At 47.2% G+C, this 56,104-nt stretch overlaps 4 protein-coding genes and 1 pseudogene across 4 annotated transcripts; 3 read left to right on the top strand and 2 right to left on the bottom strand.

Moving 5' to 3' along the window:
* Window positions 1–9,829: 9,829 nt before the first annotated feature.
* Window positions 9,830–10,360, top strand: LOC136492326 (uncharacterized). Its single transcript, XM_066488385.1, has one exon. The coding sequence runs from the start codon at window positions 9,830–9,832 to the stop codon at window positions 10,358–10,360; it is 531 nt and encodes a 176-aa protein (XP_066344482.1).
* A 263-nt stretch (window positions 10,361–10,623) lies between these two features.
* LOC136492325 (uncharacterized) lies at window positions 10,624–18,504 on the bottom strand (annotated as a pseudogene).
* A 2,023-nt stretch (window positions 18,505–20,527) lies between these two features.
* LOC136492324 (uncharacterized) lies at window positions 20,528–24,340 on the bottom strand. Its single transcript, XM_066488384.1, has 5 exons — window positions 24,140–24,340; window positions 23,878–24,024; window positions 23,501–23,760; window positions 22,549–23,318; window positions 20,528–20,691 (listed from the first exon to the last, which is right to left on the bottom strand). Exons 1-5 carry the CDS (start codon window positions 24,338–24,340, stop codon window positions 20,528–20,530), a joined length of 1,542 nt encoding a protein of 513 aa, XP_066344481.1.
* A 4,000-nt stretch (window positions 24,341–28,340) lies between these two features.
* On the top strand, window positions 28,341–39,352 carry LOC136492323 (uncharacterized). The gene is made up of 11 exons (XM_066488382.1): window positions 28,341–29,318; window positions 29,933–30,075; window positions 30,153–30,179; window positions 30,259–30,340; window positions 30,634–30,706; window positions 30,941–30,963; window positions 31,049–31,486; window positions 31,562–31,672; window positions 31,794–32,114; window positions 32,199–32,258; window positions 39,181–39,352. The coding sequence occupies exons 1-11, from the start codon at window positions 28,341–28,343 to the stop codon at window positions 39,250–39,252; spliced, it is 2,328 nt and encodes a 775-aa protein (XP_066344479.1). The 3' UTR covers window positions 39,253–39,352.
* A 2,929-nt stretch (window positions 39,353–42,281) lies between these two features.
* On the top strand, window positions 42,282–47,278 carry LOC136493636 (uncharacterized). The gene is made up of 8 exons (XM_066489737.1): window positions 42,282–42,852; window positions 43,199–44,594; window positions 45,647–45,876; window positions 45,945–46,148; window positions 46,251–46,343; window positions 46,411–46,518; window positions 46,605–46,888; window positions 47,003–47,278. Exons 1-7 carry the CDS (start codon window positions 42,409–42,411, stop codon window positions 46,851–46,853), a joined length of 2,724 nt encoding a protein of 907 aa, XP_066345834.1. The 5' UTR covers window positions 42,282–42,408; the 3' UTR covers window positions 46,854–46,888; window positions 47,003–47,278.
* The last annotated feature ends 8,826 nt before the right edge of the window (window positions 47,279–56,104 follow it).

The raw sequence follows: 56,104 nt of genomic DNA, 5'->3' as shown, positions 1-56,104 counted from the left end.
AATCTGTCTTGATGAGAGCTTGAACTTAGCTGATATATCTGCACTCACAAGTCACAACCGAGTAGGTTTGCATCTTCATCCTAGGTTCATCCAAAGGCAGTATATACCGTTAAAAGAAACCAAACCAACGAGCACGAATCGGTTCCGCGTGGCTCTGCAACACACATGCTCACATAGGAAAAGCTTCACCCAGCTGCGCATATTGGCATAATCACTTCCCCGTCCACACGTCCGAAGCAATGGAGTGAACGGTGCCTGAAAGTGCAACTTGGCGCCGGTCGTTGCGTGCAGCACATCAACGTCTTGGAGCGGCAGCGCAGCGAGTGAACCAACCAACCAACCCAACGGTGTGCCTGCCGCCGCTCCGCCCACCGTCCGTCCCGGTTGCTTACGGCCGCACTCCACGACGCCCGCCCGCCCAAGGCCCAACGAACGAGCCATGCAGAGACGTCTCAATTTCCAGAGACGCGCGGGTGGGCGGGCGCGGCACGACGCGTCGCGGTCACGCCCCAACGAGCGGCACCGCCTGCGTACCCTGCCCCGCACGAACGAACGAGACGAGTAGTGGGCGGTCCCGCGGGGCGCGGGACCCGGCGGTGGTTCCGGTCCCGCCGCGAGCCGCGTGGCCCGCGGTTGCGGTGCCGCGCGAGGCGTGTGACGGCGACGGGTTCAGAGGAGGCGAGGGCGACCGTGGAGTGGAGCGCGGATGGGTGGATGGGGGAAAAAACAAAGGGCTTTTCTTCGGCGGCGGGGCCGGGGTGACTGGTGAGGTGAGGGGGACGGGCGGCCGCACCGCACCTGCCCCGCGTCTTCCTTCCTTGCCTGCCACGGCGGCGGCAGCGCGCACACGACAGCCGGATCCACGCGGGGATTTGGATATTGCTTACGTGCACAGCGGGAGGGGCCGCCCGGTCACCAGGGCCGGATTTGGGCGGCGGAAAACGGAAAACTAACCGCTTGTTTCGTTACTTGGCCGGCCCGCCTGTGCAGCTGTGCTTTGCCGGCTGCAAGCTGCCTGGTGTACGCACCTACTAGCCTCAGAGTATCTGCAGTTCACTAACAGTATGTTGTTTAATATAATATATTATATCAATTAGTAGTTTTTCTTTTTACAAAAAATGATGGGACCTAGTCATGGACACTGTATAAATTTAGAATAACCCTCCCGATCGCTGGATACAGGACATATGTCATGATCTGCCATAGATATCCATAAGAAATTGTCCCATGAATTTTGTTTGTTTTTATTCAGTCAGGAAGTATGTTTAATGTGTTCTTTTGCCAGAAAAAAAAGTAGCATGCTAATGTTATGCTTACTGTTTACTAGGGAGGCAGTTTCGCCTGATCGGTTACACCACGCATGACAAACAAAAAAATGGTGGTTCATTCTGCTCCCTCCTTTCTAAACAAAACATAATCCCGCGGTTCAAATTTTGTCTAAAAAATATAATCATGACTTTGAGATCAACTTTTTAAGTAGGATTCACCTATTAAAAAAAACCACCACATGCATAAAGAAACTACTACCACGCCCTATCCATCCATCCATCATCGGTGATTCCCATCCACGGTGTGAGGTGGCCGCCGAGCTCTCTGCGGGCTGAACTTTCGAGGAACCCTCCGAAAGCAATGGCCGTGTTCGTTTTACTTATAATCCGTACTTTTCAGTTTATTTTTTCAGGCGAAACGGTGTTTTTCTCTCACAACAAATCAGCCGGAACAGTGTTTCAACTCGTTTTTTCAGCGGAGCGAACGGGGCCAACAATTGCTTGTGAGTTTCCTCATGTGAGGAGGATACAAGAGGGGTATATACATAATTTAGGATCTGTTTGGTTAGCTTCCCGTTCTTGCCCAACCAAAATCATGGCAAGCCAAAACTGATTTGCTAAAACTTTGGTTATAAACTTTGGTGTGTCAATTCTTTGACAATGAACCAATTGATAACTAAATGTTTTGGCTTGCCATGAATTTAGTTGGGCAAGAATTGGAAACCAACCAACCGATCTGAAAAACAAAAACAAAGTTTCACCTGGATTTGTTTCTTCTATATGATCTGATGAAAAACTCCTCGCAAAAAAAATCTGAAAAACAAAAAAGATCATCTGGATTTTTTTTTTTTTGAGGAATCAGGGAAAAAAAAGTCATCTGGACGTAGCTGCTACAGTGCTACTAACGTCTAAACCTGCGAAACCAGGCCCCGAACGAAACCGCATATGACGTCCAAACCTGAGAAGCGTACAAGCGCAGGACGCAGCAGCGAACGGGCGAGCGAGGCGTGTCACGTCCGTCGTCGTCCACCCGGCCCGTCCGCCCGCGCCGCGGCAGGGTGTTTTCACACCGCCCGCACCCGTGTCTCCCCTCTCGCGCTGTCGCTCTCCCCGCAAAAACGCCGGGACCGGATCACCGGATCGTGTCGCACGCAGCGGGGCGCTGTGACTGCCGCCATCGTCACGGCGTCCAGCCGTCCACACGTCAGCCGGCCCCGGCAGCCGGATGGTGACGGGCGCGACCGCGGCCGCGGCCTCAGGGGCGACGGCGGCGGGCGAATGGGCCCCGCCGCGAGGTTTCTCCGTTCCACACGCACAGCTCAGACGCCAGTGGACGCGCGCGGGCCCTGCCTTTGTTTATCGATCGCGGATCGCCGGCCGGCGCGCCATATATTCTTGCTTTTGTTTTCCTTTTTCTCCTCTCCTCCTTTTTCTCTCCCGCCTCGACAATCGACTCGCTCCCAACCGCTCGCCGACTGCACGGTGTTGTCCGTTTCAGACCTTACGCCGCCCGCCGACGGTATTGTTTCCCTTCCTTTTTCCCCTGTCCGAATTCCACCGACGGTTTTCTCTTGGTTTTCGTCTTTGTGTGAAGTCAGTTTGCTAGGTTCCAACACGTACAGACGGTTACCCACGCCACGCCCCCAACAATTGGCCGGTTGTTTCGATAGCGTCTAGCAACTTTGGATTTGGCTCACAAATCAGCGTCCTTGCACAAACCATATGGATGATGAATTCTAACGCATAACAACGGGATAGAACATCACCTACACCTAGTTAAAAAAGGAGCCGATCGATGCAGTCACACGATGATGTTTGGAATGGAAGATAAGCCACGAGTCGATGAGACACGGAACCGAGTGTTCGGCGCTTCGTCGCGACCTAACCCGCGCAGCACCTTGACGACGGCAGAGTATGGCGCGGAGCCGAACTTATTCTCCGATTCGATCGCGCACAGCATAACGGCGCCGCAGCCGTCGTGGGTGCGAGGAAACCGGGGGGGGGGGGGGGGGGGGGGGGGGGGGGGGGGGCAACGCGTGGGCGCGAACGGACGGACGGGCAGGTGGCGTGCCGCGTGCGCGCGCCCGCGCTTTCACTCGACAGCTCCCGCGTGACGGCCACGTGGCCGGCGGCAAAGCGGTGCAGTGCAGAGCTGGGCTGCTCCTGGGTCCTGGCGCTGCCACACACGCCCCGCGGCCACGCGAAGCTGTAGTGCGATCAGATCACATACGAGTATACGACTACGAGCTGTACCAGGTGCGGGCTGAAACTGCATGGAGACGCCACCTCTTAGGGTAGGGAAAACCGTACGAAACCGCAACCAAGTTCATGCCGACACAAGCACTTTGCTCCAATGCTAAGGCGCCGTCCTGGTCCTGCACAGCAAGCTCCCGAAAGGCGCGAGATCTAAGCCAACTCACACGCTTGCCTCAGCGCGCGCCATCCCTCCTCGTCTCCTGCAGCGGCATAATAGTAAGGCCAGTCTCACTAGGAGTTTCACGTGAATTTTGTTTGTATTAAATATGTTGCCACATAGGTATTTTTTTTAATGATACGGTAATATATTTAAGAAGAGATAGAACAAATAAATTTTATCCAGATGAAACTCTCTTGGCACGATTATCAACTCTCTATGAGTCATGAAATTAAATACCTATGAAACTATAGAATAAAACTTTACATTGAAAATTGATGTTTCACTCAAGTTTTATTTCATTCTATATAACATGGGAGTTTTGAAATCAACGTCATAAAACTATTGGCTGAGACTGATGTAAGTGAGACCGAGACAACGAGAGCGACACTGAATAAATTCGAGCTCTCAGTGACCGTCGTGTTTACATTCGCAAAAAAGGTGCGAGTATACTTCACATCGTGAGAACTATTCAAAAAAAAAAAGACATCGTGAGAGAACCTGTCAAGAATTCGCGTCTAGGAGACCTCTTGTTTTCCCGAATTTATACAATAGTAAACAACACGATTCATCACTCGTCCCAGTCCCAGCACATAGAGTTCACTCGACACCGGCCTACCTCCACGGCAGGTTGACAAACCATAGCGCCAAACTATTCCATCACGCATAACTAAACGATGCCGTGACGCAGGAAACGTAAAGAAAACCGTTGACAAGCGCGGGAAGTGCGAGTCTGGAGCGTCACGATGCCCAGAGTGGCCAAAAAAGCAGCCAAGCTTGGCAGGGACTCCTCAAAGTTCGAAACGAAGGAGGCTATGCGATGCCGAATGCCAATGCACCCGTACGCGCTAGGGGGTGCGGAACTGTATGGAGAGGCGACCTCTGAGACAGGCAGAGTACAAGAAACCTGTGAAATCGCTACGACGCTCATTCGCTGAAATATGCCCATAATTTACACGCGGACCGTGGCCTACCGGCACAATTACTTGGCTCCAGTGCCAATTGCCTAGGCACCGTCCTGCACAAACTCCAGAAAGAAATGAGATCTATGAGCTCACGGCAAGTGTCACACCTGGACCTGCACCAGAAGGAGTGACACAGGAGTAGAAAGGCGTCAACATTCACAGCTCAGCGCATTAGCTCATTTACGTTTTCCATTCATGTATGACATGTGAGGGCCACCGGCCAGAACCTGTATGAGGCACATAAGTGCAGACTCTGTAGGGATTGGGGGATGCGTATCAATACAACAGAAAAACACGACGCCAAGGCGGAGGGGTTTGCCTCGCCGGCGCCAGGGTTCCGTCGCATTGCTGTTCGCTCACGTCGCCGGTGACCCGCCGCGGCCAAGGGTGTATCAGTTGGTATTCAGAGCCAGTCCTCCTCGGCGTGTAGGGTTCGAGCTCACCGCTCCGATCCGCCGCTAGTTATCGGTTCGCCGCGGAGTCATCCACCGCGCCGATCACCACCACCACCAGCAGCTTATCGCGGATCCTCACGACCGCGTCAGCACCACCACCACCCCCGACGACGACGACGCGCGCACCACCAGCCCGCGACGTCTCTGCATCGACGCCCACCAGGCGCTCGATTGAGGTTCTACATCGACAACAGAGGGTTCGGCGGCGAGAACCACAGTGAGCACTATAAATTTTGCTCCTTTCTCACACATCTTGCACAATTAGACAGTAGACGAGGGTTGCAAGGCACTTGTTCTTGCATAAAATCTCCGGGAGTCGATCTGTTTAATTGGTGGGTGGCGTAGGCGGGGGAGTGTCCACGAACAACGGTTGCAAGGTGAGTCCTTGTGTAAAATTCCTACGTTCTGCCTCACTCCCAGGCGGCAGAGACATCACTGGCAACATCAGGGGAGGAGTCCTTCCAAACCTGTTGCAAGTGCTGTAGTTCGTGCTTGGCTCGGCTAGTCTGACAACCCATCAGCAACACGGCTCCACCCAAGAAACAGCTAGTTCGACCGTCAGCACAAACACAGATAATCCTGGACAACATGACTAGGACTTCGGAGGAGGAAAGCTCAAAGTGGGATCAGCTGTCCAAGAATCTGGACGTGATGTTCAGTCAAATCAGTGAAATGCATGATGTTCAGAAGAAAATGAAAGCTCAGATGGATCTTACAGCTGCCGCAATGGATGATTACTCTACAGAACAGCACTTGATTGCTCAACAAGTCCATGCCAATGGGGAAGCAATAGCAAGGGTCACCCTCAGGCAGATGGAAGATGCAACAAACCACACAGCCGACCCAAAGTATGATGAAGCACCAAGATTTGATGAGGATGATTTGGACTCATTGCTGTTGGATGAGCATACCTCTTTCCAGAATGTGTTTGCAACACAGAAGAACAAATCCAAGGCTGAACCATCAAGAAGACTGGAAATCAAGCCTGAGCCCAAGGAAGCAGTACCAAAGCAAGACAAGCAAGCCTTGCCCAAGCACACTATACCCAAGATGAATTTCCCAGATTTTGATGGCTCTGACCCAAAAGTGTGACTAGATAACTGTTGTAGCTATTTTTAGCTGTACCAAATCCCAGAGGGCATGTGGATCACTGCAGCCCGAATTCATTTAAAGGATAATGCAGCAAGATGGTACCAGGCTTTCAAGCAAAGGCACACATTTAGAAGCTGGACACATTTTTGTCATGAGATTGAACAAGAATTTGGAGCTGATGATTTCAGATCATCCATGACTGAACTTTTGCAGCTCAAACAAACAGGGTCGGTGGAGGAGTATACAACTCAGTTCCAAAACCTGCAGTATGGAGTTACTATGCACAATGCCAACTATGATGATATGTTCTTTACTCAACATTACATTATGGGGCTTAGGGAAGACATCAGGGGTATGGTGGAAGCTCAAATACCAACCACTGTACTGACAGCATCAACTCTAGCCAAAGTATAGCAAAAGGTTTTGGAGAGAAGCAAGACCAAAGCTTTTAAACCTCCTTATCAACCTCGAGCTTACAATCAACAGAAAACTGATGCAAGGCCACAGCAACATTCCTCCAATCTGTGGCAGGATAGACAGTTGAGAGACTACCGAAGAAACAATGGCTTATGCTTCTATTGTGGAGACAAGTTTGTCCCTGGTCACATTGAGGTTTGTTCCAAGAGACAGAAACCAAAGATAAATGCTCTAGCAGTCAATGACTTGGACAGAGAACTTACAGATGAAGTTCTGAATGACCTGGCAACAGAGGATGCCCTTCATGAGGACTTCTGCCAGTTATCATTGAATGCATTATCTATCACAGATAAATATGATTGCATCAAGCTGAGGACAAAGGTCAAGAACAAGACCATGCTGATGTTGGTTGACAGTGGCAGTACACACAGCTTTATTAGCTCCAACTTTGTCCAGCTAGCTCAGCTACCCACAATCCCAATTCCCCCTAGAAAAGTGAAATTGGCCAATGGTGAATGGATCACCACAAATAGAATGGTGTCTCAGTTGCCATGTTACTGCCAAGGGCAGACTTTTACCACAGACATGATAGTGCTAGATATGAACCCTTATGATGCCATATTGGGTTTTGATTGGCTCAGGCGTCACAGCCCCATGGTGTGTGACTGGGAACACAAATCATTACAATTTGAAGAGCAAGGCAGCACCATACAGCTCAAGGGCCTGACTGCACCCCCACTACACATTTCTGCAATTTCTGCCAACAAAGTATACAAGGCCACAAAGAGCAATGAGCTATGGGCATTTGTCCTGCTCGACTACACACCCATACCAAACCCAACCCAAACACCACAAAATACCACCACCAAGGAAGACATTCAACATCTCCTGACTATCTACAAGGATGTCTTCACTGATCCTCAACTACTGCCACCTAAAAGAAGCTATGACCATGCAATTCCCCTTCTTCCAAATTCCATTCCCATCAATGCCAGACCATATCACTACTCACCAACCCACAAAACTGAAATTGAAAACCAAGTCCAACAACTCCTCCAAGCAGGACTCATTACACACAGCCACAGCCCTTTTGCTTCACCAGTCCTACTTGTCAAAAAAAAGATGGCACTTGGCGTTTTTGTGTAGACTACAGAAAACTCAATGACCTGACCATTAAGAACAGGTTTCCTATGCCAGTCATAGACGAGATACTAGATGAGCTCTCAGATGCTAGAGTGTTCACCAAACTGGATATGAAGGCAGGCTACCATCATATCAGAATGTTGCAAGAAGATGAGTACAAGACTGCCTTCAAGACCCATCAAGGACACTATCAATTCAGGGTCATGCCTTTTGGTTTGACCAACGCTCCTGCCACATTCCAGTGTCTTATGAATGAGATCTTGCAGCCATTCCTCAGGAAATTTGTTCTAGTTTTCCTGGATGACATACTTATATATAGTCCTTCCATGGACAGTCATCTTCAACATCTAGAGTTGGTACTGCAAACAATGAGAAAGCATCAGCTTTATCTCAAAGAATCTAAATGCACTTTTGCCAGAGATAGTCTGGAATACCTGGGCCACATTATATCTTCAACTAGAGTGGCAACTGATCCAAGCAAAATTTCTGATATGCTGAAATGGCCTATTCCAACATCAATGACTGAATTGAGAGCGTTTCTGGGCTTCATAAGGTACTACAGGAAGTTTGTTCAAGGCTATGGCACCATTTCAAAACCATTGACTCAGATCCTTAAGCTCAAGCAGTTTCAGTGGAATCCAATGGCCCAATTGGCTTTTGAGGCATTGAAGCAAGCAATGACACAAACTCCAGTTTTGGGTTTACCCAACTTTCAGGAACCATTCACTGTGGAAACAGATGCTTGTATGGATGGCATTGGTGCAGTCCTTATGCAGAGAGGTCGCCCTATTGCCTATTTGAGCAAAGCCCTTGGGGAGAAACACAAGACACTCTCTATCTATGAAAAAGAATTTTTAGCACTCATCATGGCTGTGGATAAGTGGCGGCACTATCTAGAAAGAGGGGAATTTTTCATCCAGACAGATCATAAGCCACTAGCATATCTCAAGGATCAGAACCTCCACTCCGACATGCAACGTAAGGCCATGACTAGAATGATGGGCCTCAATTTCAAAATTATTTACAAAAAGAGCACACTGAATCAGGCAGCTGATGCCCTGTCTAGAGTGGGCCACATGATGGCTATACAGGCTGTGTCAACAGTTCAACCAGCCTGGGTCCAAGAGGTCCTGAATTCCTATACAACAGACACCCATGCTCAGACCCTCCTGCAACAGTTGGCCATCTGCAGTCCAGACAATCAAGGATTCAGTTTGGACAAAGGATTAATATGGCATCATGGCAAAGTCTGGATAGGTAACAACTCAGCACTTCAGACCAAGCTCATTGCCACTTGCCACTCCAGTGCATTGGGAGGGCATTCAGGAGTAGCTGCCACATATTACCGTCTAAAAAATACTTTGCTTGGAAAGGAATGAAAGGAGATGTTGAGAACTACATTAAGCAATGCACAACCTGCCAAAAAGCTAAACATTCTCTTCAGCATCCAATGGGATTGCTCCAACCCCTACCAATGCCAGAAGGTATTTGGCAAGATTTGACAATGAATTTTATCGAGGGTCTTCCTAAATCAGAGGGGTAAGTGTGATTTTAGTAGTAGTGGATAGGCTAACCAAGTATGCACACTTCATGGCCATCAGACATCCCTACACTGTTGCAACTGTAGCACAAACATTTCTGGACAATGTGGTCAAACACCATGGATTTCCAACCTCTATAGTCTCAGATCGAGATACAATCTTTGTCAGTAATTTTTGAAAACAGTTGTTCACATTATACAAAGTGGAGTTAAAATTGAGCACAGCATATCACCCCCAAACAGATGGCCAATCCGAAAGGGTCAATCAGTGCTTGGAGATGTACTTAAGATGTGCTGTTCATGACTCACCATCCAAGTGGAAATCCTGGCTATCGCTTGCAGAACTATGGTATAATACATCATTCCACTCTTCTCTGGGTTGCAGTCCTTTCAAGGCTCTATATGGGTATGAACCTAATCTGGGGGCCGTTCCTTCGATACAATCGGATACCAGCCAATCAGTCACATAATTCATTGAACATCGAGAACTCCATTGGCAATTACTGAAACAGCACTTAGCCAGGGCCCAGAACAAGATGAAGCTGACAGCTGATAAGAAAAGAATGGACTGTCAGTTTGCAGTAGGGGATCAGGTGTTACTCAAGCTCCAGCCATACACTCAATCCAGTGTGGCCAACCGCCCTTATCCTAAGTTGGCTTACAAATATTTTGGCCCCTATACAGTGATTCAGAAAGTGGGCACAGTTGTTTATCGATTACAGTTACCTGACAATGCACAGATACATGATGTCTTTCATGTCTCCCAACTAAAACCTTACACACCTGACTACACACCTATATATGATTCTCTACCCGTTCTCTCAGACTTGGAGGCTGCCAAAGCTACACCCCTGGAGATCATGGAGCACAGGGTGGTGAAGGACAACACTGCTGTGCCCCAAGTCAAGCTCCGGTGGACGGGTCTGCCACCGTCGTCAACGACCTGGGAAGACTACTACGTCGTCAAGCACCGCTTCCCGGACGCACCAGCTTGGGGACAAGCTGCATCTCGGGCGGGGGGAGGTGTCACACCTGGACCTGCACCAGAAGGAGTGACACAGGAGTAGAAAGGCGTCAACATTCACAGCTTAGCGCATTAGCTCATTTACGTTTTCCATTCATGTATGACATGTGAGGGCCACAACCTATATGAGGCACATAAGTGCAGACTCTGTAGGGATTGGGGGATGAGTATCAATACAACAGAAAAACACGACGCCAAGGCGGAGGGGTTTGCCTCGCCGGCGCCAGGGTTCCGTCGCATTGCTGTTCGCTCACGTCGCCGGTGACCCGCCGCGGCCAAGGGTGTATCAGCAAGCTCACGGCTGGCTCAGCTCGAATGCTCCTCCTCCTCCTCCTGGTAATCGCTATCATCTTCCGCATCTGGATCTTCTCCATCCATGGAATCTAATGTATCCTGCAAACACGGAAATTATGTGAAGTAGGTTTACAACCTTTTCGCAATTTATCACGGATCTAACCGGCAAAAGAACCTAATTGCCGCACTCGTAGAAACAGTTTTAAGTTGAATAGCTGCAAACAATGTACTGCAGTCTGTCTAACAAAGGATGCACAGATACCAGTTTTATTAGGTGAATGAATCTGTTATGCGTGAGAATATCAGTAAGAAGCTATCCTTTCGCAACGGCTACACATGGGGGTTCCAGGAACCACCAGTATCTCCAGAAAATATGGCTTTTACTCATATAAGGAATATAAGAAAATGCATGTCCCCATGAAATATATAATCCAAACGAAATACAATCCTTGTCAGGATTTGCAAAACCCACAACCTTACAATCCCCATGGTTAAGGGAATTAAGGATGTTATATCTTTTCTAAACGCACATCCCATTGTAACAGAACCATCCGAGCGTGAAGCAGCACAGTAGAAGCGTGATTTTGACCAGTTTCAATATATTTCAGAAGAGATAAAACATTGTCTACCATTCCCATCATGACATGCATATGGGTTAATCATTTCATCATCTTAGGAAAGTAAACTGCAAAGTATCATGTTTCAGTATATCTTCATTTATCACTGTTTCTACATTGTAGATCATACTATGTTATTTGCAAATGCTTGGCCATACAAAGTTTGCAACTACACAAAGTTCAAGAAGGCGCTAGGCGCCGACCCATAGCCTAGAGCCTAGCCGAGGCTAGCCTAGGCGTTTCAACACGTTTTTTCTAGACGTTTTAATTTTTATACACATACATATATATTATCTTAAATTACCTTAAGTAAAAGAAGAAATAAGAGACTAACTATATACAAATCTATATACTATGTATATGTAAGTGACTAACTATGAATTAAACACTAACATGTGTGTGTAATTATTTCTGCTACTGTACCAGCGAGGAGGTTATGAGAGGAGAAATGACAAATAAAAGTATATCTAATAGTTTCTTGTGAGAAAATAGAACTTCTATGGGGCAGAATGTAAGAAATCAGTTAAGAGAATCGGAGCAAGGAAGTTACCAGGAGTTCTTACAAAAGTAAGGGACCAAATCATAAAACTGCTCTATCATCCTTATCTTGTAAGCCGTCCTGACTCCTGAGCACATCTCTCTTTGTCTCTCGTTGGCTCTCCTTTCCCTTCCCTCCCCGTCTCCCACAGCCACGCCGCCGTGCTCAAGCCGCTCCCCGTCGCCTGATGAGCTGCCTCCGCCGCGCTACTGCATCCTCTGTAGCCTCTCTTCCTCCTCGGTGGCGGAGGTGGAGGCACTCCCGCCGCCGTGTCCCTCCACGGGCCTCCTTGGGACGCTCCGCGCGGGAAGGGCGAGGACAGGACCAAAGGTGGAGGGAGGACAAGGAGACCGCGCGGCAACAGATCTAGCGGCGCAGGACCCTCCCTCATGCCGTGCGGCTCTAGATCTTGAGGGACATCGCCTATCCCTCCGCCTACCCCCATAGGCGAGGCGGCACCGCTCCGCCCAGCGCGTAAGCGCGCCTAGTAACGCCTTTTTGAACTTTGCAACTACAGTCCAGTGATCAACTTATGAGAACACGATGGCATAAATCTAGCGCCACATTTCCTTTTACATGGATGAAATGCTAATCGGAGCAAGGATATATATATAGAGGAAGGTTTCACAATAGCTTCTCGCTAGCAAATAGTAGGGCATGCAAACATATGAATAGGCAGGAAGCAGATTACATCAGTGCCAGTTTGCACCGTTTACTTCTTCCAACAGCCAATGATGACTCCTTCGCACCCTGCAAACGGACGCCATTGACAAATCAAGCAACCCAATTTTCATGGCTAAATGAACTAAATGGACAGCTGTAATTTGCTAACATTAGGGACAGTGTGTGATGAGGAAATGCTGGGCATCTTTTGCTCCAAGGACAAAAACTTTTTCTCCCAAGCTTCATTTAACCCTTGCAGGGCTTGAGTAATCATCTCTTGCACCTGTTCTTTTGTGAACATTGGCTGCTGTCCTCGTTTGCTCACACAAACTGGGGAGGATTTCGATAATGGCTCGCATTGGGCCTTCTTGCTGACACTGATAGTATCACAGTGCCTCCCTTGCTTCCCACTCCCGGTTTGTCTCTGCACGGAATGGGAACCTAGCTGAATGCTCTGTGCCTCCCTATTAGTTTGATCCCTCTTATCCTGAAAAAAGCAGGCATGTCAAAACAATTCATCTGGTTGGCATATGGAGTCAATATCACTTAATAACTTTAGTCTTCAGAATTGTTAATCCAAACAGTACATTAAAAAGGTAGTTACCTCAGTTTGACATGCCCTCTGGTCAACAGACTCCCTCAATATATTAGTGGGTGAGTCAATGTCAACCCCCAGCTTTCCACCATTATCCAAGTCCTATTTAATCACACCAGAATCATCAAATCATGATGAAATAAATTTCAAAAAGCAGGATTTCAATGCTTCGTTCGTACCACAATCTCCTCATGCAGTCTTATCTTTGGTGGGCATGCAGCATTACGGGGGCGTTTTCCTGAATACCTATTCTTCCTTTGTTGGCAAGACATCTTGATGTTCTCATCTTTGGCCCAATGGTCACACAACATTTCCCACCATTTTGGCTTCATCCATACAGGGACAAATGGTTTCCATTTCAGCGGATCTTCATGCTCAAGTACCATTACTGACGCTTCTCCTTGCTGTTCATCTGGATCTTCTCTACCACCATCCTGTTCTAGCTCCATTTCATCACGGACCCTACGAACCGATGGAGCCTTGGTCTTTTTTAATGCTAACACATGTCTAACCCTTTGCTTCTCATAGCAAAAGAGATTCATTAGCTGTCTAACCGCTTTTCGGTCAAATATCTTCTGACACTCCTCTTCATGGCCAGGCGACCACTTGTACCGTTTCTGCAGTATCCCAGTAAGACACTCATCATTAGCAAATTTCATAAGGGAAAATTGGTTTCATAGCATCCAAAGATCACGACATTCGAAAAATACCATCAAAAGACGTCCGTCACGTAAAATACCACCGAACGAACGAACTGTTACCTACAAATAGCATTATGTCACGGTGGCTGCTGTTGCCGTGAATTCTTCCGTCGAGACACCTTTCTTCCTCAACCCAGCTGCCTGGTTGGGCATGGACACGCTGATAGGTAGCGACACATGCCCTACGTCGTGTGGCTACCTCGCACGGCCCAGCCACGCCGGGTCCGCACGGCGGCGGCCGCAGCTGCCTCACGCCCTCACCTCCGTGGACACTGCCAGGAGACCAGTGCCCTGTGTGCGAGTGTGCTTACCTGCATGGATCATCTATCAATGAGCTCATGGCGTATGCAAGAGCAATCGAGTTTGCATGCATGCATATAGGAGTACTCGCGATGGCTGGGACCTGGGACGACGGCTGCCTGTGCCTGGTCCACTCACCTGTGCCTGTGCCTGTACGCCAAGCTCGGAGCTGCCGATCTGCTCTCAGCTCTCACCACCACCATTCCCCACTGTTGGCGCCACCGTACCACTGCCGAGCCGTGTGCCCCACCATCTCCGCCAGCATGTTCTCACCCCTGCGCACGATAGCAAACAACTTCGGGACGGAGCCACGCCATGTCGCCAAAACTGCTGCTGTCCGCCGCCATGGCCGGCTCTTGGTCCGCCGCCGCTGTTCCCATGGGTGCAGACCACTAGCGCCTCGGCTGAGCGTACCACCACGTCCGTCCGGACTTCTTCCGACCGCGGCTCACCTGAACTGGGCAAATCCGCTCTGGGACGCTAGATCCTGCCGCCGCCAGGTGCGTTGTTCCTGCCGCTCGCCATGGCCGCCGCGCGGGGAACTCCCGCGGATAGCTCCAATCGGAGCCGCCTCCACCAAGCCAGCTACACCACCGCGTGCACCTCCTTCGGTCGAAACTCCGCCGGCAGCCCTGCTTCGCGGGCCGCCTCCGTCCTGCTCGACGTCGGCCGTAGATGCTTGTTTTTTCCGCATGGCGAGCCGCCCCATCGCTCTTACTCAACCCCGCACAAGCCATGCCCAGAACAGCCCCTCTAGCACCCCCACGCACCTGACGTGTACCCGCGCCAACCTTGTAGTCACCGGGTTCGCCATTGCTGCATACCGCCGCCGTCTCCCGTGTTGTATGCAGCGCGGGCACGGGGCCATGCTCCTATGAGCCATATCAGGCCACGCCACTGACATCGATAGGTGTGGCCGGCCACCACGAAGGCCACCGGTTGGTCAGTCACGGCCGTTGTGCCCTCTCCAGGGCAAATCGGGTTGTGCCTGTATGCCGGCGTGTGTGCTCTGTTTCTCTGAAATGGGAGAACAAATGTACCTCAACGGAGGAATTCACGGCAAAAGCGGTCACCGTGATGGAATGCTATTTGAAGGTAACAGTCCATTCTTTCGGTGGTATTTTACGTAACGGAAGTCTTTCGATGGTATTTTCCAAATGTCGTGATCTTTCGATGCTATGAAACCAATTTTCCCATTTCATAAAGAACAAAATATAGTACAAACATGTCTCGATAGTTACTCACGAGGAATTCATCTAATATAGTAGTCCTTGTATCTGGTGGGCATTGGTGCCAATGGTAAACCACATGCTCACATGATTAGCCATTTCCAATGGTATCATCTGATATATAGATCCCAGGATAGTTCTGCTTGATAACGGAGAGGGTATTTGCTACTTTAGGACATAGTGGTTGCACAACCCAGCTGCTAGTTCATGCAAATTTGTCATACAATGCAGCTCTGAATGTAAAAGTACTTTAAACATCAACAAACATAGACAATACTTACTCAGTACCAGTGGGCATCAGCATGGGCCTTTCAGCTTCTTTGCGTGGTTCCATTAGTTTTTCAGGGGCACGTCCCCTGCGCTTTTTTGATGAGTTACTAGTTGGCCCTGGCAGCAAATCGCCACATGGTGCATCCTGAAACGGCATTATATCAGAAAGCTCATGGCTGCCACAGTAATAAAATCATGCAGATGCAGATGATATAGTACAATCCATGCAAGAGGTACATGTCAGATTTTTGAGACAGTTGCTTAGGACAAAAATAGAAATATGCTAGAAATTCTAACATAAAGAAAAAACTACACTTTTAAGAGTTTGCATGGCTAAACTACACTTATATTGTCGATCAAATGAAAAAAATAGTGTCGTTCTGTGAGACACAATATAAGTATAGTTTTACAAAATTACAAGGCATGAAGATAAAATTGAAGTTTTGTGAAATTGATTCTCAAAAGTGCAATTTTGTGATATGGAGTGACAACAAAAGAGTACTTTTGTTAAATTTACTCTATTATGTTTTTAATCGAAGCACTAAAACCTAATACAAACATTTTCGAACCATCATGCAAGTTAGGGTTGGGGGAAGGAACCTGTGAGTAGAGGCCGGATGGCGGCTGTTGGTGCAGCGATGTTGGACTGCTGCGGTTAAGTGGTAGATCTGCAAGATTGAGAAGCGCACATCAATGATAGAGAGTTCTCGATAGAGACAGCTGTGTGGCTTCGGAAAGGCACAAGAATTTTACTTGTAGACGGCGGTGTGATTGTGGGCAATTTAGTGGTAGCAGAAGCAGCAAGGCGGCTGCATGAAGCAGACAGGTTTTGGAGGCAGGCTCCAGAGAAGGACTGGTCTTCAGGATGCCCCCACCATTTGGAGAAGGTCAAGTGAAACCATTCCTTTTTTGCCTTCCAAGCTCTGAATGTGAATGGTTTTTGTTGTGATGCTTCAGTTGTCCATGTTCCAAACAGTTCTTGTCGCTGCAAATCTCTTGTACTAGTGGCCCATTCATATCCTGATTTTGCATCTCTGCCGGATTTGAATGCACTTCTGAATAGCCTCTATCAAGTTGGCCGACCCCACTAAAGCTCTCCTGAGGTATCTCATTGTCATGCCATGAATTTGAGCTTGCAACTGGAAGTGCCCACCTAGTATCTGGAGAGTACATCTGGGTTCGAGGAAACTGCCCAGCTTGTTGTGTACAATGATTGAAAGCAGGTGGTGTAGTTGCACCAACAACATCCCACTCATTAGAGCGATCAAGATGAAATTGGTACCGAGTAGGAGAACTAGTGTCAGAATCTGCTTGAGTCCTTTCAATCTCTGGAGCTTCAGAAAGATTCATGTAATCCCTGTGTCTGCTTGGTAAAGAGTGTCGGAACTAGTCTCAGATGCTGTCCATGTGTCTGCTCCAAATGAATGGGCCTTTGAATGTATTCTGCATGAGTTAATTGACTTGAAGGCCCAGGACACACCTGCTCCATAGCAAAGATGACATAGAGAGGAAAAATGAACCATGAGATAGAGCATATACAGATGTCCCTTTGATCATAAAACAAGTGTCCATGAGGTGCGCAGCCAACGCTTGCCAGTCTTGACCAGCCTACACAAAAATTACTTTTGTGATCTTAACAGTTTGTAGGTTTGAAAAAAAAATACAGTAATAATTTTGATGGTAAAAGATGAATTGTAAAAGCTTTGGACTTGGAAAGTAATGAAAAATGGCACTTATATTGTGACCAATCGTATCTGTATAAAAAAGGGCGTACCCAGTGCAGAGAGCTCCCGCTCTGTGCGGGGTTTGGGGAAGGGTGTTAGTGGCAAGCCTTACCCTCGCCTGTGCAATGCGAGGAGACCGCGACTCGAACCCGGGACCTTCCGGTCACAGGCGGTAAGACTCTACCGCTTGCACCAGGCCCGCCCTTCAAATTTTATGACCAATTGTATCTGTATGCTTGCCAAAAGAAGAAAAAAAAAGAATAGTAATATACAGTGGACAAAGTTATTAAAAACGTCCAACAACATATTCCAGAACAACAATGGTTTCAGAAACCCAAATTTTATGTGACCTTATTTAAACATTTTTTTATGGATCAGGAGGGGTTGCCCCCCTACTTCTTATAAATATATTCCTTCCATTCCAAAATAAATCAACTTCTAGAGTTGTCCTAAGTCAAATTATTTGATGTCTGACCAAATTTATAGGAAAGAGCACCAATATTTATGACATCAAATTAGTGTCACTAGATACACCATGAAATATATTTTCATAATCTCCTTCAGTTGTTCATCTATAAGTCACTAGATACACCACCAAATTAGTGTCACTAGAAACATCAACTTCCATAAAAATGGAATACAGTTACATCTATAAGTCGCTGACAAACTGACATTGGTCGGTTGTTCATGTCAGAGTTTAGGCGCTTAGTAGCGTAACAATGCACTGCAGCGGAAACACTAGGGAGAACATACGATGCATAGTAATACTCCCCAGTGTTTAGTACCTCAGAAGGCATTGTTACGCTGGGGAGAACATACGATGCAGCGCTTAGTACCTCAGAAGGCTGCGCCGATCTGCTGGGAGTAATTGGGACGGCTGCGGGCGGCGCCACGACCGAAATGGCAGCAACCGGCGGGACGGCAAGCTCGGCGCCACAGAGCGGGCAGGCGAATCGCCCCTGGCCATGCGGCACGCTTAGCACGGCGCTGCATCCCCCTCACGCGATACGGGACGGCGCCGCGAGCGGGGCACGTCGCCCGGGAAGCGGAAGCGCGCGGCGGGGGCGCCGTGGCATGAGCTCCGGCGGGAGCGCCTGATGTGTCCCGCAGTCGAGGCAGGCAAATTCGGTGAGGCCCGGCTCCACTTCCAGCGTCTCCCCGCAGTCCGCGCATCGCACCTCAACGATCCCCGGCGGCGGCGCCATGCCGCCATGGGAGGGGGAAGCGAAGGCTAGGTTTTGGATGGGTTTTCGGCGTTCGGGTTGGCGCTATTCAATTTGGCCTACGGGTTAGAGGTTAACGACGAGGCGTGACGGTGACGGCGTGTGATCTTCTCTGCTCTGACGGATAAAGGTGATTAACCCGACAGCGATTGAAGACACTGCAATCTGCAGCTTTGCATAGGGGGCAAAGCCTTTGCCCATCGAGATATATGGGATATACATTATATTTTTATATCGGAAATATACTGTATTACTTATAACGATATATACTGTTACAGTATTTAGAGCTAAATCCACATCTAACTTCTGCAGGCAAAATATACTTGTACACAAAAACTAGAGGTTGCCTCAACATAATCGACATTTAAGATCTAGACTAGACGGCAGTCACCCGTGCCCGCTAAACGATTATTTAGTTCGTCTAAAAAAACAATTATTTAAGTTAGAATCTCTATCTCTACAACCGTTTACTGTGGCAGACCCATCCCCTTCTCCGTGAAAAAGTTCCGACATAACTTTTTGGACGTTGGTTCCTGGGACGAGAAATTTTTATTTATATGGCTATATAAAGGTATCACTGAGAGTCTTTCTCAAACTCACCCTCTAAAATATTGTTTTGAGAGCCACAAATAACAATGGCCATATTCGTTTCTCTTATAATCCGTATTTTTCAACTTCTTTTTTTCAGCCGGAACAGTGTTTTTCTCTTCCAACAAATCAGCCGGAACAATGTTTTGTCTTATTTTTTCAGCGAAGCGAACGGAGCCGAGCTCTATATGTTTCCGCCTCAAACAATTTAAATAACTACATGGATCTAGCCCAATTTAAATATCTTTTCAGCTTGGGTTTGCGAGAAATCCGAAATCATGAAGGCCCACGCTGCAATATATTCTATCAATAGATATACATGCCATTTTTATGGCATTTCGACATTTCATTTACTCACGGCGTATAACTACATGGATTACCATCTAAGTCTTTTAAGTGGCTTGTAAAAATACATATAAGAGAGAAAAATACAAAATAAAGATCAACAAAGTGTAATAACGTGATCAAAATAATGACACCATTTGTCTTTGTATTTTAAACTCATTCTACTCCTATTATTTGGCTCCTCTTTTTGTATTTAGATGAAAGGACGTTTTCCCAGTTTGATTCATCCATATATGACAAAACATCGAACAAAACAAATTAATGTTGGAATGAATCTGAGTTCTGACATAACTTTTCCCAACTCAAATCAGAGAGTCTCTACTCAAATCAAAGTGTTAATCAAAACAAATATTGGAATGGATCTGAGTTTTGACGCAAGTTTTTCACTACTCAATCAGGGTTTGTTAGCTGCGCATATGCAACCGCAGCTGGAGTTGGGGAAAGCAGAAGGCAACAACATCCAAAGGAGCGAAATTTGCTGAAACCCGCGCGTAGCCCTTTTTTCCTGACGGTTCCAGTTGACCGGTTTTTAGGGGTAGGCCGTCGCGTCTCACTGATCTCTCTCTCACCCCCAAATTGCTCCCGCTGTCATGGCGCCGCCGCAGCCGGAATTCGTCGAGGTGCGGTGCGCGGGGTGCGGCGAGACGCTGGAGGTGGAGCCGGGGCTCTCCGAGTTCGCTTGCCCCAACTGCGGGACTCAGCAGGCGCTCCCGTCGGAGCTCATGCCCTCGCCCCCGCTGCGCCCGCGCAGGGCACTGCCCATCCCAAGCCGCCGACCCGCCGCCGCGGCGCCGGTGCCGAGAAAATTGCAATTATAGACACCAAACAATATCCTTCGTAATCATAGGAGTTCAATTGTTGACTTCGTTAAAATGACCCTAGAAACATTAGTTTTATATTTTAGATGACATTTGACGTATTTCTTCACTTTGTATTTTGACCCTCTTGTGACCCTTCTGTCCTACTCGGATACTCTCACTCGCTTCCTCAGCTCCATCCCTCGCCGCACCGGTTAAAATGATACTATATACATATAGAAAAAAAACAAAGACACATTAATAAAACTGAACAACTGATGTGTTCATATAGCGCTAATTTGATAGCAGCTCTTAGATTGCAGAGGTTATATATCGAAGAAAATCTGGAGGCGCGAGTCTAAGCTGTTGTCAGTGATCTGCTGCCAGATCTCGCGCAGCTCATCCTTGTTGATCTTATCCACCTGCATCTGCCGACGGCGGCTCAGCGTGTCGGAAAGCTCCATCGCGAACTCCGGCGACTCCGTCATCCCTGCATCCAAAAACTCCAATGCGGTTAGGAACTAATCGCTCGAAGAAGCCTGGGGTTTCTAGAAGGGAAAGGGGGAGGGGATTGAAGCGAGGGCTTTTTACCTGTGTGTTATTATAAAAGATCTAAATGACCTATATACTATTAAAATTTTAAAAAGTTTCTCGGTATTCTTGTCTAAAGTTTCTTTTACCTGTGTACCACTTCCGTCTATTTTGCCTCTAACAGTAGCTAACGGTCAGCGGAAAAGACGCTTTTGCCCTCAGTTACAAAATGCATCAAAATTTTCATTCTTTCCTCATATACCACCGTAACACTTCCTGTGATCCAAAAACTACGCATTTTTCTCTATACCATTATGAAAAATTCACTGTAACAGCTTGTTTGTGCACGTGGTAAATTTTAATAATTATAATAAATTTGAAATGCATCCAAAATACTTGATAATTGCGACAACCACAATAAACATTTAAACTAAGTACATTCAGGCATAATAGAGGTCCAAATTTATCATGACGTGCATAGTCAGCTTGATTACTAAATCAAGTTTGCACACAAAAGATGGTCACATTGACCTCATTGCTAATTTAAACACTGTCTGGTCACTACAAAAGCATGCCACAGAGATGCAAACTCATTACAGATCAAGTTTTTTCTTGCTTCTAGTTCCCATGGCCGGACTAGAAGGGGAACTAGGGGCCTTGCTGCGGGTTGACATGGCTAGACTATCCTTGTTTGGAGTCAATTTTTTTTGAAATGGCCCTCTTCTTCTTGTGTTGGTGCTGACTTGCACTCTTGTCAGCTGTGTACTGTTCACTTGATCATGAAGGGTGTAGCTGATTTGATCCTGTTCCAGATCCTCTGAAAAAAGAGACATGAGTACAAAACAGTTGGCTTATCAATTAAAGTGGTGAAAAGATAATTATAGGAAATTAGCTTACCTCACGGAGGGGTCACTAGCCTCAGTAGTTGAAGTATTGGAAGTACTCTTTTGTTTCTTCGCACGAGTTGATGAGGATGATTTGTTCTTCCTTTTCTTTGATAGATCCACAACAGTAGGTAGAACTGGAAAGGCCATCCTTTGTGGTGCTGCAGGCACAATGCTAGTCTCAGTAGTAGCTAGTTCTATCTTCTTTTTCTTCTTTTTAGGTGGACCTCTGTATAGACAGATAGGTTAGCAACAATGTAAACATCCAGTAATTATAGTCTCAAATACATAAATGATAACAGACAATGGATATAGCCTCAGAGTATACTGGGCAAGCAAACAGTCAAAATAACAACAAAATCTCACTATGAAATAACAGACTATGAATTGGGGACAATATACTTGAACTGCAACTTAGAAGACAAAGGCATTGCCATTTGCATGAGCACAAGTAGAAGCAAGACTTGCTACGAACAGAAATGGAACAGGAACATGGTCTTCTACCACTAAAAGAAATAATTGCAGAATAAATTGGCACTATAAAAGGAAATAATTACAGAATAAATTGACACTTCTATGTTACCTTTCAGCAAGCATTGCTGCTATGTCTGCTGGGTCACCTTCCTTACAAGTGTACCAATGATGTCCATATTGCTGACAGATCGGACACTGATGCCTACCCTTGCCTCCTTTGCTGCCACCCTCTGCTACGTCCTTGTATCTATTTTGCCTTCTCCTACCAGCCGTTGACTTCAACAATGGACGATGCAGGAAGAAACCAAGTTCTTTTTTGGGCCACATGGATTTGTCTGGTATAGAAGGGATTGTACCATCATATGCAGCCCTGAAGCTCTATACAGAGTAGTAGTTGTCCACATGATCTTCTATCTTCTCTCCAGGTATAGAGGTGATGTAGGCAATTGCATACTTACATGGTAATCCAGAAATGTCCCATGCTCTACAAGAACATGTTCTTTCCTTTAGGTTCACAACAAACCTGTAAGTAGAACCTCCCCTTGCCATAACCTCTGCAATGCCATCAAGTGAGCTAGTCACAACATCAATGTCAAGGTTCCTACTTTGCTCCTTTAGCTGACTTATGATGTGTGGCAAAATTTTTCCTTCCATTCTATGTGTAATTTTTTTCCTCTGGTTCCACTTGATTAGAAGCTTCTGTCTTATAGTATCCATCAAGTCATCTAGATGCAGCCCCTTATCAGCTTTTATCCAATTGTTGAAGCTTTCTGCTAAATTATTGGTGACATAGTCAACTTTTGACAACGTAGAGTACTGACTTCTTATCCACAGTTTTGTATGAGTTTGCTGCAAGTATGTCATTGCTGCTGGATTTGCTTCAGCCATGGCCTTGATATGCTTTCCAAACATATATGAATTCCAAAAATAAGTAGCAGCCCACAAATGTTCATCAAAAACTTTTCCACTGAACCTTTTCTTAAAATTCTGCACCAAGTGCCACATGCACTCTCTATGCTCTACATTTGGGAATACCTCACTAACTCCTATCATGACTGACTGACCACAATTTGTGCAAAAGGTCAGACCAGGTGGGGTACCTATAGCTTCCTTAAGCCTTTCCATGAACCAAATCCAGTTTTCGTTGGTTTCAGAATCAATGACTCCTATAGCAACTGGGTACATCCATTTATGCCCATCAACTGCACAAGCAATGCATAATTGACCTCTAAATTTTCCAATTAAGAATGTACTATCAACAGCCAGATAAGGCCTGCAACCTCTAAGCAAACCTTCAACACAAGGTTTCATTGCAAAAAAAGCCTATTGAATCTGATCTTATCCTCTATTGTATGATGATCAATGACAACAAAGCTGCCAGGACAAGATTGTTCTATCTGTGCCTTAAACCTGTACAAGTTGTCAAAACTTTCATTCCAGTTACCATACAACTCGTCCATAGCGAGTGCCTTTCCATCATACACTTTCTTGTAGCTGATACTGATCTTCCAATCATCCTTCAATCTTCTCCTAAGTTCTTTGGGCCGAACAGTGGGGTCCTCAGCTAACCAATCATTTATCTTCTCACAAATCCAAAACTTGGTAGCATGTTTGACTTTCCCAATCCTCCTACTACTTTGACATTTATGATCACAAGGGTTCACCTTGACCTACAAAGTTTAGTTTCAATTAGACTAAAATAATTTCAGAAGTGTGAACACAGTACTGAAATAAATTTAGAAATATGAACAAACTACTAAAATAAATAAAAGAGAAATTACCTATACAGTAACTTTATCACTCATTGTCGATGCATGAAGCCTCCAGTTACAACCATCTTCCACTCCCGCGCAGTATGCCCGATACCTCCCTAGTTCACTCTTTTCAATGTTATACTCAAATTCTTTCTTGATAGCATGTGTTGCAAGAGCTAACTTAAATTCAGACATGTTTGGATAGATGCTCCCTACTTCCATAGGAGGGTCATCTTTTGTTGTATGCAACTTGAGGCATGTCCGATGGCAATCTATCATTAACAATCTCATCTACCTCATCATCCATATCGGAGTCAGACATAGAATCAGATTCAGAGTTTGAACCTAAATCATAATCTTCATCCTTTTTGTCAGTTGTGTCAACATTTGCATAAGAAGCAGGTACTATGTCAAGGTATAAACCCTCCTCATCAACCCCCACATGTTCATTCTCTGGTTCAGGATTCTTAAGATAAGTATCCTCAGCATCTACCATGTCATCATCTGGTTCTGTAGCAGTCCCGGTTTGGGTTGCTTTGCTAGGTTCTACATAGCTAGGGGCTGGCATTGATGGGGTGCATGGGATGTCAACATTGTCCCATAGTGGGATTTCTGGTGGATCAACATCAGGTTTATGATATGCAATTGACATGCAACAACACTTGGAGCTCATATGTTTCGCGAACATATGCATTAACTCTTAGTCTGAATGAATTTGTATGTTGGACTTGCTATCAGCACAGAAATAGAACAGCTTCACTACATCACTATACCCGCAAGGAAACTGATCCAGAATTTCATCAACAAGGTCTTTAAAATTTGTGGTGTCTGAATCAACAACTTTATTAATGTCATACCATGGTCCTCGTATAGTTGGACTAATTATCCTGATTTTTAGATTGAAACTGGTCTCGATGTCATTCCTACACATGAACAAATACGATTTACTAACATCTATGCAGTTCAATTCAGTCCAAACAACACCAAAACATAGAACTAATGTATGCATTTGAGGAAGAAAAGGGACACTCACCCATCTGGAAGCCAAGCTGGTCGTCCGTCCACCATCTTTTATGAATCCACAACAATTCCTCCCTCCTCTGCTCCTTTGGTCCTCAGGATGCGCCTCCACTGGTCCTCTGCTCCTCAGGGCCCGTGAGCCCGCCTGCCTGTGCACCTGAAGCAACGTGCAGTGGTTGCCACATAGTACCTTGAGTTGCTAATACAAGTCTATCAGGCAGTGGTTGCGATACATATGGTACACTAGAACATCACATCCAACAATCTTACGAGGTAGATCAGCGTACAACTAGCAAGAAGAAACTTGAAATAAGTACATGCACACATTATTCTACTTCAGCTCCCTCCAAATCTGCAGATCACTACGACAATTCAACTACCCAGATTTTTAGATAATGAAATATTCCAACCTCCACATCACGGATACATACATCCGTAATTCAACTGCACAGATGCAGATCGAAAGGCCCAAAACCAAAATTACGTCGTTTCCGTGTACCAGGCCGAAAAAACATGAACTTACGCCTTGTGGAAAAAAATTGTGTGAAACTTGTATCCCTGCATACATGGTTTCCTTACCTGACTGACAGCACGGCCGGGCTGGGCTAGAAGCACAGCTGGCCCAAATTAAAAGATGTCTCCAACAGGGGCTGCTACGGTCCGGGTGTTCGGACTGTATAATCGCGCCGGCCAGCAAATTATTATTTTCGCGTGCGCTGGACGGAAGCCGGCAGCAATCTCTCATTCCTAAGCATTGGGCGCGTGAGAAAGGGGAGGCTTCACCTTCTTCGCGACGGGCGGCGTCGAACCGGCGGGGCTGGCGACGAGGACGAGGCCGAGGATTGCGATGATGGCGAGCGCCACCAAGTGCTTCCACTGGTCCTCTGCTCCTCAGGGCCCGTGAGCCCGCCTGCCTGGGCACCGTGCTCGCGCCCTAGGGCCGCGAGTGCCCCCGCTCGCGCCCGCCTGTCTCCGCTCTGCCGCTACGCCATCTCGCCCACCCGCGCGAAGCCCTGCAGCGGCCGCGCCTCACCCGCGAGCTCCCTCCCCGCCGACCTGAGTGGCTAGCCTGCTTAGGGTTTGGATAGGAGTGGGGAATGAACCAGAGAGTCCAACGAGAAGCCCATGGACGATGGGGAATTGACCGGACACAATAATGGGCAAAGGAGTCATTTCGTGTCTAGTTGCCTGCTAGCTCTGTTAAAAACAAACGGTAAGGTGACGAGAGTGGCATTCAGGCGAAAGAAACTTTAGACAAGGTTGGTGAGGAACTTTTCAAAAATTCGATGGTACATATATCATTTGGATCTTTTATAATGGCACACGGGTAAAAAGCCCTTGAAGCGAACCTATGCATTTTGGGAAGTCGGCGTGGGAGAGGTAGCCGTCGCGCGCGAGGCGGTCGAAGTTGGCCTGGACCTCGATCCAGGCGTTGCTGGCCTTGTTGCCGCCGCTGATGAAGCGGAGGCCGTGGATTGCGCGCTGCACGCCGGACTTGGTGCGGTCGAGCTGCGCGCGGCGGCGGCGCTGTCCGCGGGCCTCGAGCGCGGCGTCAATGCCCGAGGATGGCGGCGGCCAGCGGCGGCGGCTCCCCCGCCGCCGCGAGGTTGGCGCGGCTCTGGGTGCGCGTGAAGCGCTTGGTGAGGTCCTGTGAGAACTGCTTGGCGCGGCTGGCGGTGGCCTTGAGCTCCTGCGAGAACTGCAGCAGGCGGTGCGAGGAGGTCCGGCGCATCGCGGGCGAGCGCGACCGCGACGGCGCCGCGGACGACGACGGGGTCAGGTCCGGGTGGCGGCGGGGCGGAGCCGCCGTCGTCGGCTCGACGTTCCGCAGCACAATGTTGTCGTCCTCGAGGAGGTCCAGCGTGACCTCGACCAGGTCCTCCCCATCGTCGGAGCTTCGATCGGAGCCGCGCGGCGAGGGACGGAGAAGCCGCCGTGCGTGCTGGTGTCAGAGGCCGTGAGCGTCTTGCAGAACATGTGCGGCGTCCGTGCGAGCGGCTTCATGGCGGCCCGTCCTCGCCGTCGCGACCCGCGTCACCCTCCTCCTGCACGGTGTTGAGGTCAATGCCCGCCATGGCCCCGGTCAGCCGCAGCAGCTGGCCCCACGGAAAGAGCAGATGACGGCAGCAAAGCGCCGATGCGTCGAGGGATGGTGCTGAGGAAGCGAGTGAGGAGTATCGAGTAGGGTAGAAGGGTCACAGGAGGGTCAAAATGCATGTATTTTGATTAACAAAGTAAAAAAAATACGTTAAATATCATCTAAAATAAGAAGCCAACATTTCAAATGTTATTTTAACCAAGTCGATGATTAGAGTCCAATAATTACGAAGCGCTTTTTTTTTTCCTATCCTTGCAATTTTCTCGCCAATGCCTGTGCCCGGACCCCTACCCATACTCGTGCCGGCGCCTGTGCCGGCGCCTGTGCCCGTGCGTATCAAGTGTTTTAGGATTTTTACTAGAAACACTTGCTTAAGACTCCTTTTCCCTATATGGACTTACCAGAAACACTAGCTTAAAATTCATTTTCATTATATGGATTTATTCGCGCTTGGTATACTAGTTTAACTTTCTGCCTTTGTCCCAACCCAATTAAGTTGTCATTATCAACTCAGCAATATCCCCTATTACACTTCCACTGGAATCCTGATGTTTGTCTTGTCTTACATAGCAGTATTTTTCATGGTGAGTTGAGTAAGAACAGGCTGCACCTGCATTTTGATTGCGAGGCGTAGCATTTCTGGGTTACAAGCGATACAATGGTTGTATTTTAGTTTGCATTTACTTTTGGACCGCTCAAAGGCTCTGATTCACTGAATTGGACGTTAGGATGTCTTTTTATTAAAGGAAACCATGGGTCTGACTATTTGTTAATGTCTGCCACTCTGCATTATGAAAGATTTTTAAAAAATTTTGAATAGAGATTTAGTGAGGAGGGCTTGATAAAGACAAATAAAGTATAGAGATTTTCTAGGACACGGAAGACAAATCTGATAGATAGAATATACCATTCAGATGTCCTGATTGCCTATTTCAGCAACAGTCATGCAGTTGTATTTCTGCAGAATCTCTTAGATTAGGATTTTCTTTTTCTGTACTCTTCTATGCATAGATCTACTCCACCTATTTTTATTTTCTTACTTCTTTTTGCATTATTTTCTGTGCAGCAGGGTCATGTAGAAAAGTATAATCACCCGACTCATTCAGTTCATAGAGAGGAGGCCTTCAGTTCTTCCAGAACAGAAGCAATCCACACCCTGTTGGCACAAAAAGAGCCCAGTATCCATTCAGCTCACAGAGAGGAGTCACGTAGGGCGTGATTGGTAGGCCGAATCGGGCCGTCCTCGCACCGTTTAGTTGTCTGACCTCGTTCATGCGGCGTGTTTGGTTGTTCTGCTCGCACCTTTCGTCTGTATCCTTTCATTCATCTGGCCTCCTCCATCCCGCACGACTTCGTGTTCTAGATTTCTCCTTCCCTCATGGTGCAGGATGACTTATTCACCCAGGTTGCAGGGACCCATGCGTCAGACACCCAAAAAAAACTGATGCATGCATGCAACCAAACACAACCCCACGGCCACCTGCACGAGCTCAACCCGACTTCTTCGGCTCTGCACAGCCTGACCATCCTGGCAAAGGCTTGTGCAACCAATCACGCCCGTATTGAACCACTTAGTAAGACTATTGCAAAGGCTAGCGACAGGAAGACTAAATTGCCTGCTTGTCTTGAATCTACTGGCGTGGTACGTCCAGAGCCTCCCGTACACTCAAGCTCAATCTCCCGGGCACAAGTTTGTCCTTCCAATTATTCATTTCGTGCCCAAGAACAGCAACCTGTGGAGGACACTGCAAGTCAAGGGGAGCACATAAATGAATATCGAGCTGTATCAAGTACCCTCCAGCATGAAACAATAGAGACCTCAAATCAAGTCAACCGTGTTGAACAGGACCAAGGTGAGTATCACAGCAAGGCAACTGGATGGAATCTGAAGAGGAAAAGGAGCGGTGGGACTGCCAGTGGTCAGAAGGGGAAAAAGAAGGGCTTGCCTTGTTATCCAAATGGAGGCCCCCATCTTAGGCGTAGTGCACGTTTGTCAAAGAAGCCAGAAAATCCTATCAACAATGAGCCTGCCCAGCAGCCAGCTGCTTCGAATCAATGTAATTCAGATTTACATCTAAACATTGATAAAATCATTTCCAATCTGTGTCGCAGTCCATCGCCTCAGCTTCAAATGAATCAAGCAAGCTCAAACCAGTCAGGCAGAGTTGATGCAGCCACTGGACCACCTGTGTCAAATCATAATGCATCTCAAGATAGGCAACTCCCACTCTGCTACAGTCAATTGTACCCTCCAGAGGTCCCCGGTGAACACTGGCTTGATAGAAGTGGTGACGAGCAGCCACATTCACCAGATGCCCGATTTCATGATGTGCATATGCAAGGGCAATGGCAACAGGCACGAGAACCTTCAGTTCATTCCGCTGACTTGGGTGCACTTATCTGTGTTCCTACCCATGGCTATTGGTTAAAGCCATGGATAGGATACACCTCTCTTAAAAATTTGCCACACTGCCCAACGACCATTATTGCCAAGCTGCCAGCAAAATCTGCAACACTTCATTACCGGTCTGCCACTGTTTTTTTCCTTGACCGCGCATGAGAGCTGCACATCTCCTATGATTTCGAGAATACCACCCTAATGCCTATCACATATCCACCTTCTGCAAAGCCTGTTCGTTTGGCCGTGGCTTGTCGTAAATGATCGTAAATTTTCAGCCGGAACAGTATTTTTCTCTCACACAAACCAGCCAGCAGTACTTATTCACGAACCAGCAACGATACGAACCAGCCAACCGAACAGGCTGAAGTTAATCTGTACTATCCAACTTGTCTAGTACTCGCATCAACCTTCCACCACGCACATGTGATACGTGTTTATATAAAGTAAAATTAGCTCCTAATATCCTGTAAATTTTCTTAGCTGGAGTGCCGTGGTTTGAATTTCTGCATAAATACTACACATTCAAAATATTTGCATTGTTTGGATGCTTATTTTAATCACTCATTAAGGAGGATGCACAGAGGGCCTACTCCCTATTAGGATCTGTTGTCAAATCATCAGGGAGGCGTAGAGGACGTGGACATCAACCTACAAGACTAACCCAACCACGAAGGGAAGTTGACAGGCCTGTCTTGACACCTAATATTATTGAGTATGTGTATCGATGAACTGACAAAGTTAGTTCTTAATATATTCTCTTGTTATGTTCATGACGAGTCGACTTGGCAGCAAATGGGATGCCAATTCACTGAGCTGGTTTGGGCTGGCTAGTGCTGGTTTGTTGTGAGAGGAAAATATTATTGGCTAATTGATTTGGACTAACTGAAACAACAAGCGATAAGGTGGCCTCTACCATCACTGTTCTTTTGAAGCAGAAGTACCCTGGGTCTACCTATCTGCCAGCTGGTCAGCGAAGATAGCAGAAGTACCCTGGGTCTACCTATCTGCCAGCTGGTCAGCGAAGAGAAGATCCACCCAGGCCTTGTTTAGATCAACTACAAATTCCAAGTTTTTTCACTCTCTCTCCATCACATCAATTTTTAGCCGCTTGCATGGAGTATTAAATGTAGGTAAAAAAAATAATTAATTACACAGTTTAGTTGGAAATCACGAGATGAATCTTTTGAGCTTAGTTGGTTCACGATTGGATAATATTTATCAAATAAGACGAAAACGCTACTATTCATCGGGTTGAATTTTTTTGCAATCTAAACATGGCCCCAATGGAGAAATGGTTCTCCACTGGCAACAGTATCCTCAAGAAACAAGGGATGTTAGCCCTTGTTTAGTTGGAGAAATTTAGATTTTGGGGCTACTGTAGCACGTTCGTTTTTATTTGGTAAATAGTGTTCAAACATGGACTAATTAGACTCAAAACGTTCGTCTCGCAATTTCCCACCAAACTGTGCAATTAATTTTTCTTTTCGTCTACATTTAATGCTTCATGCACGGGCCGCAAACATTCGATGTGACAGATACTGTAACAACTTTTTGAAAGTTGAGGGGAACTAAACAAGGGCTTATTTTGAATGAATTTCTTGTAAGTAAAGTAGCTGAATACATTTGCTTTATGGAGTGTTATTGAGGACATTTTGACCATTGAGCTTATATTTCAATTGTGCTAGCAACGCTACAAGTGGGCCCCTGGCCGAGAAGCAGAGTGTCTGAAGGTATTTGAACGCAGAGCAGCAAGGCAGTTTGCTTCTATCCTAAGCCAAGAGAAGCGCAATGTTAGAGCAAAGTTTGCTGCAGTAGACAAATCCAATGAAACTTCAGGTGCACATCGGTCCAACGGACATGCAGAGTCAGAAGAGGAAGATCAAGAAGAAGAAGAACCCAAGGACCAGCAGGCATTAGAGAGAAGTGATGACGAAGACCCCTTGCTGTGGAAACCTTTCCCCCCTGCATGGATGCTTCCGAATTGGTGGGAAAGGTTATGCGAGCACTGGGCCAAAGAAGAAGTCTTAAAGATGTCTTCCCAGAACAGGAAGAACCGATTCACTAAAGGTCGTGCTCATCACACGCCGGGTTCACGGAGCATTGCCATGCACAGGCAGCTTATGGTGAAGACATAAAGACAAATTCCTTGGTTAACTCATTTCAGCACCAATTACTAATTGTTTTTTAATTGAATATAGGTTATAGAAAATGGTGGGATGCCAGTGTCAGAACTAGAGGTATTCAACAAGACCCATAGGCGTAAAGGTGGCACAGGGGAATTTGTCAGTGAGAGAGCAAAGCGAACTGTGGTAGGTCCTCAGTGTTTGGGTTATTTGCACCATTTGGAAGTAATTGGGCGCAACATGCAAAATGTTCGGAGAGTTTATTAACTGTTGCTGAACTATGTTTTGTATCCTCGTCATTTTTCAGGAGGGCTTCACGAAACGTATGGAGGAGGCTGGCGATAGGAACATAGACCCCCACGTTGCATGGGTGCAGCAAGTAGGGGGACGGAACCGTGGAAGGTACTATGGGCTCACTGGTGTCATTGACAAGGACAAGGTTGATGAAGTAGCAAAGTCCATGCCAGATTGTTTTGGTAAAAATGGGCAACGGCAGAAATTCACACAGGAGCAAGTGCAGCAGATGATTAATCAGGCCTTGCAGGGGTTAAATGAAACCTGGGAGCAGAAGTTTAAGTCCTTGGAGCAAAGTGTGCGTGGTGTGCCACCGTTAGGTAGTGATCCCAAGGTACGCAAAGGATAACTGAGTATTGTATTTCTCATCTGAACTTAAACTGGTTTAGAGGCTCATGTGAGATGTCTCTATCTGTAGCATGCTCCTGGATCTTCTGCGGCTAGAGAGGGAGGCCAGGAGGATCAGTTAAGACATCTGGTAAGCGAAAGTCATGAGACATTGGTAGCTAAGTGTGTCATTTTTTTTAGTCTAAAATGAAGCCTATTCTTCTCATGTTTATATCATGTATCTTTTACAACATGTTTTGCGGAACAAAATTTTGGTACCAAAATTTCTGCAGTAGTGATCTTCAAATTGCACAATTGATATTTTTATATAAATAAGATCAACTACAAAAACTAGTATAGTGCCTGGTTCAGAGAAGCACATCAAAACACCAAAAGACGATGTTTCTTAAAACTTTGTGGTAGATCACCAGTAAGAGAATTAAAGCAGAGATCTCTGCATTACATTAGATGCCTACAACTATACTGCATCACAAGGCTCACATTTTAGTGACCCTTGATCCTAAGCAAGTAATGCCCTGCCATGACTGGCCACAAGGATCAGCGCCATTCGCCTGCCAACCTCTGAGCTGCCTAGGAGAAATCAGACTGGTGAAGAGCGTATTTGTTAGAATAATCTACTGCTTTCTTGTGTGAACACACAACAAGGGAAGGCGGCGCCGAAAAGGCCCCCCTACTGTGGTACTGCAGCCACTGTCAGAGGCAGGCGCCGAACGGCTCACCTGCTGCACTGTAGCCACATGCAGGGACAGGCGCAGAAGTCAGTCATGTTGTGTTATCTAGTTACTGTTGCAGCATGTGCATTGTACTAGGACTAGATGGATAGAGTTGTATAAATAGATTGCCACTGCAACTCAACAAAGAGAGTTCAGATTTGTCATCTCCCATACAGGGCTTTGGCCAACGCTGGTGTCTTGTACTGTGTGTGTATGCTCTGTTCTCCCTCTTCTTCAACCTCCTAGCCATAGTGTGTGGGGACAGACAACGCCTGTTCGTGGTCGGCTTAGCTAGTGGGTGCTCGGCAACACTAGCGGGTGCTCGGTAAGACTGGTGAGTGGTTCACTCACCTGAGCCGGTGATCCTGTGGGCTAACAAGTGGTATCAGAGCCGTACAAGCGCCGTCGCCAGACTAACCGCTGGCGATGACGGGCGGTTTAGAAATGGGCGGCAGCAGTGGCACTGATGTGGCTGCCCAGCCACGACCAGAGGTCGTTGTTCGTACGGTACGGGAGGTCAGTGGCACTAGTTGGCCGACGCTGACTCGCACCAACTATGGAGAGTGGTCGGTGACCATGAAGGTCAAGCTTAGAGCCCGATGGCTCTGGAATGCTGTTGATAAGGGCACCGACAACGAGAAAGATGACATGTCAGCGTTGGAGGTTATCCTCGCTGCTGTACCGGCGGAGCACAGGGAGTCATTGGGGGCGAAGAGCTCCGCTAAGGAGGCGTGGGTGGCTATTGCGGCGATGCGTGTCGGTTCCGACCACGCAAAGAAGGCGATGACCCAACTTCTGAAACAGGAGTACGCCAACCTCAAGTTCAAGGATGGTGAAACGGTGGATGACTTCTCTCTTCGCCTGCAGACGCTCATTAGTAAGCTGAAGAGCCATGGTGTCACCATCGACGAAGAGGAGGCGGTCTCCAAGTACCTTCACTCCGTGCCGGCAAAGTACATCCAGATCGCTCTCTCCATAGAGACGATGCTGGACTTGTCCACCCTCACCATTGAGGATGTGACAGGCTATCTGTGGGCGATGGATGAGCGCCTAGAGCAGGCGACAACAACGAAGGACAGCGGTAAACTGCTGCTGATAGAAGAGGAGTAGGCTGCTCGGAGGAACTCCGGGAAGGCAGCCTCCTCCAGCCGCGGTGGCGATGGCAAGCGCCACGACAAGACTTCTTCGAAAAAGAAGAAGCAGGTCGACCCCAACGCCAGTCGGCGCTGCGGGAAGATGGGCCATTGGGCACAAGAATGCCCAAATCGCAAGCAGGAGAAGAAGGCTCAGGCTCATCTGGTGCAAGCTGATGATGGGGATGAGGCCACTATCCTGATGGCGACGTTCTGTGAACTGCACGACGTTGAGGCCAAGGAGAAGGAAGAGGTGACGACGGTGGAAGAACCTAGGAAGGCCCTAAAGGCTGTCAACCTCGACGAACCATGCACCCAAGTCCATCTCGGACGTGTGGGCGCCGACTAGGAGCAGCGGTGGTATCTGGAATCTGGTGCCAGTAACCACATGACGGGCTCCATGGCATCCTTCTCCGAGCTCGACGACGATGTTACCGGTACGGTGAAGTTTGGTGATGGCTCAAAGGTGGCTATCCAAGGGCATGGCACCATCATCTTCAGGTGCTAGAACGGGGAGCACCGCGCGCTAATGGATGTATATTACATCCCGCAGCTATGTTCTAGCATCATCAGCATTGGTCAGTTGGATGAGCGCGGTAGCGAGGTACTGATCAAGGACGGAGTCCTTAGGATCAGGGACCGGGAGCAGCGACTTCTTGTCAAGGTGAAGAGGTCTCTAAACTGGTTGTACCTACTCGACCTGAAGGTAGAGCAGCTGATGTGCCTAGCGGCAAGGCACACCGAGGAACCATGGATGTGGCATGCCTGGTTCGGACATCTCAGCTTCGATGCGCTTGGTCGACTGAAGAAGATGGTCCGAGGGCTACCCCACATCAAGCACGGAGGCGAGCTGTGTGACAGCTGCTTGACCGGGAAGCAAAGGAGGCTACCATTTCCAAAGGTGGCCAAGTATCGCATGAAGGACGCTCTCGAGCTCGTCCACGGCGACCTCTGTGGGCCGATCATGCCAGCTACAAATGGTGGTCAACGGTACTTCCTCTTGCTCATGGATGATTGCAGTCACTACATGTGGCTGCAACTCCTGACGAGCAAGGACGAAGCGGTGGCGGTGATCAAGAAGTTCAAGATGCGCACGGAGGCTGAGAGCGGCAAGAAGCTCCGCGTGCTGAGGACTGATCGTGGCGGCGAATTCACTTTGGTGGAGTTCGTTGCGTACTGCACGGATCAGAGTGTGGTGCGACACCACACCGCACCGTACTCGCCACAACAGAATGGCATGGTGGAGAGGCAGAACCAGACGGTGGTCGGTATGGCTCGATCCATGATGAAGGCCAAAGGCATGCCGGCAAGGTTCTGGGGTGAGGCGGTGACCACGGCGGTGTTCATCCTCAACCGCGCTCTAACCAAGGCCCTGACGGGCAAGACGTCGTTCGAAGCTTGGTATGGGCGCAAGCCGAGCGTGTCATTCCTCTAGACATTTGGCTGCATCGGCCATATTAGGAAGACAAAGCCGAACATCACCAAGCTAGAGGACAGGAGCACACCGATGATGTTCCTAGGCTACACGGAGGATACCAAGGCGTACCCGCTCTACAACCCACGCGGAGACATGGTGCTTGCGTGATGTCGTGTTCGACAAGAAGGCAGCTTGGGACTAGACCAGTCTGAGCACGAGGGAAGCTGGCGGCTTCACCAGCACCTTCGTCGTTGAGCACCTAGTCATCCACAGTGGTGGAGACGCTGGGGAAGAGGTGCCGAGCACTTCGAGAGGGATGCCGAGCACTCCGGGAGGAGTGCCGAGCACGCCAGGAGTGGCACCGAGAGGTTCTACAGTGGTGGCGACCACTCCAGGACAGGTGCCGAGCACTCCCGTGGCAGAGCCAAGAGGTCTTGCAGTGGTACCGACCATTCCAAGACTGAGGCTGAGCGCTCCTACAGTGGTGCCAAGCACTACAGGAGTAGGGACGAGCTGTTCAGAAGTAGTGCTAAGCACTGCAACCAGGGTGCTGAGCACTCTAGGTGCTGTGCCGAGCACTCCGATGAAATAGGGAACTCCATCAACACTGATTGAGTTTGCCTCACCTCCAAGTGACATCACTGAGTTCGTGGATGCCTTCCACGAAGGTGAGGAGGTGCGGTTCCGTAGGCTAGACAACATCGTCGGTGGCACAGGACCCTCAGGCCTGGCTGGTCGGCTGCTCAATGATCAAGAGCTGCTGCTCGTCAGCACAGAAGAACCACCCACGTTCGCACTGGCCAAGCGTGATGGAAACTGGTGATGGGCGATGCTAGAGGAGATGAAGGCGATCGAGGAAAACAAGACATGGCAGCTCGTCGATCCACCTCCAGGATGTCGTCCGATCAGCCTGAAGTGGGTGTACAAGGTCAAGCGGGACGAGCTTGGCGCCATTGTTAAGCATAAGGTGTGCCTCGTCGCCCAAGGCTTTATTCAGCGCGAGGGCATCGACTTCGAGGAAGTCTTTGCACCAGTAGCACACACGGAGTTGGTCCGTTTGCTACTAGCCTTGACAGTAGCAAAGGATTGGCGCGTCCATCACTTGGACGTTAAATCAGCCTTCCTCAATGGTGAGCTGGCGGAGACGGTTTTCATTAGGCAACCTCTAGGTTTTGCCGTCGAAGGAGAGGAGCACATGGTGCTCCGACTGCGCAAGGTGCTCTACGGGCTACGGTAGGTCCCACGAGCATGGAACGCCAAGCTTGACGCTACGTTGGGCGAGCTTGGGTTTCAGCGATGCGCAACCAAGCACGCGCTCTACACGCGGCGATGGAGGAAGGAAGAGCTCGTCGTCGGCGTGTATGTGGACGACTTGATTGTCACCGGTGCATGCATGGAGGACATCAACGGCTTCAAGCACGAGATGGCAACTCGTTTTCGAATGAGCGATCTCGGCGCACTCTCCTACTACCTCGGCATCGAGGTGAGATAGGGGAAGGAGGAACTCACGCTCGATCAGAGCGCGTATGCCTCCAAGCTGTTGGAGCGGAGCGGCATGGCTGAGTACAAGCCATGCGTGACTCCGATGGAGGAGCGGCTGAAGCTGACTAAGGCTAGCACCGCGGCGAAGGTGGATGCAACACTCTACCAGAGCATCGGCGGCGGTCTACACTACCTAGTCCACACGAGATCGGATATTGCGTTCGCCGTAGGCTACGTCAGTCGCTTCATGGAGGATCCCAGAGAGGATCACTGGGCTACGGTGAAGCGGCTACTTCGCTACGTCAAAGGGACGGTGGATCAGGGGATCATCTTCCCCAAGACCGATGGGAGTAGGCTGCAGCTCACTGTGTTCAACAATGCAGACATGGTGGGGGACATTGATGAACGACGGAGCACCTCTAGCGTGCCCGTCTTTCTCGGGTCGGCCCCAATTTCATGGTTGTCGCTGAAACAGAAGGTGGTGGCGCTATATACGTGCGAGGCAGAGTACGTAGCGGCGGCCACAGTGGCGTGCCAAGTTATGTGGCTGCGCCGGCTGCTAGGCGAGCTGACCGGTGTGGAAGCTCACCCACCAGCACTGATGGTGGACAACCAGCCCGCCATCGCCCTCATGAAGAATCTGGTTCTGCACGACCGGAGCAAACACATCGACGTGAAGTTCCACTTCCTTAGGGACTGTGTCGAGCAGATCGTCATTGAGTTCGTCGAAACTGGTCGGCAACTCATGGACGTCCTCACCAAGCCGCTCGGACGTCTTCGACTCACATAGCTGAAGGAGATGATCGGCATGGAGGGGGAACAAGGGATAGCAGTAGGATTATGAGAAGAATTGTTAGAATAATCTACTGCTTCCCTGTGTGAACACACAGCAAGGGAAGACGGCGCCGAAAAGGTCCCCTGCTGTGGTACTGTAGCCGCTATCAGAGGCAGGCGCCGAACAGCTCACATGCCGCACTGTAGCCACATGCAGGGACAGGCGCAGAAGTCAGTCCTGCTGTGTTATCTAGTTACTGTTGCAGCATGTGCGCTGTACTAGGACTAGATGAATAGAATTGTATAAATAGGTTGCCACTGCAACTCAACAAAGAGAGTTTAGATTTGTCATCTCCCATACAGGGCTTCAGTCAACACTGGTGTCTTATACTGTGTGTGTTTGCTCTGTTCTCCCTCTTCTTCAACCTCTAGCCATAGTGTGTGGGGACATACAACGCTTGTTCGTGGTCGGCTTAGCTAGTGGGTGCTCGGCAACACTAGCGGGTGCTCGACAAGACTGGTGAGTGGTTCACTCACCTGAGCCGGTGATCCTGTGGGCTAACAGTATTGAGGACATTAACCGCATGCGAGAGTGCAACAAATTAGATAAGTATAATAGGGTATTTGTCATCACAAATCTCAGTTCTTTTGCAAACTTGAAGTAGCATAAATATGCATAGATTCAGGATATCATAGTGTGACTCTTGGAAAAATCTGTAGTACATTCATCATGCTCTACCTAAAGATGAGATAAAGTAAAATACAAAGAAGAAGAGGTAATCAAGAAGCTACGTGAAAGGAAAACTATTGTGTTATGTTGGGGTGCTGTTAACACCAAAATGTCCCTCTCTAAATGTTACTCATCTATCCACTGAGATTCTCTATCCATTGAGATTCTATCAACACTTGCAAGAATCTAAAAATAGTAATTTGAGTGTTGCTGACTGGGGAGTTCAGAGGAATCAGCTAAGATTAAGGATTTTTAAAGTAGAATGGGGTATGTTGCCCGTGCTAACGCTACGGCGATATCGGCTAGACGATCATGCTCCACAATGCCCGCATAGTATTGAAATAGACTTAAAAATGTGTTTAGCTATTAGCTCATGCAATGCTAGCATAACTACCTGGAATAGCATCAGAAACTGTATTGTATGGTGTGCCTTTCATCTGCATCTGTCTCCTAACAGTGTCCAGGGGATAACACATCAAAGTTGCAAATGTTGTTGAAAGAAGAGCAGTTGCTAGAGATGTTTTGGTACCAAAATTTCTGCAGTAGTGATCTTCAAATTGCACAATTGATATTTTTGATATAAATAAGATCAACTACAAAAAATAGAGTTGCAAATCATTGTTGCAACATTTTGGTCATGGGAGCAATCGTCATTTCTGCCAACACCTAAAAAACTGGATGATTCCGTAGTTGCACAACCTGTGTTCCTGCATGCATGTCTGGTCCGATTAATAGGGCTTTTCCCTTGAGCCTTTTAAATGGGTGCATATCCCAGCAGATCTAAGTTCTTTTACGATTTGCAGGATGCGTCATATTCGCACACCGGGGGAAGCGACGCGGATGACGATGTTGAAGTGGTGTCTACGAGCGTCTGAGTCGCGTCACTGTGTATTTGTAGTTTCTAACAGATACTGTTAGCCTGTTCATGTCCATTGTACTCCAGAGAAATGCTAAAAATGCACAGCGTTTCCTCCCTGTGATGGCCTGTTGAGCTGGGCCCCCGCTTCGACATTTGACCACCATCTTATGCTCTTTGTTTTCTTCGCTCGCTTTTGGGGTTTGTGGGTCAGTACTTGATACTCATCATTCAAACTTATCGAGAAAAGAAGTGGTGGTTTTAAGTAAAATTCCATTCAAATGACTATCATAACCTTATCAAGTAACATGATAATCCTCCAGTTCAAGGACGAAATAGCAAAACACATGGAGTTTCCTATGGGGTAATTATTAAGGTTGGAAATTTGTTGCTTGTATTGTTTGGATTCATTGCACTAAGGTTAGGAAGCATTGCGCTTATATAAGACAATGGCGAAACAGTTTGTTGCTACCTTTGCAACAAATATGCCTGCATTGTTCGTGGCATTTCAAACACCTCTTATAAGTTATATCAAATTTATATCTATACCTAATATATTAATTAAAGATTCAAAATCTCATCCTATTTTTTCGTCCACCCCCTCTAACTACCCGGACGGTGGAAAGTTTTTTTCACCCTACCTAATCTAGACTTATGACCCATACTCAACTCATGTCTAGTGATGATGAAGACAAAGTACTATTCCAATACATATTGGGTTACGACCTCTATATCTCGTATGTGATCCGACTCATGACCCATTCTCAAACAAATTAGCACAACTCGTGTCTAGAGATGATACAAAGTCTGATTTCTATACGTATTTGTTTCGTTGCAACGTACATACACATTTGCTCATCAATCAAAAGGTCAAAACAAGCATATTCAAGTTTTCAACCTTAAGTCCATTTTCACAGGATGTGCCATACTTGTTGCTTCTAAGAGCATCGCCAAGAGACCAATAGTTTTCAAAACCCTCCCAATCTTGTTTTTTTTTTGCAAATTGAAAAATCTGTTCTCCAACAACTCCCTATCTCAACTCCTAATTTTTTCGCACATGGGAAAATCGACCCGATCGCGCGGACGGGCGTGTATCTATCGGCCAATCCAGAGGCGGAAAATATACACACCTGTTGTTAGCTCAACAAATTGGTGCCAGTAGAGTGATCATTCGGTCAGATTGTTCGATGGTGGTTGAAACAACGGAGAGTGGAGTTTTTTCAGAAATTGCGGCAGCTACGATCTATGATGAATGCTATGAGTTGTGGAGGGACTTCGTCAATATTTCCATTGAACAATGTCAAAGAGATGCAATCTGAGTAGCGCATGAGCTAGCTAGGCGAGCTTTATAGTTTGAAAAACAATTGTATTTTGGTTGACAGGTCTCCCAGATTTATTTTAGAAGAGCTCGTAAACGATGTAACTATTCTTATGAACCAATAAAGCTCATTGCATGGTATTTAAAACACAGAGGTGGAAGGACACGGGAAATAATAAACAGTAGGACAGGGTATTCAATGCAAATGTTCATGAAAGAAAGAAAGTATAAAGATGGTTATGGTGATTAGGAAATAATTTGGGATTCCTAATATAAAATTGGCTTTGGAGTGGGATTTTAAAAACTGTTACACAAACTCAATAAATATGCTCATAACCTTTTTTCTTAGCCATTTGAAAATGGTAATGATAGGATACAGGCGATTGTCCCTCTGCTGCACCCGCACTCTGCACGCAAAATCGCTCGTCTTCTCCAGCACAGCTGCGCAGGGCCGCTCGCCGTAGGCTGCAGGCCGTGCACCCACCCGATGTGGCCTTCTCCAGCGTGGCGGCGCCGCACCTGCGCCCCATCCCTGCCTGCTCGTGCGGCCATCTCTAGCTGCTCCGCGGTCCGCGCCTCCATCCACCTCGCCCATTGCGGAAGAGGAGGCAGGGGCGACATGCGCATGCGCCTGCACCCCATCAACCTCGCACGTCGGCAGAAAGGGGAGGCCTGTGCCTAGGTGTACGCTAGGCCGTTGACGTTCCCCTGACTAGTGCATGTTGCAAGAGTATATTTCAAGTGTTTCAGATGTTTCAGACATATGTTGCAAGTGTTGTATATCGATGTTGCAAAAGCAGATCGGGATGTTGCACATGTTGTAATTGGTATACACGTATGTTTCAAGTGTATGTTCTAAATGTTTCATCTGTACCAGACGTGTGTTGCAAGTGTTTTATCTGGACGTTGCAAAAGTAGATATGGATGTTGCATATACATGCATGTTGCAAGCATATGTTTTCAAGTGTTTTAAGGTGTTTCATACATATGTTTGAAATTGTTTCATCTGGATGTTGCATATATTTCCAATGGTTTTCAAATATTTTTCGGGCGTTTTCGCAAGTGTTTCAGACATTTTATTTCAAGTGTTTCATTTGTGTTTTTTTGTATATTGCAATTGTTGCATCTGAATATTTTAAAAGTAGATCGGGTGTTATACATGGGATGCACGTGGGAAGCGGCCAGCGGCACGGGCGACGTTTGGGGCGACGTCGGTGGTGTCCGGGACGACGTGGGCCCAATGCTCGTGCGCTGGCGAGCGAGCCAGACGCGCTAGGCGCTCGCTCCCTGTGTAGGCACCGTCCGGACACTAGCGCACAGATCACACGTCAGGACGCTAGCAAATCCGCTTTGAAAAACCTATTGATTTAGCAATTGATTTTTTTTTGAACTATCGAAGATGCTGTAAGCTCTTATTACTTGTTTATGTAGTTGTGAGGCACCGACGCTTAGGGCACCGACGACTATTACAAGATATTGTGGCACGACTATTAGCCTGTTCGCTTGGTCGTATTTGGCTTATAAGCTAGTCAATGAACAATATTTTTTTCTCATACTAAATCAACCAACAGTACTTTTAGTCATGACTTGTAAGTCAAACCAGCCCAAACGAACAGGGCATATGACTAGCATTGCCATTGATAATCGTGTGACGTGTTCCCTCCTGACCAGGAATGCAAATTTTGAGACGGAGCTGTTTAGGATAGGCCCCTCCCCGTCTCACTTTTACTTCGCCGCTTCCAAAACCTAGACAGTCGCAGCTTGCGACGCATCTCTCCGTCTCCGCTTTTCCCCAAGCTTTGCAGAAACGAAAACCACCCTTCCATTCCACCCTCATCGAGAGAGCCAGGTAGGGCAATGGCGCCACCGCCGACCGCCGCGTGGGCGGCGTCGGCGGATCCGGTAGATGCGGAGTCTCTGGAGGTGCGGTGCGCGGGGTGCGGCGAGACGCTGGAGGTGGAGCGGGGCCTGACGGAGTTCATCTGCCCGGACTGCGCCACGCCGCAGTCGCTTCCCCCCGAGCTCATGCCGCCGCCGCCGCCCCGCCGGAAGGCGCTCCCACTGCCCCGCGGCGCCGCCGACGTGCGTGGCGCGCGGCTCCCCTGCGGCGCGTGCGGCGCGCTCCTCAGCGTGCCCGTCGGGATGACGCGCTGCGCCTGCCCGCTCTGCGGCGCCGAGCTCGCCGTCGACACCGCGAGGCTCAGGCACTACCTCCTTTCCTCCGCGGCGTCTGCGGATGCCGTCCCCGTGGTGCCGCTCGGCGCCTCGTCTTCGGAGCCTCCCATCCTCAAAGTCCGGCAGGTATTGTGCTATACTGCTCTTGCTGTGTAATTGTGTCTTCCCCCTTGTGGAATTTTATTCTTAGGATTAGTTTTCTTTTAGAAATTTGGTAATAAAAAAATCTAGAGTGAGCTTCTATCATCTATGTACTCAGTGTACAATTTAACAAAGTTTAAACATATCGAACTCTTAGCTTGACTTGAGGGGTGGTGCAGTGCAGTAGTTTATGCTTTAGAAGCTTATAATCCGGGAAAATCATCGTTACTTTTAGCTGCTCCTTATGCGCTTCAGATTCAGCAAGAGAATCCAAAACTTTGCAAGTTTTGCAAGACTAATACCTAACATTTAGCTAACTTGGATCAAACAGGCACATACAGAGCATGCTGACCAGTTTATTCCAGAGCCGCCAGAATCAGAGCATCCTGATTACACGATTGATGGAGAAGAGGTACATGGGGTCCCCGATGATACTGCAAGGTATCAGGACCAGAGGAACATATATCCAGGCAGCTCCAGAATTGTTTCTGCAGAAAAGAGACATGGAGAGCCTATATCTCAGGTCAGGCACCAGGCTCAAGATCTTACTTCCAGCCATGCTATTCGTGCAAAGCAGTCATATCAACAGAATCCGGATCGAGTTATTGAGGCACTGCAAAATCCTGTTAATTCTGCACTTTTTAGCGAATCAGGGCATGTTGCAGATATTAATGATACTACCTCAACGGATATAAATGGGACAGTTGGGCAATCCATTTGCCCCAGAACTGTAAGTGTCGAGAGGGGAATCATGCAGACTGCCCAACAGATTACGCATAAGTCACAGAAACAACATTCTTGTTACGTGACATCTCTTGAGCTTGCTCAGGCAGGATCAGCAAATGGGACAATTCACGTTCAGGAAAAGCAACAAAAATCTGGAAGCAAAACAAACCACAGAGAAGGGCCATGCACTCAACTGGTTCATGAGACTATTGCAGGCAATGACAACAGGGGCAGGAGGCAGTTGATTGGCCTCGATGTTATGGGTTCAGAGAGGAGACAAGAGCAGACAACAAATGGTGCCACTCAAGAGGTGCGAAGCGAACATTCTGAATCTGTGATTCGCAGGGAAATGGGTAATCAAGTAACACACGTGGAATCAGAACAGCCAGGAAGCCACAGAGTTCACGCAGGGAAACGAAAAGGCTTGGTTGCTGCTTCAAATTCAGTTCTTCAGCTTAGGCGTAGCAAACGTTTGGCAAGAGATTCATCTGCTGCCACAGACAGACAACTTGTCATGGACACTGAAGTAATTCATAGGCAAAATGTTGGATGTCAAGCTGTTTCTCCAAATGGCCTCATGCCAACGGCCAGTATAGATGCTGAACAAACAGAAAGTGAGCCTGATGAGCAGTCTCCAGTACGTTCGTCTGATCTGTCAGATACTAATAGAATCATCGACAATTTATGTAACAGTTCAGTGCCTTCACCTGAGTTTCTTCAAACATGCTCTAATGAATCGGAGAACCTTCATATAACTACGCTACCTTCTCCAAACCATGACATGTCGGATGCTGAGCATTTTTCTTCAAACCTCGACATGGCTGATCCTGAGGATTTTGCTCGTACCTATATTCCTTTAGATGTTAAAAGGGCCCTCGCAAAGCAAGATTCCAAGTCATCCCCTCATCATATGACGTCCCAGCAAAGTTCTGGTGAGGCATACCTGCGAGATTCAATGGATTCAGAAGGGCAGGAAGTGCAGCTAGCATCTCAGAGAAAAGGTAATTTGCATTTCTATCATCCTTATTGTGTGTGCCGCAGAATAAGTCATAAAGAAAGGATGGAAAATGGCCTTATTCCTCTCTCATTTGTGCTCCCTCCCCTCTTCAATGCTGCATGTTAGATAAATTTTTGTTACGCTGAAACCATGGCAAAGTGGCAATAGTCACCTGTGTTTTTGTCTTTTTGATGGGATCATTGTGGCAGTTCCATCTGAGAACTTAGTTGCACATTCATATCAAGGGGTAGTTGTGCAATTTTGGGCTTTTAATAGATGAATCATACCACTAGGAGAAAAGTGACCTGTTGGGGACTGCTTGACTACGTTGTCTGATGAATCCCTCTTATTAACCAATTATCGGGGGTTAATACCTTGAAGTCAACGTTGAAGTTTAACTTTTCCTCTTGGTCTCTTTTTCACTTCTGAATGGTGACTCCGGTGAGATAAACAGCTAGTTGACATTTATGGAAAATTGTGATGTGGAAGTAATAGAAGACAATATGCATCATTACACGTGGATTTTTTTTTTCATTGTGATTGTGAGGAACTCATGGGTGTCAATCTTTTTGGTATTTTTACAGTAACCGCGATCTATATATTTGAGACACGCACTGAGCATAATCTGCAAACCTGTATGCCTTTTATTTAGCAATACCCTTTTTTAACCTGTAAATATGTTTTACACCCTTGCAACAACAGTACATGAACTGAGAATGGCTAGCTGCTAGTGGTTTTGTTTTCTTTCCTGGTCTCCTCAAATCTTATAGTTCATGAGGACAATCAACTTGGGCTAGTCCAACATATCGAATACAAAACTTGAGTGTTTGGACTTGATCCAATCGAACACAGGAGGGATATTTGATATAAAGCGGGCTGCAGTTCCCTTTTGTTTCTTGGCTGAACGGGCCTTGAGTCTGGGCATTTCTTTTTCTCATCATTATGGCAAGTTACAGGACTCTGGGTTCAAGCCATGTTGAGTCAGGTTGTGTGTGATTTCATATAAATGATTGTACAGCTGTTAAGACTTCTGATATTTTGCCTCCTTCCAAATAGGTAGACGTCCTCGTGGTTTAACACTATGTCTGAAGGTGTGGACCATGCATAAGGGCATGCGCATACCAGTTTCATTGAACTCTTCAGGTCAGCCTATTGGAAAAGAAGCAGCCACATTGACTTCCTTTCTGGGTGCATTAGCACGGGATGGAATACTGGCACCTCTTACATACCATAATTGGAAACTTGTTCCTGAGAAAAATAAGGATGTGATGTGTCATATTGTCAAGGTATGCACTAATATGGTTTCTGTTTTTAGCCACTGTCTTTAGTTCTCACACTTTATCTATTGGTGTAGCTCAAATTTGACATTGCTCCATTTCCAAAGTCATGGATTGTGAAGAGTTTAGCAAAGAAGTGGAGGACATGGAAATTTCAATTAAAACAACAGCATTTTGATACTCATGAAACAGAAGAGGAGCGCCTTGCCGATCGGAATCCTCGTGTCCTCGAAGAACATTGGCGATTCTTAGTTGCATATTGGAGTACTGAAAAAGCACAGGTAATACTTATTGTTCCATTTCCTGTGCATAGCTTCTGCTGCCATTGTGATTTGTGATTTTGTTGCTTGTTGGATATGATTAGTTTGTTTATCTCTGATCAGGCTTTAAGTGCTCAAAACAAGGCTATTCAGGCAAAAGTAACCACTTATCAGACCTCAGGGACGAAGAGCTTTGCACGTAGAATTGAAGAGGAGGTAATTTAAGGTTGCTCCTTTGCTTTCACTGTCAGTAATGCGCTAATAGTGTTATTCTGTGCAACAGAAACAAAAATGGCCAAATAAGGATGAGCCAACTGTTGAGGACTTGTTCATATTGACTCACACACCCAAGGATGGGAGGCCTGTGACGAAGGCTGCAGCTGATGCCATTGTGAGACACGAGAAACTAAATTCATGACTTATTTTTTATTTATGTGGAACATGCATGGAAGAGCTGAGGTTTCATTTTACATCCAGGCACGGCGACTCCATGAATTACGTCAAAAGCAATCAGAAGGCCCAAAGCGCCGACGGGGGAAGGCCGCCTTGAAGGCATCTTTGGACGAAGCCATGGAGGCTAAGAGAAAGGCTGAAGACGAGGCAGCTGCATTGAGGGAGAAGTTGATTGCTATGGAAGAAAGTCAGAAAAAGCTGCAGGAGGCTATAGCCATCAAGAAGAGTGCAGGCAACCTGAGGAACAAGACTTCACGGACCCGAAGGAATTAGAAGGTGAACCGTCGTCACCTCCAGGTTTTCTACAGGTAACGTCCAGCTATAATTCTGAGCTGTACCTTCTAGAAAATATCCATCCATTATCATTGCTTCTACCACGTATTCTGATTCGGACAGGACCATATTCGTCGTCATCGATGCAGGTCCAAAACCAAGCTCTGATGAATTTTTGGAGCCCCATGTGAAGCAATGTTTTCAAATCATCTAATCGACCCTAGTCGCTATGGCACCGATCAGCCTGACTAATCGTGACTAATCTTAGTGCATAACTGATTGTCATGGCACTGTTAAGCCCGACTAATCATGACTAGCTGTGATTAGTTGGACTACTTTGATAACATTGCTGAGAAGCCAAGTACATGTGTAAAGCTGGCTCTCTGAACCTTGAGCCCAGTCTATGAAGTTCGACGTTGTTCCAATCGACCTAAAGTCCATTCAAATCGAATGATGATGATGATGCAGTTTGTGATGGCAGGCATCCGTTCATTCTTTAAGCCATTTCTTCTCCATGATTAGTAACTAGATAGCTTGCTTAATAGGTGTACTTTCATTATTTGTACGTGGATGATTTATTCCTTCAGTTGTTTATGCGTGATGGCCTGGCGGGTGGAACTGGATCAAATGAACTGAATGAACACTTGAACAGATAAGAGATGCAGAGAAGACCGGCCATGGCTCCTATAGCGTGGAGTCGTGGAGGCAATGGGGAGGAATGCCAGAGAACGAAAGCGATCCCCCACGGCGGTCTCTTTGTTTGAGATGCAGTTTCTAAGTTTTTAGCTTAAAAGCTGGCTTTTGGCTTCCGACTTTTTTTCCTACTGGCTTTTGTAATAAATTTTGAGCTTCTCATTACACTAAAAAAACTACTTCTTGTCCGCAACCCGCGCAGCTGCGCTAGTCGGGGTTCCAGAATCCGCCCAGCTGCAGGCAGCCAACGACGGCGCAAATGGAGCGGCGCCAAGTAGAAGGCACAGTCGCACAAGCGCACGACGGCATGGAGTCCCGCCGGCACAACTTGGCAGCTCGACAACACCGCGGCAAGGCGCAGCAAGCCGGCAAGGCGTGGATATGAGCCTCCGAGACGCCGTAAAGTGCGACAGGACAGGATACATATGCAGCCTGTTCGTTTGACCGTGGTTTGTCGTAAACGATCGTAAATTTCCAGCCAGAACAGTATTTTTCTCTCACACAAACCAGCCAGCAGTACTTCTTCACGAACCAGTAACGATACGAATCAGCCAACCGAACAGGCTGATGGCCGGGGCGCGGCACAACTACACAAACAAGCAGACATCACGCGGCGCGGCGGGACAGCGGTGCGTCATATAATTACTAGCCACTACTGCTGTCCACGCTTCGCTGCGGATGATGTGTTTGTATAGAAAACCTCATATGTCTAATATATTTTCTCATCGTATTGATACGGAAGGTTGGTCTCAATACTGTAAACGAACATAAAGGTTGGTTGTCATTACATGGTGCCTATTCTAGGCCAGCAAATAAATGACATGTTAGTGGAAAGAAGTATTTGATGGAGTTGGGCTCAACCAACTAACACACTTAGATTTAAAGTGCATCATTGGATAGCATTACATTATAGGTGAAAATAGCAAAAACTACAACACAAATACTTCTCCTAACGCGAGGGTTTACAAAAAAAAAGTGAATTAGGATCCACTCCCCTTAGGCGAAACTACAACACGCATCCAATAACTACGAATGACAACAACGACAAGAATACAATACAGGAGGACAGCGACGAAAAGCACTACTACTACGGGTACAACATCCCAAGGCAACTAATTTACCTTAGAACCACGCATCTTGATTTCTGTGCTCGGCGGATTCTTCTACCGCCCTGACTATAGATCTGCAGCTTCTCGTGCCAATGGCTGAGTGAGAGGAACCAAGGGTTCTGCTTCTAACACTTCCGAAGGTGGAGGTGCTGGCGGTTCTACATCACCGGTTCTTCTTCTTTCAGGTGGGTGGATAGGGATCTCCTCCAAAATTGGGGCATCCTGCCTTTCATCAACCAGCGTCCTCCGCTTGGCCTTAGTGAACAGATAGGCCTCACCTAGCTGATGAACATACCGATCTTCGGCCTCCTTCAGAGCTTCTGACATGGCAGTCTCCCGGCTCTCAGCAGCTGTAGCACTGGCATGCGCTTCGGCGAGCTGCACCTGGAGCATTCGAGTGAAGATCTCGGCTTCTTCGGCGAGCCGGAGGCACGCCCTCAGCTCCAAGGCTTGCTGGTCATACTGCTCATCCAGAGCAAGCAGGTACGTGGTCAAGTGCACCACGGTAGGACTGTCTTTTTACGCATCCCGCCCTTGCAAAGCCTCCATGCGAGCCATCCATGGCCGCCGATTCCTATCCAAGGGTGGAAAGAACTTCATGAGGGTACGGGCAACGGGCTCTTCATAGAGCTGGCAAAGGTACCGCAAAGCTTTGCGGGCCACAACCTGATAGATGTCGGTGAAGCTAAACCCGATTGTGGTCACACTCCAGGTTTTGGTGATGTCGGGGAACTCTTCACTCTTCCCAATGTAGACGGTAACCTCACACTGATCGGTGCCATGCTTCTTATACTCACGGCCCTCATACTCGGGACGATCTTTGACTCCGAGCTTTTGCAGGGTGGCATGCAGGATTCTAGGAAAACCCTTAACGTTCAGGCAGTAACTACTAACCCAGGCTCCTGCCATTTCTGGTGGTGGCTACAAAGAAGGCCTGAGCAAAAAGCTTGCTCAAAGGGAAATCCTAAGCGAGCTAAAGTACGACGAGTGGTGGTACCAATGGCTAAGACAGGCTCTACTTATAAAGGTGGAGCGGTCTGTGGTCCTGGCATGGTTCACTAGGGTTCTTGCGTGGGATCACTACGAACGAATCGACCAAATTCCGCGCGTTCAAGGCGAGTGACGTGTGGTGCCATTATTGAGTAGTACGACTGTAGGGCAAGGGTCTGACAAGAGCGCAGAAAAAGGGTACGAGGAGACATGGGTCACTACTGACGTGACTCACGGGCGAACGCGGAGCACAAAGCCATAGTGCAGACCTAACTCTGTAACAAGCACGAGTAGGCCATGTACACTACGACACGCGTGACACCTATGGATGGCGTATTTGCCAGCAATACAGTACAATAATGCACAAATAGGCTATGCATTAATGCACGTCCTATGCGTTTGAGGTGAGTGATGTCTGAGGCCATTAATGACTAATACGGCTGCAAGCCAAGGTTCCAACAAGAGCTCAAAAAAGAGTGCCAACGGCTAAGCCAGGCTCTGCTTATAAAGGCGGAGCGGTCTGTGGTCCTGGCGCGGTTTACCAGGGTTCTTGCGTGGGATCACTATGAACAAATTAACCAAATTCCACGCGTTCGAGGTGAGTGACGTGCGATGCCATTACTAAGTAGTACGACTGCAGGGCAAGGATCCGATAAGAGCGCAGAAAAGGGGTACGAGGAGACGTGGGTCACTACTGACGTGACTCACGGGCAAACGCGGAGCACAAAGCCACAATGCAGACTTAACTCTGTAACAAGCACGAGTAGGCCATGCACACTATGACACGTGTGACACCTATGGATGGCGTATCTGCCAACAATACGGCACAATAATGCACAAATAGGCTATGCATTAATGCACGTCCTATGCGTTCGAGGTGAGAGATGTCCGAGGACATTAAGGACTAATACGGCTGCAGGCCAAGGTTCCGACAAGAGCCCAAAAAAAGTGCGGGGAGACTTGGGTCATGGTAGGCATAACCGTAGGCGACGCAAAGCACAAAGCCACAAGGAACGAGAGCCTCTACAAGCATGGATGCAGATGCAATTATGGTAGCTGTAGTAATGGCGATCAACCCCAACCACCGACCATCTTGGGAGCAACATGCACATGCATGGATGCATGTGTAAGTACAAATGGTCCTGCATAGTCGGTGAATCATTTTTATCAGATGGTAAGGAGGAGAGACATTAAATGTGTCCACCAACCCCAACCACTGCTACCCGCGCTTCGCTGTGGGTGATGTACTTGTTGTAGGAGATTTGAAGTATTTCAAGTAGAGAGAGAGTACAACCAAGTGGCAAATGCCTTAACCTCTTCAGCGAGACGCCGTAAAAATTGGCAAGGAGAAGCGCATGCGTGTGCTCTGTCCTTCCATCATGTCGTTTGTAATTTGCGATGGCTACTGTTAAGGAGAAGGCCAGATGATTTTCACCACTAACAAAAAGCATTGGAAAGTTTGAGCGGTAGAACCAGAGGGCTCCTGGTTACGTTAGCAGTCTGTCATGGAACAGACTCTAAGCCCAACTAAAAAATGGGGCCAGATAGCTAGATCTAGCCCATTGGGCCTGTAGGGCTCCTGTCTTAGCGACGCAATGTGAGTGGAAGATGGGTCGCATCTTCTCCTAACCTCGCAGGCTTCGCAAGGTGGCCACACGCCGATACCTCCACCACCACCCACTCCGTCGTCTCCCCCATCGTGCACGCCACCATGCTGCCACTAGCCACATGCCTTGTGGCCCGCCGCCTCCTCGGCCTCGCTTCCACGTCTAGGTTAGAAGTAATTGGCCGTCGTCTACCTTCGTCTCCAGTTAGCCCTCTTCTCTACCCAAACCCTACCCCCACTATTTCCCCAAACTAATCGTCTGATCTCCTCTATGGAAAATTTTCCTTCCAGATCGCCGCCGCCTCTAGGGGCTCCGTCTCCAGCACCAGGGCCTTCTCCACGGCTCCTAACTACATGAGCACTTCTCGGATGTGTTCCCCCCACGTTTGCTTGATCTATTTGGTGGTTGATAGCTCAGATGAGTTGATGTTTTCTATTGTTGTTGCAGGACCTTGATTCGCCGGAGAACAAGGCGGACATGAAATGGGAGTTCTCGGATGCAAATACGAAGAAGGTACCGAGTTACTGACTACCCTTGCCCTTGTTTGTCATTCGCCTACACCTCTACTGAAAGCTCTAGTTTGGTTTTGGTGAATTGATAAAACCCTAAGTGCTAACTTAGTTTATCAAGTGATCATGAGATAGGTAGCACACTCCAAGTCATGAAGCAAATGAAGATCATAGCATGATGAAGATGTTGCCATGGTAATGATCAAGTGCTTCGACTTGGAAAGAAGAAAGAGAAAAATAAAAAGCTCAAGGCAAAGGTATAAACCATAGGAGCTATTTTGTTTTGGTGATCAAGATACTTAGAGAGTGTGATCACATTTAGGTTTGATAGCCGTACTATTAAGAGGGGTGAATCTCATATCGGAATGCGGTTATCAAAGTGCCACTAGATGCTTTAACTCATGGCATATGCATTTAGGATCTAGTGGAGTGCTAACACCCTTGAAAATGTTTGTGAAAATATGCTAACACATGTGCATAAGGTGATACACTTGGTGGTTGGCACATTTGAGCAAGGGTGAAGAAGATAGAGTTGAAAATGAGTTAATCGCGCTGGTTACAGAGTGACCGGACGCGTCCGGTATGATGACCGGACACATCCAGTATTTGGCGACGAACTCAGCGACCGAACGTGTCCGGTCGCCACACCGAACACGTCCAGTGTGAATCAGCAAACGTAGTGTTCGGCAGAACAGTTGATCGGACGCTGGCAGCATCCGGTCTAGTGTGACCAGACGTGTCCGGTCGAGCGTGGATGCTTACTGTACTTGACCGAACGCTGAGGCTCAGCGTCCGGTCAGTTTCTAACAGACACATTTGGTTGGCCCTAGGGGCTTACTAGAGTCGACCGGACGCAGCGGCTCAGCGTCCGGTCATTTGTGTTTGTGCGTCCGGTATGAGCGTCCGGTCATCGGTAGAATGGGCAGCAACGGCTATGTTGGTTTGAACTAGACATATGGCAGTCTGGGAGCTATCGAACACGTCAAGTAGGCCGATCGGACGTGTCCGGTATTCATGGTCGGAGCGTTCGGTGCTGCGTCCAGTGCATTCTGACTGGAGCATTCGATCGATGCGCAGTCAGCCAAATATTTGAGCCAACGACTCTATTTCATGGGGGCTTCTATTTAAGCCCCATGGCTGGCTCAAGCTCACTCTCTTGGCCATTTACATTGACATAGCAACCTTGTGAGCTTAGCCAAAGCCCTCCCACTTATCTCCATCATTGATTCATCATCTTTGTGAGATTGAGAGAGAATCCAAGTGCATTGCTTGAGTGTTTGCATCTAGATGCACTTGGTGTTCGTGCTTCGCTATGAGATTCACTTATTACTCTTAGTGGTTGCTGCCACCTAGACGGCTTGGAGCAGCGAGGATCGTCGAGTGGAGGGTGGTGATTATCTCCGGCTCCGATCGTGGTGATTGTGAGGGGTTCTTGACCTTTCCCCGGTGGAGCGCCAAAAGATACTCTAGTGGATTGCTTGTGGCTTATGTAATCCTCATCTTGTGTTGGTTGTGCGGCACCCTATTGAGGGTTTGGAGTGTGATGCCAATTAGCGCGTGAACCTCCAAGTGAGTGAATCGCCACAACGAGGAGTAGCTTGCCAGCAAGCAAGTGAACCTCGGTAAAAAATAATTGTGTTCATCCTTTGATTCCGAGGTGATTGGTCTTCATTGTTATTCACTCTTGTGATTGATTGATTGGTTCCTTCATCTACACGGCGGTATAACTTTCTTGATCACTCTCTTTATATTACCGTAAACTAGTTGTCAAGCTCTTTAGTGTAGCTAGTTGTAAGAGCTTGTTTGCTTGGTTAGTGTGGCTCTTTAGTTAGCCTTTGAGAGCACACTAACATAGGGTAGTGTCGTAGCTATTGCGTGAATAGATACTATCTAAACTAGAATTGTGGTAGGTGGCTTGCATTTTGAGTAGGCTAGCGCAACTCTTGCTTTGCCTCATAATTGTCTAACCATTTAGTTAAGTGTTGTTGTGGAAATTTTATTAGGCTATTCACCCCCCCCTCTAGCCATTTGGACCTTTCAAGTGGTATCGGAGCCGAGATCACCGTTATTTGAGGCTTAACAACCTTCGGTGTTAAAATGGCTCAAATCAACAACACTAAGAAGCCACCCCAATTTGATGGCTCAAATTATTCTTATTGAAAGTCAAAGATGACCACACATATCAAGTCAATCAATAGAAAGGTGTGGAAGGTGGTAGAAACCAAAATTGAGATTGAGGATCCGGAAAATCCCACCGCGGCCGAAGAAGTGCTTCTCTAAAATAATAACATTGCTCTAAGTGCCATTCATGATGCAATTGATGTGAGAACATTTGAGCAAATCAAGAATATTGAGATGGCTCATGAAGCTTGGAAGAAATTGGAAGAATCATTTGAGGGCACTCAAGCCGTGAAGGGTGCAAAGGCATATATTCTCAAAGAGAAGTTTGCAAGCTTCAAGATGAAGGAAGATGAGAGTGTGCTAGACATGTTCCATCGGATGGAAGTGATTGTCAATGATCTCAAAGCACTTGGTGAGAAGATAGAGGACAATGACTTCTCCAATAAGTTCTTGAGATGTTTCCCCGCAAGATCTGGCATGTTGGTCACCTTACTAGTGAGGACCGATTTGAACACAATGACACCAAACCAAATCTTGGGAGATATCATGACCGATGATGCTTATAGAGATGATGATGAGAAGGAAGAAAAGAGGGAGAAGAAAGATGAGAAGAAGGATGACAAGAAGAAGAGTGTAGCATTCAAGGCTGCCCAAGGGTAAAGCTAAACAAGAGACATCAAGTGAAGAGGATGATTCATGGGATGATGATGATGATGATGATGTGAAGATGGCTCTCTTTGTCAAAGGATTTGGCAAGTTCATGGTGAAGAAGGGCTACCATGCAAGAAGAAAGAAATCTTCATCCAAGAACAAAGAAGAGTCAAGAAGGTGCTTCAAGTGTGGAAGCAAAGATCATCTTGTCATCCAATATCCATACAATAGCGACAATGATGATGACAAGAAGAAGAACAAGAAGAAGGACAAGAAGGAAAAGAAAGAGAAGGACAAGATGACCTTCAAGAAGAAGAAGGGTGGTTCATATGTGGTCACTTGGGATAGTGATGCTTCCTCAAGTGATGATGATGATAGTGATAATGACAAGACCACCAAGAAGAAGGCATTTGTAAGCATTGCAATCAATGAGAAGCCTTCTCTCTTTGAATCTTCATCATGCTTCATGGCTAAGACCACTAAGGTTAATTACAAAGCTGGAGGAAGGCATTGGGTTCTTGATAGTAGGTGCACTCAACACATGACCGGTGATGCAAGAATGTTCAACTCAATCAATACCAATAGCAATGATGGTTATGATAGTATCACATTTGGTGACAATAGCAAAGGCAAGGTCAAAGGGCTTGGTAAGATTGCAATATCCAATGACATGAGAATATCCAATGTGTTGCTAGTAGAAAGCTTGAACTTCAATTTGCTATCTGTGGCTCAATTGTGTGATCTTGGATTCAAATACATATTTGGGGTAGATGATGTAGAGATCATAAGTGTAGATGGCTCTAACTTGATCTTTAAAGGCTTTAGATATGAGAATATATACTTGGTTGATTTCAATGCTAGTGAAGCTAAATTATCTACATGCTTGTTCACTAAGTCTAGTATGAGTTGGTTATGGCATAGAAGGCTTGGTCATGTTAGAATGAAACAATTAAATAGATTGGTTAAGCATGACTTAGTTAAAGGCTTGAAAGATGTTGTGTTTGAAAAGGATAAGCTTTGTAGCTCTTATCAAGCCGGCAAACAAGTTGGAAACACCCATCCTAAGAAAAGCATGATGAGCACTAGTAAAGCATTTGAGTTATTGCACATGGATTTGTTTGGGCCAACACAATACACTAGTATCGGTGGAAACAAATATGGCTTTGTGATAGTGGATGACTACACTAGATACACATGGATATTCTTTTTAGTGGACAAAAGTGATGTGTTTGCAAAATTCAAATCATTTGTCAAGGGCATTCACAATGAGTTTGAAACAACCATCAAGAGAGTTAGAAGTGACAATGGTAGTGAGTTCAAGAATACTAGAATTGATGAGTTGTATGATGAATTTGGAATTAGACATCAATTGTCGGCTAAGTACACACCTCAATCAAATGGCCTTGTTGAGAGAAAGAATAGAACACTTATTGATATGGCAAGGTCTATGCTTAGTGAGTACAATGTGAGTCAATCTTTTTGGGCCGAAGCTATCAACATGGCTTGCTATTGTAGCAACCGTCTCTATTGTCACCGATTGAAAGAGAAGACACCATATGAGCTCTTGAATG

The sequence above is a fragment of the Miscanthus floridulus genome, chromosome 11, assembly GCF_019320115.1.
Source record: "Miscanthus floridulus cultivar M001 chromosome 11, ASM1932011v1, whole genome shotgun sequence".
NCBI lineage: Eukaryota > Viridiplantae > Streptophyta > Magnoliopsida > Poales > Poaceae > Miscanthus > Miscanthus floridulus.
This window is presented reverse-complemented; position numbering and strand designations above follow the sequence as displayed.

What these genes read in the sequence shown, in the direction of transcription:
- LOC136492326 (XM_066488385.1), top strand. Translation starts at nt 9,830, where the DNA reads ATGAAGCTGACAGCTGATAAGAAAAGAATGGACTGTCAGTTTGCAGTA.
- LOC136492324 (XM_066488384.1), bottom strand. Translation starts at nt 24,340, where the DNA reads ATGGTAGATGCTGAGGATACTTATCTTAAGAATCCTGAACCAGAGAAT. An exon ending in CAATGAGTGATAAAGTTACT is followed by an intron (nt 23,761 to 23,877) that starts GTATAGGTAATT and finishes TAAACTTTGTAG; the next exon opens with GTCAAGGTGAACCCTTGTGA. An exon ending in GGACATTTCTGGATTACCAT is followed by an intron (nt 20,692 to 22,548) that starts GTAAGTATGCAA and finishes TTTTGGATGCAG; the next exon opens with GGATGACGGAGTCGCCGGAG.
- LOC136492323 (XM_066488382.1), top strand. Translation starts at nt 28,341, where the DNA reads ATGGTGCAGGATGACTTATTCACCCAGGTTGCAGGGACCCATGCGTCA. An exon ending in TGCAAGGGCAATGGCAACAG is followed by an intron (nt 29,319 to 29,932) that starts GCACGAGAACCT and finishes TCACTCATTAAG; the next exon opens with GAGGATGCACAGAGGGCCTA. An exon ending in CCATGCACAGGCAGCTTATG is followed by an intron (nt 31,487 to 31,561) that starts GTGAAGACATAA and finishes AATTGAATATAG; the next exon opens with GTTATAGAAAATGGTGGGAT.
- LOC136493636 (XM_066489737.1), top strand. Translation starts at nt 42,409, where the DNA reads ATGGCGCCACCGCCGACCGCCGCGTGGGCGGCGTCGGCGGATCCGGTA. An exon ending in CCATCCTCAAAGTCCGGCAG is followed by an intron (nt 42,853 to 43,198) that starts GTATTGTGCTAT and finishes TGGATCAAACAG; the next exon opens with GCACATACAGAGCATGCTGA. An exon ending in GCTAGCATCTCAGAGAAAAG is followed by an intron (nt 44,595 to 45,646) that starts GTAATTTGCATT and finishes CCTTCCAAATAG; the next exon opens with GTAGACGTCCTCGTGGTTTA.